The sequence below is a fragment of the Salmo salar genome, chromosome 03, assembly GCF_965601325.2.
Source record: "Salmo salar chromosome 03, fSalSal1, whole genome shotgun sequence".
NCBI lineage: Eukaryota > Metazoa > Chordata > Actinopteri > Salmoniformes > Salmonidae > Salmo > Salmo salar.
This window is the reverse complement of record NC_138293.1, coordinates 10,873,805-10,945,893: the sequence shown is the minus strand read 5'-3', so window position 1 is coordinate 10,945,893 and position 72,089 is coordinate 10,873,805. Positions and strand designations below refer to the sequence as shown.

At 44.6% G+C, this 72,089-nt stretch overlaps 3 protein-coding genes and 1 long non-coding RNA gene across 8 annotated transcripts; all 4 read left to right on the top strand.

Moving 5' to 3' along the window:
- The first annotated feature begins 18,098 nt into the window (after positions 1-18,098).
- LOC106598202 (mitochondrial fission factor homolog A) lies at positions 18,099-33,943 on the top strand. Of its 3 annotated transcripts, XM_014189263.3 has the most exons (8): positions 18,099-18,506; positions 19,784-19,865; positions 21,841-22,050; positions 29,009-29,187; positions 29,905-29,990; positions 30,892-31,065; positions 32,172-32,250; positions 32,756-33,943. In XM_014189263.3, exons 3-8 carry the CDS (start codon positions 21,846-21,848, stop codon positions 32,885-32,887), a joined length of 855 nt encoding a protein of 284 aa, XP_014044738.1. In that variant the 5' UTR covers positions 18,099-18,506; positions 19,784-19,865; positions 21,841-21,845; the 3' UTR covers positions 32,888-33,943. The 3 variants fall into 3 exon arrangements, with proteins under 3 accessions (XP_014044738.1, XP_082829381.1, XP_082829382.1); XM_082973255.1 differs by lacking the exon at positions 19,784-19,865 and having other exon boundaries at positions 18,100-18,506; XM_082973256.1 differs by lacking the exons at positions 19,784-19,865; positions 32,756-33,943 and adding an exon at positions 32,450-32,713 and having other exon boundaries at positions 18,101-18,506.
- A 588-nt stretch (positions 33,944-34,531) lies between these two features.
- LOC145877542 (uncharacterized) lies at positions 34,532-44,639 on the top strand. Its single transcript, XR_014391836.1, has 8 exons — positions 34,532-34,636; positions 35,175-35,229; positions 41,266-41,318; positions 41,796-41,854; positions 42,620-42,721; positions 43,010-43,126; positions 43,395-43,521; positions 44,285-44,639. It is a non-coding gene; the product is annotated as an uncharacterized LOC145877542 (long non-coding RNA).
- Positions 44,640-45,626: 987 nt separating this feature from the next.
- On the top strand, positions 45,627-53,524 carry LOC106598183 (arf-GAP domain and FG repeat-containing protein 1). 3 transcript variants are annotated; one of them, XM_014189249.3, is made up of 11 exons: positions 45,627-45,948; positions 46,706-46,799; positions 47,136-47,251; positions 47,502-47,643; positions 48,776-48,932; positions 50,367-50,511; positions 50,643-50,731; positions 50,820-50,906; positions 51,103-51,264; positions 51,488-51,599; positions 51,864-53,524. In XM_014189249.3, the coding sequence occupies exons 1-10, from the start codon at positions 45,782-45,784 to the stop codon at positions 51,595-51,597; spliced, it is 1,269 nt and encodes a 422-aa protein (XP_014044724.1). In that variant the 5' UTR covers positions 45,627-45,781; the 3' UTR covers positions 51,598-51,599; positions 51,864-53,524. The 3 variants fall into 3 exon arrangements, with proteins under 3 accessions (XP_014044724.1, XP_014044721.1, XP_082829380.1); XM_014189246.3 differs by having other exon boundaries at positions 51,488-51,603; XM_082973254.1 differs by having other exon boundaries at positions 51,488-53,524.
- Positions 53,525-54,806: 1,282 nt separating this feature from the next.
- LOC106598179 (F-box only protein 36) lies at positions 54,807-59,221 on the top strand. The gene is made up of 4 exons (XM_014189241.3): positions 54,807-54,948; positions 55,329-55,437; positions 56,732-56,904; positions 58,430-59,221. Exons 1-4 carry the CDS (start codon positions 54,853-54,855, stop codon positions 58,814-58,816), a joined length of 765 nt encoding a protein of 254 aa, XP_014044716.1. The 5' UTR covers positions 54,807-54,852; the 3' UTR covers positions 58,817-59,221.
- Positions 59,222-72,089: the final 12,868 nt, after the last annotated feature.

The window sequence follows — 72,089 nt, the reverse complement described above, 5'->3', positions numbered from 1 at the left end:
GAAACATGGCTTAAGCCTGATGAATTTACTGTGTTAAATGAGGCCTCACCCCCAGGTTACATTAGTGACCATACCCCCCGTGCATCCGGCAAAGGCGGAGGTGTTGCTAACATTTACGATAGCAAATTTCAATTTACAAAAAAAAAAACAACAATGACGTTTTCGTCTTTTGAGCTTCTAGTCATGAAATCTATGCAGCCTACTCACTCACTTTTTATAGCTACTGTTTATAGGCCTCCTGGGCCATATGCAGTGTTCCTCACTGAGTTCCCTGAATTCCTATCGGATCTTGTAGTCATAGCAGATAATATTCTAATTTTTGGTGACTTTAACATTCACATGGAAAAGTCCACAGACCCACTCCAAAAGGCTTTCGGAGCCATCATCGACTCAGTGGGTTTTGTCCAACATGTCTCTGGACCTACTCACTGCCACAGTCATACTCTGGACCTAGTTTTGTCCCATGGAATAAATGTTGTGGATCTAAATGTTTTTCCTCATAATCCTGGACTATCGGACCACCATTTTATTACGTTTGCAATTGCAACAAATAATCTGCTCAGACCCCAACCAAGGAGCATTAAAAGTCGTGCTATAAATTCTCAGACAACCCAAAGATTCCTTGATGCCCTTCCAGACTGCCTCTGCCTACCCAAGGACGTCAGAGGACAAAAATCAGTTAACCACCTAACCGAGGAACTCAATTTAACCTTGCGCAATACCCTAGATGCAGTTGCACCCCTAAAAACTAAAAACATCTGTCATAAGAAACTAGCTCCCTGGTATACAGAAAATACACGAGCTCTGAAGCAAGCTTCCAGAAAATTGGAACGGAAATGGCGCCACACCAAACTGGAAGTCTTCCGACTAGCTTGGAAAGACAGTACCGTGCAGTATCGAAGAGCCCTTACTGCTGCTCGATCATCCTATTTTTCCAACTTAATTGAGGAAAATAAGAACAATCCGAAATTTCTTTTTGATACTGTCGCAAAGCTAACTAAAAAGCAGCCTTCGCAAATGGAGGATGGCTTTCACTTCAGCAGTAATAAATTTATGAACTTCTTTGAGGAAAAGATCATGATCATTAGAAAGCAAATTACAGACTCCTCTTTAAATCTGGGTATTCCTCCAAAGCTCCATTGTCCTGAGTCTGCACAACTCTGCCAGGACCTAGGATCAAGGGAGACACTAAAGTGTTTTAGTACTATATCTCTTGACGCAATGATGAAAATAATCATGGCCTCCAAACCCTCAAGCTGCATACTGGACCCTATTCCAACTAAACTACTGAAAGAGCTGCTTCCTGTGCTTGGCCCTCCTATGTTGAACATAATAAACGGCTCTCTATCCACCGGATGTGTACCAAGCTCACTAAAAGTGGCAGTAATAAAGCCTCTCTTGAAAAAGCCGAATCTTGATCCAGAAATTATAAAAAACTATCGGCCTATATCGAATCTTCCATTCCTCTCCAAAATTTTAGAAAAAGCTGTTGCACAGCAACTGACTGCCTTCCTGAAGACAAACAATGTATACGAAACGCTTCAGTCTGGTTTTAGACCCCATCATAGCACTGAGACTGCACTTGTGAAGGTGGTAAATGACCTTTTAATGACGTCAGACCGAGGCTCTGCATCTGTCCTCGTGCTCCTAGATCTTAGTGCCGCTTTTGATACCATCGATCACCACATTCTTTTGGAGAGATTGGAAACCCAAATTGGTCTACATGGACAAGTTCTGGCCTGGTTTAGATCTTATCTGTCGGAAAGATATCAGTTTGTCTCTGTGAATGGTTTGTCCTCTGACAAATCAATTGTAAATTTCGGTGTTCCTCAAGGTTCCGTTTTAGGACCACTATTGTTTTCACTATATATTTTACCTCTTGGGGATGTCATTCGAAAACATAAGGTTAAATTTCACTGCTATGCAGACGACACACAGCTGTACATTTCAATGAAACATGGTGAAGCCCCAAAATTGCCCTCGCTAGAAGCCTGTGTTTCAGACATAAAGAAGTGGATGGCTGCAAACTTTCTACTTTTAAACTCGGACAAAACAGAGATGCTTGTTCTAGGTCCCAAGAAACAAAGAGATCTTCTGTTGAATCTGACAATTAATCTGGATGGTTGTACAGTCGTCTCAAATAAAACTGTGAAGGACCTCGGCGTTACTCTGGACCCTGATCTCTCTTTTGAAGAACATATCAAGACTGTTTCAAGGACAGCTTTTTTCCATCTACGTAACATTGCAAAAATCAGAAATTTTCTGTCCAAAAATGACGCAGAAAAATTAATCCATGCTTTTGTTACTTCTAGGCTGGACTACTGCAATGCTCTACTTTCCGGCTACCCGGATAAAGCACTAAATAAACTTCAGTTAGTGCTAAATACGGCTGCTAGAATCCTGACTAGAACCAAAAAATTTGATCATATTACTCCAGTGTTAGCCTCCCTACACTGGCTTCCTGTTAAGGCAAGGGCTGATTTCAAGGTTTTACTGCTAACCTACAAAGCATTACATGGGCTTGCTCCTACCTATCTTTCCGATTTGGTCCTGCCGTACATACCTACACGTACGCTACGGTCACAAGACGCAGGCCTCCTAATTGTCCCTAGAATTTCTAAGCAAACGGCTGGAGGTAGGGCTTTCTCCTATAGAGCTCCATTTTTATGGAATGGTCTGCCTACCAATGTGAGAGACGCAGACTCAGTCTCAACCTTTAAGTCTTTACTGAAGACTTATCTCTTCAGTAGGTCCTATGATTAAGTATAGTCTGGCCCAGGAGTGTGAAGGTGAACGGAAAGGCTGGAGCAACGAACCGCCCTTGCTGTCTCTGCCTTGCCGGTTCCCCTCTTTCCACTGGGATTCTCTGCCTCTAACCCTTTTACAGAGGCTGAGTCACTGGCCTACTGGTGTTCTTCCATGCCGTCCATGGGAGGGGTGCGTCACTTGAGTGGGTTGAGTCACTGACGTGGTCTTCCTGTCTGGGTTGGCGCCCCCCCCCCCCTTGGGTTGTGCCATGGCGGAGATCGTTGTGGGCTATACTCGGCCTTGTCTTAGGACGGTAAGTTGGTGGTTGGAGACATCCCTCTAGTGGTGTGGGGGCTGTGCTTTGACAAAGTGGGTGGGGTTATATCCTGCCTGTTTGGCCCTGTCCGGGGGTATCATCGGATGGGGCCACAGTGTCTTCTGATCCCTCCTGTCTCAGCCTCCAGTATTTATGCTGCAGTAGTTTATGTGTCGGGGGGCTAGGGTCAGTCTGTTACATCTGGAGTATTTCTCTTGTCTTATCCGGTGACCTGTGTGTATTTAAATATGCTCTCTCTAATTCTCTCTTTCTCTCTTTCTGTCTTTCTCTCGGAGGACCTGAGCCCTAGGACCATGCCTCAGGACTACCTGGTATGATGACTCCTTGCTGTCCCCAGTCCACCTGGCCGTGCTGCTGCTCCAGTTTCAACTGTTCTGCCTGCGGCTATGGAACCCTGACCTGTTCACCGGACGTGCTTGTTGCACCCTCGACAACTACTATGATTATTATTATTTGACCATGCTGGTCATTTATGAACATTTTAACATTTTAACATTTTGACCATGTTCTGTTATAATATCCACCCTGCACAGCCAGAAGAGGACTGGCCACCCCTCATAGCCTGGTTCCTCTCTAGGTTTCTTCCTAGGTTTTTGGCCTTTCTAGGGAGTTTTTCCTAGGGAGTTTTTCCTAGCCACCGTGCTTCTTTCACATGCTTTGCTTGCTGTTTGGGGTTTTAGGCTGGGTTTCTGTACAGCACTTTGAGAATATCAGCTGATGTACGAAGGGCTATATAAAAATAAATTTGATTTGATTTGATTTGAATTGACCAACACTACACAACAACCATAAGACAATAAAAAACTAAAGAATAACAAAAACTGAAAGACTAAAAAGCACCCTAAGGAAAAGCAAAGCTAAAGAGGTGTGTTTTAAGATCTCTTTTAAATATGTCCACAGTTTCAGCCCCCCTCAGGTTCCCTGGCAGGCTATTCCAGAGGCTGGGGGCATAGTAACTAAATGCTGCCTCTCCATGCCTCTTGGTCCGAGGCTTTGGGATAGTTAAAAGGCCAGGGACAGAGGACCTGAGGGACCTACTGGCTACAGAACTTAAAAGCACGTCTGACATGTATTGGGGTGCACAATCGCGGACTGATTTAAAAACCAATAGAATAATCTTAAAATGTATTCTAAAACTCACAGGCAGTCAGCGCAGAGACCTTAAACCCGGTGTAATGTGTGCTCTCCGTCTGGTCTTGGTCAGTACCCGTGCTGCAGCATTCTGTATGTTTGTTTTGAGGCTGACCAATAGCTTTCTTGGGTAGACCAGACAAGAGAGCATTACAGTAGTCAAGCCTGCTTGTAATAAAAGCATGGATGAGTCTCTCTGTATCAGCCTGAGAGAGAAACGGACACACCTTGGCAATGTTCCTCAGGTGGTAAAAAGCTATTTTAGTCACATTCCTAATGTGTGATTTGAAATTGAATTCAGAATCAAAAATGACACGTAGGTTTTTTTACCTGGTGTTTTATCTTTATTGCCCTTGAATTAAAATGTTCAGCCAGATTCTCTCTCTGTGCTTTGGCTACAACAATAAGTATCTCGGTCTTGTCTTGATTTAGCTGGATGAAGTAGTGAGTCATCCAAGAATTTAAATCCTCTGGTGACACAGAAATGTAAAGTCGTGTATTGTCTACGTAGCAGTGAAAATCAATGCTGTGCTTTCTGATAACGCTGCCAAGGAGTAACATAATTACACTGAACAGTATCGGACCCAAAATAGAACCTTGTGGAACGCCACGTGATATGTATTTTCTCTAAGTTATGTTCACCAAAGGTGACAAAAAACTTTTGACCAGTTAAATAGGTCCTAAACCAATTTAGAACTGGACCAGAGAGGCCAACCTACCTCTCCAGTCTGTCCAGAAGGACATCATGGTCAACAGTGTCGAATGCAGCACTTAAATCCAAGAGTACAAGGACAGAAAGCTGTTTGGCGTCTGTGTTGGCTCTAAGATAATTTATCACTTTAACCAAGTCTACTGTGGTGGACACGTAAACCAGATTGGAATTTTTCTAAATACAGTTGGTACTTAAAAATCATTTAGGTGTTTGTTAACCAATTTCTCCAGAACAAAGGAGTGGCTCAAGAAGAAGCACATTAAGGTCCTGGAGTGGCCTAGCCAGTCTCCAGACCTTAATCCCATAGAAAATCTGTGGAGGGAGCTGAAGGTTCGAGTTGCCAAACATCAGCCTCGAAACCTTAATGACTTGGAGAAGCTCTGCAAAGAGGAGTGGGACAAAAACCCTCCTGAGATGTATGCAAACCTGGTGGCCAACTACAAGAAACGTCTGACCTCTGTGATTGCCAACAAGGGTTTTGCCACCAAGTACTTAGTCATGTTTTGCAGAGGGGTCAAATACTTATTTCCCTCATTAAAATGCAAATCAATTCATAACATTTTTGACATGCGTTTTTCTGGATTTTTTTGTTGTTATTCTGTCTCTCACTGTTCAAATAAACCTACCATTAAAATTATAGACTGATCACTTTTTTGTCAGTGGGCAAACTTACAAAATCAGCAGGGGATCAAATACTTTTTTCCCTCACTGTATATACATATATATATATATATATATATATATATATATATATATATATATATATATATATATATATATATATATATATATATCTTTCTATATTATACTGTTACCATCACTAAATTACAATGAATTTACCACATGCCAAATCTCACGACTAAATAGTCAGTCACTACCAGCTTGTTTTACTTTTTTTTATTTTTTATTTTTTACTGTAAAGGAAATATCAACCATGTTAATAGCTGACTGGACAGACACAAAGCCAGCCGCTTCATCCAGAATCAGCCTGACCTTTTTCCCCCCAGCCTCAGTGTATAGCGTCTCAAAAGGGACCGTTTACTGACTGACAGAGGGTTAGGGTCGAAGGTCAATGCACGCAGCCTAAAGAGTGTGTAATTCTATTAGTGCAACTCAACTGATTCTGGGGGGTGAGGGGTCAAAAGACAACTACTTCCAAATGACAGTGTTGCAGCACACAGCAGTTCACAGAGGATTTTATGATGCTACTGTGTTTTGAGAATGTGAAAACGTGAATAGCGTAGTCCTGGTTTAAAGGAGCACTCCTCAACCTATGTTTCTGCCTACACTGAACCCCTAACAATGAACTGTTTGTACTGTAAACTGAGGTCAGGGTTTTGGTCAATGTAACTACCACTGAGGTAGGCTATCTGAATTCTGTAGTCACCACCGCCCTACCAAAACCGAGGAATAGAGATTGAGGAGTGCTCCTTTAAAGATGTTCATGTACTTACAGAAGTGTAGATTTAAGTTATAGGAGGTAAGCATTGCACATTGTTGATTTTGGTCATTGATTTACAGTAGACCTCATTAGGACAACTAACCAGGGGTTTCCCAATATTGAATTTACAGTACTCTAGTGTTTTTACAGTTCAGCCAAGCATGTCATGATTTAAACTAACATTGATCTGCTAATTCGCAAATTATGTGGCTATAGGACAATTAGTCAGTCAATAACAAAAAAACGAATGAAACAAAATCATTTGGAACAGTCATCACACGTCAACATCAACTTCCATGTACATTTAAGGTACTGTACACAAGACCATTAAAGTGTAGTGGAAACCTATTGACGTGTCAGGCTGTTGATTCTTCACAATGAAGCTTCATAACTAGTGTCAGTAGCTGGTTTGTGTGTAGGAGAACACAGAACGTCAGTCTGGTAGGAAAGGCTGCTTTTCTCTCCACATATAGACAGTGTTCAGGAGAGGATGAGGAGGGCAGTGGTCAGCTAGTGAGACGGTCATGTTGAAGATGTCAGATTCTCATTAAAGTTTCAGCGCAGCTTACTTCCACCCCCTGTACTCCCTTCTTCCTAAGCGAAGCAGAAAGCTTCTCACTCTGGACACCTGACATACCGGAACACACACACACACACACACACACACACCCCTGAAGTGGAGCGGAAGCACCTGACATATGCAGTGGTGTAAAGTACTTAAGTAAAAATACTTTAAAGTACTACTTAAGTCGTTTTTTTTTTGGTATCTGTACTTTACTATTTATATTTTGGGCAACTTTTGCTTTTACTTCACTACAATCCTAAAGAAAATAACATACTTTTTACTCCCTACATTTTTTCCTGACACCCAAAAGTACTCGTTACATTTTGAATGCTTAGCAGGACAGGAACATGGTCCAATTCATTCACTTATCAAGAGAACATCCCCGGTCATCTCTATTGCCTCTGATCTGGAGGACTCACTAAACACAAATGTATATTTTCTAAATTATGTCTGAGTGTTGGAGTGTGCCCCTGGCTATCTGTAAATTATGTCTGAGTGTTGGAGTGTGCCCCTGGCAATCTGTAAATTATGTCTGAGTGTTGGAGTGTGCCCCTGGCAATCTATAAATTATGTCTGAGTGTTGGAGTGTGCCCCTGGCAATCTGTAAATTATGTCTGAGTGTTGGAGTGTGCCCCTGGCTATCTATAAATTATGTCTGATTGTTGGAGTGTGCCCCTGGCTATCTATAAATTATGTCTGAGTGTTGGAGTGTGCCCCTGGCTATCTATAAATTATGTCTGAGTGTTGGAGTGTGCCCCTGGCTATCTGTAAATTATGTCTGAGTGTTGGAGTGTGCCCCTGGCAATCTGTAAATTATGTCTGAGTGTTGGAGTGTGCCCCTGGCTATCTATAAATTATGTCTGAGTGTTGGAGTGTGCCCCTGGCTATCTATAAATTATGTCTGAGTGTTGGAGTGTGCCCCTGGCTATCTATAAATTATGTCTGAGTGTTGGAGTGTGCCCCTGGCTATCTATAAATTATGTCTGAGTCTTGGAGTGTGCCCCTGGCAATCTGTAAATTATGTCTGAGTGTTGGAGTGTGCCCCTGGCTATCTATAAATTATGTCTGAGTGTTGGAGTGTGCCCCTGGCTATCTATAAATTATGTCTGAGTGTTGGAGTGTGCCCCTGGCTATCTATAAATTATGTCTGAGTGTTGGAGTGTGCCCCTGGCTATCTATAAATTATGTCTGAGTGTTGGAGTGTGCCCCTGGCTATCTATAAATTATGTCTGAGTGTTGGAGTGTGCCCCTGGCTATCTATAAATTATGTCTGAGTCTTGGAGTGTGCCCCTGGCTATCCATAAATATTAAAAACAAGGAAATGGAGCCATCTGCTTTGCTTAATATAAGGAATTTGAAATGCTTTATACTTTTACTTTTTAGAACCACATACTTTTAGACTTTTACTCATGTAGTATTTTACTGGGTGACTTCAACTTTTGAGTAACGTTCTATTAAGGTATCTATACTTTTACTCAAGTATGACAGTTGGGTACTTTTTCCACCACTGGACAAATGACACCTGACACACCGGAACACACATACACACACATACCTGAACACATGCACGCACACAGGCACTCACAAAAAATACTCCCACACATGCATGCGCACACACACTTCTCGCTCTCTCACACACACACACACACACACACACACACACACACACACACACATGCTGTGCATACACACACACCCATAGATCCAAGACATTACCATACTGCTAACATAGGCAGTTCCTAGAAACCATTAGAGACCTTTGTAGGCAAAGCAGTCCATTCTGTAGTCAATATATCATCCATATGTGTGTTAATACTGTATGTATGCCTAGGTTTTATCTTTGATGTCTGTTCTTTACTGCTGCATCAGACCCACCTCAAAATGACATGGTGCATTCCAGGGGCTCTCATCTGTCACAACAACAACACTCTAAAGACCCTCAGCATTCGTCTTCACATTGTAATACAGTATGTTCCATATGTTCCACTACACCCCCCTAACAACCAGCCCACTCATTTATCAACCCCTCCTCTCCCCTTAACAACCAGCCCACTCATTTATCAACCCCTCCTCTCCCCCTAACAACCAGCCCACTCATTTATCAACCCCTCCTCTCCCCCTAACAACCAGCCCACTCATTTATCAACCCCTCCTCTCCCCCTAACAACCAGCCCACTCATTTATCAACCCCTCCTCTCCCCCTAACAACCAGCCCACTCATTTATCAACCCCTCCTCTCCCCCTAACAACCAGCCCACTCATTTATCAACCCCTCCTCTCCCCCTAACAACCAGCCCACTCATTTATCAACCCCTCCTCTCCCCCTAACAACCAGCCCACTCATTTATCAACCCCTCCTCTCCCCCTAACAACCAGCCCACTCATTTATCAACCCCTCCTCTCCCCCTAACAACCAGCCCACTCATTTATCAACCCCTTCTCTCCCCCTAACAACCAGCCCACTCATTTATCAACCCCTCCCCTCCTCTCCCCCCTCCAACAACTAACAACCAGCCCACTCATTTATCAACCCCTCCCCTCCTCTCCCCCCTCCAACAACTAACAACCAGCCCACTCATTTATCAACCCCTCCTCTCCCCTTAACAACCAGCCCACTCATTTATCAACCCCTCCTCTCCCCTTAACAACCAGCCCACTCATTTATCAACCCCTCCCCTCCCCTCCTCTCCCCCCTCCAACAACTAACAACCAGCCCACTCATTTATCAACCTCTCCTCTCCCCCTACTCCCCCAGTCTCCCCCTCCAACAACTAACAACCAGCCCACTCATTTATCAACCTCTCCTCTCCCCCTACTCCCCCAGTCTCCCCCTCCAACAACTAACAACCAGCCCACTCATTTATCAACCTCTCCTCTCCCCCTACTCCCCCAGTCTCCCCCTCCATCAACTAACAACCAGCCCACTCATTTATTGACCTCTCCTCTCCCCCTCTCCCCCCCTCCTCCCCTTCCAACAACTAACAACTAGCTTAATCATTTAGCGACCTCTCCCCCTCCCCCCCATGGATGTCAAGTAGAGACACAACCAGAAAGACGACCCCCACTTCTCGTTAGTCAAGATGGAGAGGTGAAATCCCTTAATCAGGCGGCTGGGGGCTTGAATCCGGGGATTTAACCCCCCATAAGCCCCTAAATCCCCAGTTCAGAGGGCCACAACTGATGGGCTAAAGCACCATACATGGCTGCAGACGGGCTGGACCCAGACAGAAGACCCTCCTCATCCCACAGTGGTCAACGGATGAACATGTCGGAGGGGAACTATGGTTACCGTGTTGACCAGGAAATGCACAGTGGTTACGGAGATGACCAGGAGATGCACAGTGGTTATGGAGTTGACCAGGAGATGCACAGTGGTTACGGAGATGACCAGGAGATGCACAGTGGTTACCGTGTTGACCAGGAGATGCACAGTGGTTACCGTGTTGACCAGGAGATGCACAGTGGTTACCGTGTTGACCAGGAGATGCACAGTGGTTACCGTGTTGACCAGGAGATGCACAGTGGTTACCGTGTTGACCAGGAGATGCACAGTGGTTATGGAGTTGACCAGGAGATGCACAGTGGTTACGGAGATGACCAAGAGATGCACAGTGGTTACCGTGTTGACCAGGAGATGCACAGTGGTTACCGTGTTGACCAGGAGATGCACAGTGGTTATGGAGTTGATCAGGAGATGCACAGTGGTTACCGTGTTGACCAGGAGATGCACAGTGGTTATGGAGTTGACCAGGAGATGCACAGTGGTTACCGTGTTGACCAGGAGATGCACAGTGGTTACCGTGTTGATCAGGAGATGCACAGTGGTTACCGTGTTGACCAGGAGATGCACAGTGGTTACCGGGTTGACCAGGAGATGCACAGTGGTTACCGTGTTGACCAGGAGATGCACAGTGGTTACCGTGTTGACCAGGAGATGCACAGTGGTTACCGTGTTGACCAGGAGATGCACAGTGGTTACGGAGATGACCAGGAGATGCACAGTGGTTACCGTGTTGACCAGGAGATGCACAGTGGTTACCGTGTTGATCAGGAGATGCACAGTGGTTACCGTGTTGACCAGGAGATGCACAGTGGTTACCGTGTTGATCAGGAGATGCACAGTGGTTACCGTGTTGACCAGGAGATGCACAGTGGTTACCGTGTTGACCAGGAGATGCACAGTGGTTACCGTGTTGACCAGGAGATGCACAGTGGTTATGGAGTTGATCAGGAGATGCACAGTGGTTACCGTGTTGACCAGGAGATGCACAGTGGTTACCGTGTTGACCAGGAGATGCACAGTGGTTATGGAGTTGATCAGGAGATGCACAGTGGTTACCATGTTGACCAGGAGATGCACAGTGGTTACCGTGTTGACCAGGAGATGCACAGTGGTTACCGGGTTGATCAGGAGATGCACAGTGGTTACCGTGTTGACCAGGAGATGCACAGTGGTTACCGTGTTGACCAGGAGATGCACAGTGGTTACCGTGTTGACCAGGAGATGCACAGTGGTTATGGAGTTGACCAGGAGATGCACAGTGGTTACGGAGATGACCAGGAGATGCACAGTGGTTACCGTGTTGACCAGGAGATGCACAGTGGTGACCGGGTTGATCAGGAGATGCACAGTGGTTACCGTGTTGACCAGGAGATGCACAGTGGTACCGTGTTGACCAGGAGATGCACAGTGGTTACCGTGTTGACCAGGAGATGCACAGTGGTTATGGAGTTGACCAGGAGATGCACAGTGGTTACGGAGATGACCAGGAGATGCACAGTGGTTACCGTGTTGACCAGGAGATGCACAGTGGTTACCGTGTTGACCAGGAGATGCACAGTGGTTATGGAGTTGATCAGGAGATGCACAGTGGTTACCGTGTTGACCAGGAGATGCACAGTGGTTATGGAGTTGACCAGGAGATGCACAGTGGTTACCGGGTTGACCAGGAGATGCACAGTGGTTACCGTGTTGATCAGGAGATGCACAGTGGTTATGGAGTTGATCAGGAGATGCACAGTGGTTACCGTGTTGACCAGGAGATGCACAGTGGTTACCGGGTTGACCAGGAGATGCACAGTGGTTACCGTGTTGACCAGGAGATGCACAGTGGTTACCGTGTTGACCAGGAGATGCACAGTGGTTACCGTGTTGACCAGGAGATGCACAGTGGTTACGGAGATGACCAGGAGATGCACAGTGGTTACCGTGTTGACCAGGAGATGCACAGTGGTTACCGTGTTGACCAGGAGATGCACAGTGGTTACGGAGATGACCAGGAGATGCACAGTGGTTACCGTGTTGACCAGGAGATGCACAGTGGTTACCGTGTTGACCAGGAGATGCACAGTGGTTACCGTGTTGACCAGGAGATGCACAGTGGTTACGGAGATGACCAGGAGATGCACAGTGGTTACCGTGTTGACCAGGAGATGCACAGTGGTTACCGTGTTGATCAGGAGATGCACAGTGGTTACCGGGTTGACCAGGAGATGCACAGTGGTTACCGGGTTGACCAGGAGATGCACAGTGGTTACCGGGTTGACCAGGAGATACACAGTGGTTACGGAGATGACCAGGAGATGCACAGTGGTTACGGAGATGACCAGGAGATGCACAGTGGTTACCGTGTTGACCAGGAGATGCACAGTGGTTACGGAGATGACCAGGAGATGCACAGTGGTTACGGAGATGACCAGGAGATGCACAGTGGTTACCGTGTTGACCAGGAGATGCACAGTGGTTACCGTGTTGACCAGGAGATGCACAGTGGTTACCGTGTTGATCAGGAGATGCACAGTGGTTACCGGGTTGACCAGGAGATGCACAGTGGTTACGGAGATGACCAGGAGATGCACAGTGGTTACCGTGTTGATCAGGAGATGCACAGTGGTTACCGTGTTGACCAGGAGATGCACAGTGGTTACCGTGTTGACCAGGAGATGCACAGTGGTTACCGTGTTGACCAGGAGATGCACAGTGGTTACGGAGATGACCAGGAGATGCACAGTGGTTACCGTGTTGACCAGGAGATGCACAGTGGTTACCGTGTTGACCAGGAGATGCACAGTGGTTACCGTGTTGACCAGGAGATGCACAGTGGTTACCGTGTTGACCAGGAGATGCACAGTGGTTACCGTGTTGACCAGGAGATGCACAGTGGTTACCGTGTTGACCAGGAGATGCCATTTCTGTTTTGATTATTTAACCTTTTTTAACTAGGCAAGTCAGTTAAGAACAAATTCTTATTTTACAATGATGGCCTACCCCCGGCCAAACCCTAACCCGGACGACGCTGGGCCAATTGTGCGCCGCCCTATGGGACTCCCAATCACGGCCGGTTGTGATACAGCCTGGAATGGAACCAGGGTCTGGCGTCACTCCTCTAGCACTGAGATGCAGTATCTTAGACCGCTGTGATACAGCCAGGGAATCAAACCAGGGTCTGTAGTGAGATGCAGTATCTTAGACCGCTGTGATACAGTCTGGAATGGAACCAGGGTCTGTAGTGAGATGCAGTATCTTAGACTGCTGTGATACAGCCGGGGAATCGAACCAGGGTCTGTAGTGAGATGCAGTATCTTAGACCGCTGTGTTACAGTCCGGAATGGAACCAGGGTATGTAGTGAGATGCAGTATCTTAGACCGCTGTGATACAGCCGGGGAATCAAACCAGGGTCTGTAGTGAGATGCAGTATCTTAAACCGCTGCGCCGCTCAGGGAACTTACTGCATGAGCCCCAGATGGTTGGTGAATAGGAGCTCAGCGCTTTCTTGTCATAGCTTACACACATTACGATTCATCAGCTTTAAACAGATAACCCTCCTTCCATACACTGCATTAATGATATCGATAGTTATGGCCACCTACGTAGTTTCATACTCAAAACAAGCTAAATTGAAAGCGCAGATATCAAGCGCCATCTGTTGGCCTAAACCAGCAAACACAGACTCCAAACTGAACTGCAACATACAAATGACACCTATCTTAATTCTGAGGAGAATTCTCATGAGGAGATATTTTTCAGCAAAATGCAATTCAACAATTCAGTGTTGCAAAGTTATATGGTGAGTTTGTATGTGAAAAAAAAGCGCAATAATTATTTGCACCTACTGTAGTAAGATTTTTGTCTAACTGTGTTGTCACAGTTACAGGCGTAACAGGCATGACATCACAAAGGGGTTGGCAAGGAGAGAGAGCTTTGGGGACAGACAGCCAGATCACAAGTGCAGTTTGACTGACATATGAGACTTTGTCGGTAAGCTCGCAATCTTAATTTTAGTGGACGTAGGGTCACGATTGTTTAGCGTTTTTCTGACAGAGTAAACACTTAAATTACTGAGACAAATATGTATGATAAGTACAAGGTTACAATCAGTGAATGGCTGGTTTACATTAATTCTAGGGTGGTTGTGAGAGAGTGATATTTTATGTTCCTAGGGCCAATTAAGGGTAGATATCAAACCAAAACAGAACACAAAGCTTCATTAATATAGACTGGTCTGTTTCCAGCTCTACGTGGCAGATGGTGCTAAAACCTGCCTCTTTGCAAGTTATCTTGAGTTGAAAACTGTAGACTTTGACCTTTTGACTAATGGTAGCTTCTGTCTGAACTATCTGTAGTTGCTGAAGTATATCTATGAATTATTTTTTTTACTTTTAAGTAATGATATACAGTATAGCCATGGATTATAGATTAATTTAATCAGCTTACTTCAGGTGTCTTCCCATCAGAACCCAAAATATAAGATTGTTTACAATCACTGCAGTAAAACAATGTCATTATAAACGAATAGTGCATAGCCTCAAAACATGATTAAAACTCATAACTTTCATATCAGGGATGGTCATGAATGGACATTTTCCAGCCCCCATCCCTCAGCTCATTACCAAAGCGAGGTGACCGCTTTATTGTTTGAACTGCAGAATAAAAAAAACAATGCATGAGACTGATATAATACAGTATGTTCATGTTTTAATTCATTTGAAATGGATTTGACATCCTGCTTATTACCAGCGTATCCAGTTTTTCCTTAGGGGAAGTCACATGGTTGAAGAAACCCCTAGGTTACAACTTGCCTCAGCCTGTGATATAGCCAGGTAATCAGGTCTGACATCATAAAGTGGTTTCCATAGTGACTGAATTGATATAATTAAAGAAATTGACGTCACGGTTACAAATTGTGACGTTTGATGACGTAACACCGATGCTTGACATAAAAAAAAAAGACTTCACAGAGAATGTAACCAACAGGACCATGGATAGAACGCAATCAGTAGTTGTACCAAGTTACTGAAAGCTTTGAGTAGGTCTTTACATTTCAATACTTTGTTTCTAGTTTTGGTTGAACAATGAAGCAGCCTTACCCTCCCACATTCAGAACACTTTAATATTTAAAAGAATCGTCTGTTTCTCCACTCGGTCTGCTTGTGGTGAGTGTATGTAATATCTGGCTATAAAATCAATACAACAACAAAAATTGGGATATTTTTTGAATGCCGCGCAGTGATTCATGTTGAAATTAGGTCATGGTAATAACAGGTGATCAGGTGAAGCAACAGAGGGGTTGGAAGACGGAGGAGAGGGGAGAAGCAGTGGTATGTTGGGAATGTTGAGGAGTATGACTGTCTGCTCCACAAGCACATAGGTTGGAGGTGGTGGTGGGAAGAGAAAGGGACACAGGTTGGAGGTGGTGGTGGGAAGGGAAGGGACACATAGAAAGAATGAAAGATCAAATGAGATCGAGCAGGATGGTGGAGGAAAAGCCAACTATCCAGAAGGCTATGGAGAGAGATCGATAGATTCCCCAACGTGATACAAAAGAGAAAGGGAGGAGGATGGAAAGAACAACAGAGGAACAAGTAACTGAGGATGAGAGCGTGGGAACAACAGAATTTTTTTTAATGGAATTTGAGTCCACAATGGAGGGAGTTGGAGATCGACAGAAGAGCAGCACAGAATAATGGAGAGGAATGTGAGAAACAGTGGTTGAAATCAGGCTGTAACACCACACAGAGAGCACTACAGAGCACTAGAGAGCATTACAGAGCACTACAGAGCACTAGAGGGCGCTAGAGACTAAGTAAGGTAGACTTTTCTGTTGTGTTGTTGTTTTTGTTGATATTCTAAGTAATTGTAAACATTTACAAACAGAATTCGAATTTCAGCTCGAGGGTGATTGGTTATTGGACAACAACATGATAGAAATGTAAAAAGAAGAGGAAGGTGAGGGGGAAATGGAGAGACAAAGAAATATGTTAAGTCAAACTAGATTGTTGATTAATTTATTTCTGCCAGATTGGCTTTTATTACATTTTGAGCTGAAGACCATTGCCTAATAAAAAGTTAAAAAACTACAAAGCTACATCCTGTAAAATAACGTGTCACTTTCATAGTGTATTGTGTCAATACTATTTAGAATATTTTGGAGGGGGTGACTACAAGGTATTATGTTCAAATGTCCACACTGTAGTTCCATACGCATTCTTCAGATTTGTTACCTCCTGTCATTAAAAGTATTTTTCTTTTGAAATGCTGAGAAAGAAGAAAAGCTGGAAGAGAGACAGAGATCATATTGAGGAATTCTATTTAACTAGGCAAGTCAGTTAAGAACAAATTCATATTTTACAATGACGGCCTACCCCAGCCAAACCTTCCCCTAACCTGGACAACTTGTGCGCCGCCCTACGGGACTCACGATCACAGCTGGTTGTGATACAGACCAGGATCGAACCTGGGTCCGTAGTGATGCCTCTAGCACTCAGATGCAGTGCCTTAGACCATTGCGCCACTCGGGAGCTCCTGAATGGAGATGATCAAAAGAGAGGGAAACAGATGGAGGATAAGAGTGAGGGAACGCTACTCCAGAAGTTTATAACACAGCTGTGGAAGGTTCTGCTGGACGAAATAGAGAACATCTGGAAAGAGAAAGCAAGAGATGGAGAGAAAGGAAGATGAAATTAGACAGCACAAAACACACCAAGGCGGTGACACCAAGAGAGTTTGTGAGAATTCAGCTGATGCAAAGAGAGATTAAAAGAGAATTAGGAATCAGAATACTATAATAGTAATTGAATAGTATATCTATGGATTGAAAGGTATGAGGAGGATGAAACAGGAGGGAAAAGAGAGCTTGATGAGCATGTGGAGCCCATATGAGGTTCTGGCACTGTATGGGGTATAAAAAAAACTGACAGACACTGGATAATAGAGACACTCTCTATAATAGAAAGACAGGATTCTCAGGAAATGGTTGGGGAATAGCTCTGATCTGGGGGAAAACTTGATCAATTATGAAGGGACCAACAATCAATGGAAGTGGCTAGGATGTCCCATATAATCATTTTAGTTTTACATTGAAAGTGTTCCGCAGGGATGCTGGCCCATGTTGACTCTAATGTATATTTTTATTTAACTAGGCAAGTCAGTTAAGAACAAATTCTTATTTACAATGACGGCCTAGGTGGGTTAATGACGGCTTAGTGGGTTAACTGCCTTGTTCAGGGGCAGAACAACAGATTTTTACCTTGTCAGCTCAGGGATTTGATCTAGCAACCTTTCGGTTACTGGCCCAACGGTCTAACCACTAAGCTACCTGCCGCCCCAATGCTTCCCACAGTTATGCCACGTTGGCTGGGTGTCCTTTGGGTTCTTGATACACACAGGAAACTGTTGACCATGAAAAACCCAGCAGTTTTGCAGTTCTTCACAGCCAGATGTGATACAGCCTGGGACTGTAGTGATGCAGTGCCTTAGACCGCTGTGCCACTTGGGAGCCCAGGCACATGCATACACACACATACCTATAGATTTTGTATTGTAGGATGCGGTAGCAGTGAAGTAGGGTTCTGAGGGCACACAATGTGTTGTGAAATCTGTGAATGTATCGTAATGTTTTAAAAATTGTAAAACTGACTTAATTTTGCAGGATCCCAGGAAGAACACCCGTTCAAAAACGGACGGATAAATAGTCTTTCCCATTCATCCACTGAATAGCACACATACACAATCCATGTCTCAATTGTCTCAAGGCTTAAAAATAATTATTTAAACTGTATCCTCCACTTCATCTACACTGACTGACGTGGATTTAGCAAGTGACATCAATAATGGATCATAGCTTTCACTTGGATTCACCTGGCCAGTCTGTCATGGAAAGAGCAGGTGTCCTTAATGTTTTGTCCGCTCAGTGTATATGTGATTTTGTCCTCGAGTTGAAAGATGTGTTATGTTAGTAACTAGGCTACTAAGTTAACTAATGCTAACTAACACTAGTTAGTGAAACATGTCAAGTAATGTGTTAGTTCGAAATGCCATTTTGAAGATAGCGTTGAGACAATGATTGGTTTGCCATTACTACTACAATGAATGAATGAATGAATGAATGAATGACGCTCCAGCTATGTGCTAACATTTCGTAGCTAGCTGGTACTCCCCTACCCGGTCTTGTCGACTACTACAGCTTCATGCGGTTGGTTGATGATGAGCAGCACACGGAGAACATAAAACACACTAATTAAATGTCACCATTTAGCTTATGAAATCTGCACTTCGACGAAGCAATACAACAGGTAAGTGTCTGAATATTTAGCCTTCACCGTCGTGAGAAAATGTATGTAGCTAACTTCAAGCCAGTTACTAACGTTAGCTAGCTATAGTTACTTACAACAATTATTTTGCATGCACGCCTTTGTTAGCGTTTACCGTTAACAACATTTCGTCTGACTTGTCTTACTACAATTCTACAATCAATCTACATTCTCCAGTCAGCCGACGACTGAAATTTCCTGTTGGCTTTCTGTTGCAAAGCGTCGAAACAATATAGCTAACGTTACCTGGTTAGACTTTCAAATAGCTAGCTAGCCTGATGGGCGAAACACTGAACATGTTAACTAGTTAGTATTTGTAATATCATCACACTAGTTGTCATTGTTTGATACGAGTGTGAAATATCACATCCACACGGTGCTTTCCAGCGTTATTGTTTACTGCCTGTAATGGTCAAGTAATCCACTGTGTGACCCACGCAGTTCAGCCAATGCCTTTGCTACTCGGGATCCCTGGGACGTCCATGTCCTAAACCCTAACATTAACCCTTACCTAACCATAACCACCACTAACCATAACCATTTAATATCAACTTCGTTTGGGAGACACGTCTCAAGGATTCTGGATAGCACGTTAAGACAATTCGTTTGAGCTAATTTCAGTCCATGTTTTGTTTGGGTTGTTTAGGATTAAGCATGAGGTATTTGGCTATTATTAACCATAAGTAGGAAAACAAACAACAGTTAGCCCGAGTGGCGCAGTGTTCTAAGGCACTGCAGACACTGGTTCGATCCCGGGCTGTATCACAACCAGCCGTGATCAGGAGTCCTATAGGGCTGCGCACAATTGGCCCAGCATCGTCCGGGTTAGGGAAAGGCCGGGGCAGTCCGTTATTATAAATACCAATTTGTTCTTAACTGAATTGCCTAGTTAAAAAAGGTTAAAAAATAAAAATAAAAAAAACATAATTAAAATGGTAGCCTACGTGTTCATTTTGCATGAAGTCATTATGACATGATTAGGAGTTGGTAACAAGAATGTCTAATTTATAGAATGCAATAAAACCTGTAGTGAGTGAGAAATGGCATCTGGCATGTGTGCATATCTTTGTTTTGGTCGCACTGTGTGATGGCTGTCATCTACTTCTACATGTGGCCGCGGGGGCGTCACAGAAGCAACTAGTTCCTGCAAAGATGCTGGGGATGCTAGATGTGTAGGCAGCTAAAATAACAAGGAACCCCGTCATGCGGTACAAAACATGGATTTAAAATCTTTCTGAATTTTCTGTTTTTTTTTGTAGAACCACTTGCAACTGGACAAGGATATTTATGAGATACACTTTCCTTCTAAATCGAGAACAAGGAAAATATCGCTAAGACCAGGTTAGTTAAAAAATGTGGCTGCGAATTCCATTAACTAAGCCTTAACACCAGATATGGAGCCATCACATATTGCTTTACAATTCCGTAGCTACACTAAACAAAAATATGAACGCAACATCCAACAATTTCAACGATTTATCTGAGTTACAGTTCATATAAGTCAATGGAAATAAATACATTAGGCCCTGGATTTCACATGACTGGGAATACAGATATGCATCTGTTGGTCACAGACACCTTTAAAAAAAAAAAAAAGTTGGGGCGTGGATCAGAAAACCAGTCAGTATCTGGTGTGACCATCTGCCTCATGCAACGTGACACATCTCCTTCGCATAGAGTTGATCAGGCTGTTGATTGTGGAATGTTGTCCCACTCCTCTTCAATAGCTGTGTGAAGTTGTTGGATATTGGCGGGAACTGGAACACTGTGTCATACACATCGATCCAGAGCATCCCAAACATGATCAATGGGTGACATGTCTGGTGAGTATGCAGGCCATGGAAGAACTGGGACATTTTCAGCTTCCATAAATTGTGTACAGATCCTTGCGACATGGTACCGTGCATTATCATGCTGAAACATGGTGATGGCGGCAGATAAATGGCATGACAACGGGCCTCAGGATTTCGTCACGTTATGTCTGTGCATTCAAATTTCCATAGATAAAATGCAATTGTTCTCGTTGTCCGTAGCTTATGCCTGCCCATACCATAACCCCACCACCACCATCAGGCTCTCTGTTCACAACGTTGACGTCAGTAAACCGCTCACCCACACGACACCATACACGCTGTCTGCCAGCTGCCTGGTACAGTTGAAAATGGGATTAATCCGTGAAGAGCAGACTTTGCCAGTGTGCTAGTGGCCATCGAAGGTGAGCATTTGCCCACTGAAGTCGGTTATGACGCCGAACTGCAGTCAGGTCAAAACCCTGCTGAGGATAACGAGCACACAGATAAATAAAGGTTAAATAAAATAAAACATTTATTAAAAATATGAGCTTCCCTGAGGCAGTTTGTGTAGAAATTATTCAGACAGTTTAATCAGCTGTCGGGGTGGCTGGTCTCAGACGATCCCGCAGGTGAAGAAACCAGATGTGGAGATCCTGGGCTGGCGTGGTTACACGCGGTTCTGAAGCCGGTGGATGTACTGCCAAATTCTCTAAAACAACATTGGAGGCGGCTTATGGTAGAGAAATTAACAATAAATTCTCTTGCAGCAGCTCTGGTGGACATTCCTGCAGTCAGCATGCCAATTGTCAGCTCACTAAAAAAAACAGACATCTGTGGAATTGTGTTGTGTGACAAAACTGCACATTTTAGAGTGGCCTTTTATAGTCCCCAGCACAAGTTGTACCTGTGTAATGATCATGCTGTTTAACCATCTTCTTGATATGCCACACCTGTCAGGTGGATGGATTATCTTGGCAAAGGAGAAATGTTCACTAACAGGGATGTAAACACGTGTGCACAAAATCAGAGATAAATAAGTATTTTGTGCATATGGAAAAATGTCTGTGATTTTTGTTTTTGTTTTAGCTCATGAAACATGGGACCAACCCTTTACATTTATATTTTTGTTCAGTATAAATAAAACCATGATCAGCTTGTTTTGGATTAAGCAGAGGTATCAGGCTATTAATAACCAGAAGTACATAAAACATCACTGTGTTAGTTAGCCCACATAAATGGTAGCCTACATGATCATTAAACTTAGAAATGCAGTCATCATTATTTGATTATGAGTTGGTATTAAACATATCAGGAATGCATAAGAATGTCAATAATGTGTAGAATGCAATAAAACCATGAAATCATTATGCTATATGAAATGCCCTGTTATCAACACAGTTGGTTAAATGGCAAATTGCATTCCTTTTTTAGGGCAAGCCCTTAAAATCCATTGACCTAAATGTTAACATATGAGTGATTTTTAAATGTTTGATTATTTAAGCTTTTGTTGTTGTTATTACAAGGCTGGATGAGTGGGGCAACCTTCCCCTCTTCCTCTTCGGAAGAGGCAGAGATGAATCGGATCCACTATGAGCTGGAGTACACCGAGGGTATCAGCCAGCGCATGCGCATCCCCGACACACTCAAAGTGGCCCCCGAAAACCAACATGGGCTGCTGTCTCAGCCCCTGGCCCCCCACATGATGCATGTACCAGAGAGGATTGTGATAGCAGGTGAGCAGTGTGTGGTCTACATCAGACGTTCCCAAATTGTGTGGAGGAATGCATTTCAATTAACAGGTGTGCCTTCTTGAAAGTTAATTTATGGAATTTCTTTCCTTCTTAATGCGTTTGAGTCAATCAGTTGTGTTATGACAAGGTGGGGGGGTGGTATACAGAAGATAGCCCTATTTGGTAAAAGACCAAGTCCATATTATGGTGAGAACAGCTCAAATAAGCAAAGAGAAACGACAGTCCATCATTACTTTAAGACATGAAGTGCAGTCGCAAAAACCATCAAGCGCTATGATGTATGTTGGCAGCAGCCACTCAATGTTAGTGATGGCTGTTTAACAGTCTGATGGCCTTGAAATAGAAGCTGTTTTTCATTCTCTCGGTCCCAGCTTTGATGCACCTGTACTGACCTTGCCTTCTGGATGGTAGCGGGGTGAACTGGCTGTGGCTCGGGTGGTTGTTGTCCTTGATGATCTTTTTGGCCTTCCTGTGACATCGGGTGTTGTAGGTGTCCTGGAGGGCAGGTAGTTTTCCCCTGGTGATGCGTTGTGCAGACCGCACTACCCTCTGGAGAGCCTTATGGTTGTGGGGGGAGCAGTTGCCGTACCAGGCGGTGATACAACTCGACAGGATGCTCTCGTTTGTGCATCTGTAAAAGTTTGTGAGTGTTTTTGGTGACAAGCCAAATTTCGGTTGAAGAGGCGCTGTTGTGCCTTCTTCACCACGCTGTCTGTGTGGGTGGACCATTTCAGTTTCTCCGTGATGTGTACGCCGAGGAACTTTCCACCTTCTCCACTGCTGTCCCGTCGATGTGGATAAGGGGGTGCTCCCTTTGCTGTTTCCTGAAGTCCACGATCATCTCTTTTGTTTTGTTGACTTTGAGTGAGAGGTTATTTTCCTGACACCACACTCTGAGGGCTTTCACCTCCTCCCTGTAGGCCGTCTCGTCGTTGTTGGTAATCAAGCCTACCACTGTAGTGTCGTCTGCAAACTTGATGATTGAGTTTGAGGCGTGCATGGCCACGCAGTCATGGGTGAACAGGGAGTACAGGAGAGGGCTGAGAACGCACCCTTGTGGGGCCCCAGTGTTGAGGATCAGCGGGGTGGAGATGTATTAAATTGGCTAGAGATGTTGTTGGCAGCAGCCACTCAAGTAGGAAACAACATCTCTAGCCAATTTAATAATTAAAAATTGGATGTAATAACTGTATCACTTGTCACTTTAAACAATGCCACTTTATATAATGTTTACATACCCTACATTACTCATCTCATATGGATATACTGTTCTCTATACCATCTACTGCATCTTGCCTATGCCGCAAGGCCATCGCTCATCCATATATTTATAGGTACATATTCTTATTCATTCCTTTACACTTGTGTGCAAAAGGTAGTTGTTGTGAAATTGTTAGTTTACTTGTTGGATATTACTGCATGGTCGGAACTAGAAGCACAAGCATTTCGCTACACTTGCATTAACATCAGCTAACCATGTGTATGTGACCAATAAAATTTGATTTGATTTAAAACTGTCTCTCATGAGGACCGCCACAGTTACCTCTGCTGCAGAGGATAAGTTCCTTAGTTACCAGCCTCAGAAATTGCAGCCCAAATAAATGCTTCAGAGTAGAAGTAACAGACATCTCAACATCTACTGTTCAGAGGAGACTGTGTGAATCAGGCCTCCATGATGGAATTGCTGCAAAGAAACCACTACTAAAGGACACCAATAAGAAGAAGAGACTTGCTTGGGCCAAGAAACACGAGCAATGGATATTAGACCGGTGGAAATTTGTCCTTTAGTCTGGAGTCCAAATAGGAGATTTTAGGTTCCAGACGCTGTGTCTTTGTGAGACGATCTCCGCATGTGTGTTTCCCACTGTGAAGCATGGGGGAGGTGTGATGGTGTGGGGCTGCTTTGCTGGTGACACCGTCTGTGATTTATTTAGAATTCAAGGCACACTTATCCAGCATGGCTACCACAGCATTCTGCAGCGATACGCCATCCCATCTGGTTTGCGCTTAGTGGGACTATCATTTGTTTTTCAACAGGACAATGACCAAACACACCTCCAGGCTGTGTAAGGGCTATTTGACCAAGAAGGAGAGTTATGAAGTGCTGCATCAGATGACCTGGCCTCCGCAATCACCCGACCTCAACCCAGTTGTGATGGTTGGGAATCAAATCAAAGTTTATTTGTCACGTGCGCCAAATGTTATTATTTTTTACCTTTATTATCTACAGTTGGCAAGTCAGTTAAGACTTGCCTACAAATTCTTATTTTCAATGATGGCCTAGGAACAGTGGGTTTAACTGCCTTGTTCAGGGGCATGACGACAGATTTTTACCTTGTCAGCTCAGGGATTCGAACTTGCAACCTTCAGGCTACTAGTCAAATGCTCTAACCACTAGGCTACCTGCTGCCCCACTGAATACAACAGCTGTAGACTTTACAGTGAAATGCTTACTTACAGGCCCTAACCAACAGTGCGATTTAAAAAAAAAAAAAAATACAAAAATAGTAAAATAAAAAAATAATAAAAAAAATAATAATAATTGGGTATTATGTGAAAAGTAAAGGAATAAAAACAACAGTAAAAAGACAGTGAAAAATAACAGTTGTGAGGCTATATGGTTAAATAAAGGTGAAATAAAATATACAGTATTGAGGCTAAAAACAGACACCGGTTAGTAGGGCTAATTGATGTAGTATGTACATGTAGGTATGGTTAAAGTGACTATGCATATATGATAAACAGAGAGTAGCAGCAGCGTAAAAGAGGGGTTGGGGGGGGCAATGCAAATAGTCCGGATAGCCATTTGATTACTTGTTCAGGAGTCTTATGGCTTGGGGGTAAAAACTGTTGAGAAGCCTTTTGGTCCTAGACTTGGCGCTCTGGTACCATGCCTTTAGGGCCTTTCTCTGACACCGCCTGGTGTAGAGGTCCTGGATGGCTGGCAGCTTAGCCCCAGTGGTGTACTGGGCCATACGCACTACCCGTTGATGAGAATGGGGGCGTGCTCGGTCCTCTTTTTCCTGTAGTCCACAATCATCTCCTTTGTCTTGATCACGTTGAGGGAGAGATTGTTGTCCTTGCACCACACGGCCAGGCCTCTGACCTCCTCCCTATATGCTGTCTCGTCGTTGTTGGTGATCAGGCCTACCACTGTTGTGTCATTGGCAAACTTAATGATGGTGTTGGAGTCGTGCCTGGCCGTGCAGTCATGAGTGAACAGGGATTACAGGAGGGGACTGAGCACAACCCCTGAGGCCCGTCAGGAAGTCCAGGATCCAGTTGCAGAGGGAGGTGTTTAGTCCCAGGATCCTTAGCTTAGTGATGAGCTTTGAGGGTACTACAGCTGATGCTCTCAGGCATGCCTCATTGTTGCTTGCCTCGAAGCGAGCATAGAAGTGATTTAGCTCATCTGGTAGGCTCGTGTCACTGGGCAGCTCGCCGCTGTGCTTCCCTTTGTAGTCTGTAATAGTTTGCAAGCCCTGCCACATAAGATGAGCGTCGGAGCCGGTGTAGTACGAGTCAATCTTAGCCCTGTATCAGCGCCGTGCCTGTTTGATGGTTTGTCGGAGGGCATAGCAGGATTTCTTATAAGCTTCCAGGTTAGAGTCTCGTACCTTGAAAGCGGCAGCTCTACCCTTTAGCTCAGTGTGAATGTTGCCTGTAATCCATGGCTTCTGGTTGTACGTACAGTCACTGTGGGGACGACGTCTTCGATGCACTTATTGATAAAGCCAGTGACTGATGTGGTGTACTCCTCAATGGCATCAGAAGAATCCGGGAACATATTCCAGTCTGTGCTAGCAAAACAGTCCTGTAGTTTAGCATCTGCTTCATCTGACCACTTTTTTCTAGACCGAGTCACTGGTGCTTCCTGCTTTAATTTTTGCTTGTAAGCAGGAATTGTGGTCAGATTCACCAAATGGAGGGCGAGGGAGAGCATTGTATGCGTCTCTGTGTGTGGAGTACAGGTGATCCAGATTTTGTTTCCCTCTGGTTGCTCATTTAACATGCTGATTTGAAATGAAGTAAAACTGATTTAAGTTTCCCTGCATTAAAATCCACTAGGAGCGCTGCCTCTGGGTGAGCGGTTTCCTGTTTGCTTATTTCCTTATACAGCTGACTGAGTGCAGTCTTAGTGCCAGCATCTGTCTGTGGTGGTAAATAAACAGCCACAAAAAGTATGGATGAACACTATTTGCCAAGAGTTTGGTCTACATTTTATTATAAGATACTCTACTTCAGGTGAGCAAAATCTAGAGACTTCCTAAGATTTTGTGCACCAGTTGTTGTTTACAGATATGCACAGACCGCCTCCTCTCATCTAACCGGAGTGTGCTGTTATATCTTGCCGGTGCAGCGTATATCCCACTAGCAGAATATCCATGTCGTCATTCAGCCACGATTCCGTGAAACATAAGATGTTACAGTTTCTGATGTCCCGTTGGTGGGATATTCGTGATCGTACCTTGTCTAATTTATTGTCCAATGATTGCACGTTGGCAAGTAATATTGACGGTAATGGCAGCTTTCCCGGTCGCCGTCTGAGGCACCCCACTCTGTGTCCTCTGTACCTGTGTCTCTTTTTTGCCGTAAGATACGGTGGCAGAAACATTATGTACAAAATAAGTTACAAATAACGCAAAAAAAACCCACATAGCACAATTGATTAGGCGCCCGTAAAAAAAGGAACTCTGTCCCGCTTTCAACCTACTCTTGAAAGTTGTAATAGTAGAATGCACCAGGTGCATTTTCTAAATTGGGTAGTGCATCATCAGTTCCTCTTGTCATGCCAGTCATTACATACCTTAGAGAGCTATTTATAACTTGTCAGAAAAGTCCAGATCAACTTGCTCATGTCAGCTAATGTTTTCTTTCCTAGTTATTTTATCCCATAGATTTTGTTGTCATGTTTGAGTCACTCCTATCACATGAATGCACATTAGACATGGAAAAATGTATAGAATTGCAAGTAAATTAGGTTTAAAATGTTCACATTTTCTCTGCACCCATGTGTAGAATTGCAGGAAATAAGCTTTAAATCTGTCTAATTCTTTACGCCAATGAGTGGTGTGAGCAGTTTGTGTCATGAACAATGCTTGTGCGTATGGGAATAGACGTGACGCGGGATGTTCCCCAATGCTGGAAGTGGGGCCGGAGGGAAAAAGTTTTGGAGCCCCTGGTCTACATGATACATGTACCAGAGAGGATTGTGATAGCAGGTGAGCGGTGTCTGCTCTCTGGACAGAGCCATCTGGTTGTCAGGGTGGTTTTGTGGGGAAACCTGGAGAGAGCCATCTGGTTGTCTGGGTAAACCTGGAGAGAGCCATCTGGTTGTCTGTGGGTAAACCTGGAGAGAGCCATCTGGTTGTCTGTGGGTAAACCTGGAGAGAGCCATCTGGTTGTCTGGGGAAACCTGGAGAGAGCCATCTGGTTGTCTGTGGGGAACCCTGGAGAGAGCCATCTGGTTGTCTGTGGGGGAACCTGGAGAGAGCCATCTGGTTGTCTGTGGGGGAACCTGGAGAGAGCCATCTGGTTGTCTGTGGGGAACCCTGGAGAGAGCCATCTGGTTGTCTGTGGGGGAACCTGGAGAGAGCCATCTGGTTGTCTGTGGGGAAACCTGGACAGAGCCATCTGGTTGTCTGTGGGGAAACCTGGACAGAGCCATCTGGTTGTCTGTGGAAACCTGGACAGAGCCATCTGGTTGTCTGTGGAAACCTGGACAGAGCCATCTGGTTGTCTGTGGGGGAACCTGGAGAGAGCCATCTGGTTGTCTGTGGGGGAACCTGGAGAGAGCCATCTGGTTGTCTGGGGAAACCCGGAGAGAGCCATCTGGTTGTCTGTGGGGAAACCCGGAGAGAGCCATCTGGTTGTCTGTGGGGGAACCTGGAGAGAGCCATCTGGTTGTCTGTGGGGAAACCTGGACAGAGCCATCTGGTTGTCTGTGGGGAAACCTGGACAGAGCCATCTGGTTGTCTGTGGGGAAACCTGGACAGAGCCATCTGGTTGTCTGTGGGGAAACCTGGACAGAGCCATCTGGTTGTCTGTGGGGAAACCCGGAGAGGGCCATCTGGTTGTCTGTGGGGGAACCTGGACAGAGGCATCTGGTTGTCTGTGGAAACCTGGACAGAGCCATCTGGTTGTCTGTGGGGAAACCCGGACAGAGCCATCTGGTTGTCTGGGGAAACCTGGAGAGAGCCATCTGGTTGTCTGTGGGGGAACCTGGAGAGAGCCATCTGGTTGTCTGTGGGGGAACCTGGACAGAGCCATCTGGTTGTCTGGGGAAACCTGGAGAGAGCCATCTGGTTGTCTGTGGGGAAACCTGGAGAGAGCCATCTGGTTGTCTGTGGGGAAACCTGGACAGAGCCATCTGGTTGTCTGGGGAAACCTGGAGAGAGCCATCTGGTTGTCTGGGGAAACCTGGAGAGAGCCATCTGGTTGTCTGTGGGGAAACCCGGAGAGAGCCATCTGGTTGTCTGTGGGGAAACCTGGACAGAGCCATCTGGTTGTCTGTGGGGAAACCTGGACAGAGCCATCTGGTTGTCTGTGGGGAAACCTGGACAGAGCCATCTGGTTGTCTGTGGGGAAACCCGGAGAGGGCCATCTGGTTGTCTGGGGAAACCTGGAGAGAGCCATCTGGTTGTCTGGGGAAACCTGGAGAGAGCCATCTGGTTGTCTGTGGGGAAACCTGGACAGAGCCATCTGGTTGTCTGTGGGGAAACCTGGACAGAGCCATCTGGTTGTCTGTGGGGAAACCCGGAGAGGGCCATCTGGTTGTCTGGGGAAACCTGGAGAGGGCCATCTGGTTGTCAGTAGGTCAGTCCAAATGCCTGTTGAGTCATTGTGCTGACAAGTCCAGCTAGTCCTCCCCTGTTTCAGTCCGTTTTCTCCCGTTTGTTGACTAATGAACATGACACTGTCCTCCTTCCTCCATCTCCAGGGGACGATGGGGACTCCCGTTACTCCCGGCCCAGAGACCTAGACCTGATCCAGTCCACTCCTCCTGTGGATTTACTGGACATGAAGGCGCCACCACGAGTCCTCACCCTCAATGAACATTCCCTGGACTCCCTGGAGACGGACCAGGCTCCCACACCACAGGCCCACGCCAACCAGGGGGTGAGTTTGTGTCAACGGTGTGACGTCATTAGAACTACACAGAGCCATAAATGGTTCTCAGAAATTAGAAATGTTCTACAACCCAGGCCTCCCGAGTGGCGCAGTGGTCTAAGGCACTGCATCTCAGTGCTAGCTGTGCCACTAGAGATTCTGAGTTCGAGTCCAGGTTCTGTTGCAGCTGGCCGCGACCCGGAAGACCCATGGGGCGGCGCACAATTGGCCCAGCGTCGTGAGGGTTTGGCCAGCAAGGATGTCCTTGTCCCATCGCGCACTAGCGACTCTTGTGGCAGGCCGGGCGCAGTGCACACTGACACAGTTGCCAGGTGTACGGTGTTTCCTCTGACACATTGGTGCGGCTGGCTTCCGAGTTAAGTGGGCATTGTGTCAAGAAGCAGTGCGGCTTGGTTGGGTTGTGTTTCAGAGGACGCATGGTTCTCGACCTTCGCCTCTCCCGAGTCTGTACAGGAGTTGCAGCGATGGGACAAGACTGTAACTACCAACTGGACCAAAGTGGACCAAAGTGGAAAAAATGGTAATAAAAAGTAGACCAACCCATACTGTATGTTTGGTATCTTACTCTAAGGATCGCCAGTTACTTCCTAGTTATCCGTTACTACATTTCTAATTAGGCAGAAATAGTCCTATCACTTTCAAATCTAAGGCTAAAATGAAAATATAGCGATCCCATCATACATCCCTGATGTGCCCCACACACAGGTCCACTCTCGGTCGCTGAGGGAGCGCACTGTGAGCGATACCACCAGCATCCGCCAGAGCGGCCCGGCCAACAGAACCCACGTAAGGTAAGCACCAGCCCAGGTGTGAGGGAAGCATTGGAAGAGTCATCGCTTTCTTTCTCGTAGTTATGAAATGCCTCATTTCAACACCCAGAACCAGATATTGCGTGTGCACTGGCCAGCTACTTGATTTGGTTCTTGGGGCAAAAAAGACCCTTCCTAGCCCCATCCTTTCTGGAAAGTCCCCCTATTTTTACAATATTTTTATATACTGAATGCTAATAACATGGCAATGTTTTCAGTGCGACTATTTTGCAGATAACCAGTGTTTATTAGAGAATTGTCTGGTTGGAATCCCTGTTCCCACTTCTAGCACCACTTCGGCGAGATCACGATTCGTAAAAATAACCGCTGGAAAGGATCGCTGGTTCGAATCCCCTCGTCGACTAAGTGAAAAATCTGCTGATGTGCCCTTGAGCAAAGCAAGTAACCCTAATTGCTCTTGTTAGTCGCTCTGGATAAGAGTGTCTGCTAAATGACTAAAATGTAAATAAAAATGGTGTCCATGAGTTCATCTGGGTCTTTATCGCCAAAAGTATCCCCTTTAACATTTAAATGTAATCTGTCACAGGAAGAATCTCATGAGGACGAAACATTCAAATGTTGCGTCTTTCCTCGGAGACTGGGATTTGATGGATAATTCTTCCATTGCGCTGGTTTTGGACTAATCCTAATTTTGCGGGGATGCCCCCCCCCCCAGAACCAAATCAAGCAGTTGGCCGGAGCCTAGATTTGCCGTGATTAGTCACGAGAGACTATGAAATGCCTTTCTCTCTTCATCTCTCTCAATTCCTTGACATGTCTTTGCCTCTCTTCCTCTGTTTGTCCATCTCTCTACCTTCTTTCAATTTTCCATCCCTCCCTTCTCTCCATCTCACTCTTACTTTTTTTCCCCCTTCTCTCTCAGTGTAACCCTGTCCCCCGTCGCCCCCCCTCTCCGTGCCTGTCCTCCACTGTGTACCCCTGAGGACGTGGTGAACCTACAGTACAGTGCTGGAGGGTTGTTGTCCTATATCCAATGCACCACGCGCCGGGCCTACCAGCAGGTCCTGGAGGTCCTGGAGGTCGACATCCACCGCAGGTGACCCCCTTGATCTCAGCCACACACACGTTGCGTTCTGAGAAGAATAAATAAAATCACCCTTTTTCCTACGTGTGTGCACTTGCACGCTCCCGGTCATGGATTTAAAAGCATAAGACTGGTGTAAACATCGACTGGAAGGAGTTTCCACCCTTGTTAATAACGTCCATGTGAGAAAGTATGCTAGTGCATACTTCAGGAGTAGTCAGTGTGTGCCTCATGCTTTCTCTAAGCTAGGATAAGATAAAGATCTATTATGTCTAAGTAAGCTGTAGTGCGTAGCTACTGTCAACAGATTTCCTTGGGTCTATTTTATCTTGTGACATTAGTCATTCTCTAGGAGAACATCAGACAGTCAGTCTGTTTTTACAATAGCCCCTTTTTTTATATTTGCTCATGATGACTTTGTCCTTTTTCCCGCTGAATCAAGGTGACTCTTGACGTGTGTGTGTGTGTGTGTGTGTGTGTGTGTGTGTGTGTGTGTGTGTGTGTGTGTGGTGTGTGTGTGTGAATGGAATAGCATTAGACTGCATAGAGTTGGCTCATGATCGCCTCTGTTAGCTCAAATACTGCTGTATTGGCACAAAGCCTGTACTTACCCTCACAATAATGAAGCTGAGCTCGGAGTGGTGATGGCGTGTTTAGTGCCACTAAAACGGTGTTTTTCAAAGTTGAAAGACCATTCAAATGCTCTGAGTCAAGTATTTACAATGTTACTAACCAAGCCGAAAGGAAAATGTTACTAACCAAGCCAAAAGGAAAATGCTACTAACCAAGCCGAAAGGAAAATGTTACTAACCAAGCCGAAAGGAAAATGCTACTAACCAAGCCGAAAGGAAAATGCTACTAACCAAGCCGAAAGGAAAATGTTACTAACCAAGCCGAAAGGAAAATGCTACTAACCAAGCCGAAAGGAAAATGCTACTAACCAAGCCGAAAGGAAAATGCAGTCCATCAGTTGGGGAAACGCATTTTACTTTGTTATATAGATGTTTGCTTTTGCAGTGTTGCAGCCAGTAACTATTCAAATGTAACTTTTTCATATATGGTAAATCCATTTATGTTCTGTCGTATTATAAATATGTTCTGCTTTTTGTTTCCTGTAGGGCTGGTCACTTGACCCTCGACATGGACATGACCCCTGACGATTCAGGCTTAGTGGACGCCTCGTCATTACGGCGACAGGTAGTCAAAGCATTGTACCCTGTGTTGCCCTCCTATCCAATTATATTTATTAAATGATTGATTACCTTCCAATTTATATATTGATCAAATGAATGACTGTAGCTAACACATAATGGGTATCAGAGGAGGCTGGTGAGGGGAGGATGGCTCATAATAGTGAATGGAAAGGTATCAAACACATCCATTAATTTCATTCCAGAAATTTTTATGAGCCCGTCATCCCCTTTTAAAGTGCCACCAGCCACCACTGATAGGTATGTAATGTATAAATTCATAAATTGTCAGACTCACAGAAATTGAGTCAATTCAATTTCAGTTCAGGAAATGACATTTTGGGGATGTCCTGAATTGATGTGGAATTGACACTCTCCCAATGAAGAAAGAATAAAATGGTCTCTATAAGGAGTTTTCAATCCACCAAACTGAATTTCATTTAATTCACTGAATCAACTGTTCTGATGAATCATCCTTTTAACAAACTGATTCAAACTGATTCACAATTCAGATTGTGAAGCTGAACCGACGTCTCCAGCTACTGGAGGAGGAGAACAAGGAGCGCTCCAAGCGAGAGGTGATTCTCTACTCCGCCACCGTGGCGTTCTGGCTCATCAATACCTGGATCTGGTTCCGACGTTAGAACCGCACGGAACCCAATGACCAGGTCCTACACTGTCATTTAAGCAGAAATATCTCAATTCTATCTACAGATTTTAACACCAGATAATGTGATGTAATCAAAACAATGTTTTTATCTAATATACTGGGAGTTACCGGTTAGGGACTGTTTGGTGTAGCACAGAATATTTCAGACCAACCTTAGTTTGGCGATACTGCCCTCGCCCTCTATTTGTAGAAACAGGAGTCTCATAAAATGTCCTTGTCCAGGGTGCAAGGGGGTCCATTACATTTTTTTTTTTAAATGCTCTGTTATTAAAATAAATACTTTTTTTGATCCGTGAAGTAATCCAACAATGTGTACACTGCCATCTTGTATATTTCAAGTCTTCTCACATAGATCGAGACAGGTGTCTGTCCTCACTTTGGGGTGGACCCACCTGTCTGGAGCAAAACTAAATTGGAGGGGTGTAAATTGGGGGGTTGTGTATCTAAGACAACTCCGACTGCCTAATCTGTTGGTTAAAAATATGCCTTGGATGTCCCCATCAATCCAGATTGCTTGAACCAGTGAAGCTGAGGAAATGACAAGGATACAGGCAAAGGAAATCAGTGTTGAGATTTCCCCAAATGGAAGCATTTAGTTGCACGTCCTGTGTGAAGGGATTCATACCATTACTCCATTTTATGGTGTGGATTGACTATTTATTTCTCTCCTACCTCAATGTTAGCAAGAAGTGGAGCATAAGTTTAAATGTCTATTCATTATCATCCAATGAAGTCTTTAGCACTGTATGACATAATTGTGGAAAAAATTGTTTGAACTCATATTTTTCAAGAATAAATATGTATGTATCTTGTGGAATATATGAGCTAAGAAACATTGCTACAAATGTGATTCTGTTCTGTATTTATCAGGCGCTGTTTTTGCTGCACGAAACTGGCATCTTTAGTTGAAAAACAGTTTTTATTTTCTTTAGTTGAACATGTATTTGTGGATTTATTTATCTATTTTCTTGTAATATCAATGGATTGTTTGTAAATATTTGACTGTAATAAATGATGTGTGGTTTGAAAAGGATGATCTGTTGTTCTCTACCCTCTGCCCCCTATTGGTAGATTAGTGTAAAAACAAACAAACAAACAAACAAAAAAGGTTTCAGACACAACTGTGTATCAAGTTGTTGGCATTATAACTAAGAGTCAGACGAGCACAATGGTATTACAAAACTGACTGATTTGTTGCGCAGCAACGCACCTGGTGCCATTTCGTACACAGAGATCTGTGATTACACGGGTAAGTGTGCATGTTTTATAACGTTTAGCTGTGGGTTAGCCGAGAGTTTAGCTAACTAGCATGCAGTTCGCTACTACTAGAATTTTCCCCTTCCATCTATACTACTAGTATCAACTTTGACCTCCTCCATATGTGATTCATCTCATCCTAACATGCGTAATGTTATGGAGCATCCTTGCGCCCCGTCCAAGAGTTGACTAGTCTTCTCACCAACATTGAAGCTACCAGACAAGGCATTATTCAAAAGTAGCAAACTAGTTTGCTGGCCAAGTGTTAGCCAATAGATGTCCCATATCTATTGGCATGGGGCACACATAGGCCTAGTTGGATGTATGATCTGCAGATTTGCTGCTCATTGAGTTGACAGATTTGACTAATACAGTAATTTGTTTCAATTTTCGGAAAGGTAATTTGCGTTGGACACCTGAACCAGTTCCTCACTGCAGTACCCAATCTTCATCTTCAGTACCCTAGGTGAGCTGTAATTTCTTACTTCTTGAGCAGCTTACCGAACCATTGGCATAGATGATAACATTAAAACACTGTGGCTTCCTCTTCTCTCCTCTGCACTGATCCGAGATCACAGGATTTGTGAAAGGCAGCTGTCTACCAGCTATTTACTTTCACCTGTCCAGTTAATTCATGTGAGTGCAGAGGAAGACCGTAGCCCAGATGAAGAGGGAGTCACTTTAGACTATTGGGATGTGTTTCTATTCTGTGACAACTAACTCTGAATTAGGGGCCCTGTTTCCAACCCATGTTCCCATCCTCTCGCCCTAGTCACGTGACAGGCATGTCCTTTCGCACGCTAACCTTCTTGGAACATGACATCAAGCCAGAGTGTTCGATGGGAAGCCTCCAGGGGAGAAAAGAGCTGTGTTGAGTGGCGCTCTTAGAATTACAGCCAAAACCATAGCTACCTACCTCACAAAATGGCACCCTCACGAGTAGTGCAATACAGTATTTATGGTATAATTTCGACACATCCCGTAAAATCCCTGTTTTGTTCCAGCTGGAGAAGAGCACACAGGCTGCAGGCTAGAGCTCTCCCAGTCGTTCAGGAACAGGTAAGAGAAAATGTGGAATTCAATCACTGCGCATATCAGGGGTCTATTCACTAAGAACCAAACTGAAGCCAACAGAAAGGTCAAGCCCCATTCCAATAGAAACTCGTTTTCATTACAAAATGTTTTTCGTTTAGAGTGAACGGTTGCAGTTGAAAGTTTTTTTTTTTTTCGTGAACAATTGTTTTTATTGGATCACATCAAGGCAATACAATCGCTAAATAACAACCCCTCCCATCCCCATCCCTAACATACCCCTGGTGGCCCCACCCAATCCCCAACCTCACACAACACGTAATATACATCCCCATCCCTAACATACCCCTGGTGGCCCCACCCAATCCCCAACCTCACACAACACGTAATATACATCCCCATCCCTAACATACCCCTGGTGGCCCCACCCAATCCCCAACCTCACACAACACGTAATCTACATCCCCATCCCTAACATACCCCTGGTGGCCCCACCCAATCCCCAACCTCACACAACACGTAATATACATCCCCATCCCTAACATACCCCTGGTGGCCCCACCCAATCCCCAACCTCACACAACACGTAATGTACATCCCCATCCCTAACATTCCCCAACCTCACACAACACGTAATATACATCCCCATCCCTAACATACCCCTGGTGGCCCCACCCAATCCCCAACCTCACACAACACGTAATATACATCCCCATCCCTAACATACCCCTGGTGGCCCCACCCAATCCCCAACCTCACACAACACGTAATATACATCCCCATCCCTAACATACCCCTGGTGGCCCCACCCAATCCCCAACCTCACACAACACGTAATATACATCCCCATCCCTAACATACCCCTGGTGGCCCCACCCAATCCCCAACCTCACACAACACGTAATATACATCCCCATCCCTAACATACCCCTGGTGGCCCCACCCAATCCCCAACCTCACACAACACGTAATATACATCCCCATCCCTAACATACCCCTGGTGGCCCCACCCAATCCCCAACCTCACACAACACGTAATATACATCCCCATCCCTAACATACCCCTGGTGGCCCCACCCAATCCCCAACCTCACACAACACGTAATATACATCCCCATCCCTAACATACCCCAACCTCACACAACACATAATATACATCCCCAACATACCCCTGGTGGCCCCACCCAATCCCCAACCTCACACAACACGTAATATACATCCCCATCCCTAACATACCCCAACCTCACACAACACATAATATACATCCCCAACATACCCCTGGTGGCCCCACCCAATCCCCAACCTCACACAACACGTAATATACATCCCCATCCCTAACATACCCCAACCTCACACAACACATAATATACATCCCCAACATACCCCTGGTGGCCCCACCCAATCCCCAACCTCACACAACACGTAATATACATCCCCATCCCTAACATACCCCAACCTCACACAACACATAATATACATCCCCAACATACCCCTGGTGGCCCCACCCAATCCCCAACCTCACACAACACGTAATATACATCCCCATCCCTAACATACCCCAACCTCACACAACACATAATATACATCCCCAACATACCCCTGGTGGCCCCACCCAATCCCCAACCTCACACAACACGTAATATACATCCCCATCCCTAACATACCCCAACCTCACACAACACATAATATACATCCCCAACATACCCCTGGTGGCCCCACCCAATCCCCAACCTCACACAACACGTAATATACATCCCCATCCCTAACATACCCCAACCTCACACAACACATAATATACATCCCCAACATACCCCTGGTGGCCCCACCCAATCCCCAACCTCACACAACACGTAATATACATCCCCATCCCTAACATACCCCAACCTCACACAACACATAATATACATCCCCAACATACCCCTGGTGGCCCCACCCAATCCCCAACCTCACACAACACGTAATATACATCCCCATCCCTAACATACCCCAACCTCACACAACACATAATATACATCCCCAACATACCCCTGGTGGCCCCACCCAATCCCCAACCTCACACAACACGTAATATACATCCCCATCCCTAACATACCCCAACCTCACACAACACATAATATACATCCCCAACATACCCCTGGTGGCCCCACCCAAACTCCAACCTCACACAACACGTAATATACATCCCCATCCCTAACATACCCCTGGTGGCCCCACCCAATCCCCAACCTCACACAACACGTAATATACATCCCCATCCCTAACATACCCCTGGTGGCCCCACCCAATCCCCAACCTCACACAACACGTAATATACATCCCCATCCCTAACATACCCCAACCTCACACAACACGTAATATACATCCCCATCCCTAACATACCCCTGGTGGCCCCACCCAATCCCCAACCTCACACAACACGTAATATACATCCCCATCCCCAACATACCCCTGGTGGCCCCACCCAATCCCCAACCTCACACAACACGTAATATACATCCCCATCCCTAACATACCCCAACCTCACACAACACGTAATATACATCCCCATCCCTAACATACCCCTGGTGACCCCAACCTCACACAACACGTAATATACATCCCCATCCCTAACATACCCCTGGCGGCCCCACCCAATCCCCAACCTCACACAACACGTAATATACATCCCCATCCCTAACATACCCCTGGCGGCCCCACCCAATCCCCAACCTCACACAACACGTAATATACATCCCCATCCCTAACATACCCCTGGCGGCCCCACCCAATCCCCAACCTCACACAACACGTAATATACATCCCCATCCCTAACATACCCCTGGTGGCCCCACCCAATCCCCAACCTCACACAACACGTAATATACATCCCCATCCCTAACATAACCCTGGTGGCCCCACCCAATCCCCAACCTCACACAACACGTAATATACATCCCCATCCCTAACATACCCCTGGTGGCCCCACCCAATCCCCAACCTCACACAACACGTAATATACATCCCCATCCCTAACATACCCCTGGTGGCCCCACCCAATCCCCAACCTCACACAACACGTAATATACATCCCCATCCCTAACATACCCCTGGTGGCCCCACCCAATCCCCAACCTCACACAACACGTAATATACATCCCCATCCCTAACATTCCCCAACCTCACACAACACGTAATATACATCCCCATCCCTAACATACCCCTGGTGGCCCCACCCAATCCCCAACCTCACACAACACGTAATATACATCCCCATCCCTAACATACCCCTGGTGGCCCCACCCAATCCCCAACCTCACACAACACGTAATATACATCCCCATCCCTAACATACCCCTGGTGGCCCCCCCCAATCCCCAACCTCACACAACACGTAATATACATCCCCATCCCTAACATACCCCAACCTCACACAACACATAATATACATCCCCAACATACCCCTGGTGGCCCCACCCAATCCCCAACCTCACACAACACGTAATATACATCCCCATCCCTAACATACCCCTGGTGGCCCCACCCAATCCCCAACCTCACACAACACGTAATATACATCCCCATCCCTAACATACCCCTGGTGGCCCCACCCAATCCCCAACCTCACACAACACGTAATATACATCCCCATCCCTAACATACCCCAACCTCACACAACACGTAATATACATCCCCATCCCTAACATGCCCCTGGTGGCCCCACCCAATCCCCAACCTCACACAACACGTAATATACATCCCCAACCCTAACATACCCCAACCTCACACAACACGTAATATACATCCCCATCCCTAACATACCCCTGGTGGCCCCACCCAATCCCCAACCTCACACAACACGTAATATACATCCCCATCCCTAACATACCCCTGGTGGCCCCACCCAATCCCCAACCTCACACAACACGTAATCTACATCCCCATCCCTAACATACCCCTGGTGGCCCCACCCAATCCCCAACCTCACACAACACGTAATATACATCCCCATCCCTAACATACCCCTGGTGGCCCCACCCAATCCCCAACCTCACACAACACGTAATATACATCCCCATCTCTAACATACCCCTGGTGGCCCCACCCAATCCCCAACCTCACACAACACGTAATATACATCCCCATCCCTAACATACCCCTGGTGGCCCCACCCAATCCCCAACCTCACACAACACGTAATCTACATCCCCATCCCTAACATACCCCTGGTGGCCCCACCCAATCCCCAACCTCAAACAACACGTAATATACATCCCCATCCCTAACATACCCCAACCTCACACAACACGTAATATACATCCCCATCCCTAACATACCCCTGGTGGCCCCACCCAATCCCCAACCTCACACAACACGTAATATACATCCCCATCCCTAACATACCCCTGGTGGCCCCACCCAATCCCCAACCTCACACAACACGTAATATACATCCCCATCCCTAACATACCCCTGGTGGCCCCACCCAATCCCCAACCTCACACAACACGTAATATACATCCCCATCCCTAACATACCCCTGGTGGCCCCACCCAATCCCCAACCTCACACAACACGTAATATACATCCCCATCCCTAACATACCCCAACCTCACACAACACATAATATACATCCCCAACATACCCCTGGTGGCCCCACCCAATCCCCAACCTCACACAACACGTAATATACATCCCCATCCCTAACATACCCCTGGTGGCCCCACCCAATCCCCAACCTCACACAACACGTAATATACATCCCCATCCCTAACATACCCCAACCTCACACAACACGTAATATACATCCCCATCCCTAACATACCCCTGGTGGCCCCACCCAATCCCCAACCTCACACAACACGTAATATACATCCCCATCCCTAACATACCCCTGGCGGCCCCACCCAATCCCCAACCTCACACAACACGTAATATACATCCCCATCCCTAACATACCCCTGGTGGCCCCACCCAATCCCCAACCTCACACAACACGTAATATACATCCCCATCCCTAACATACCCCTGGTGGCCCCACCCAATCCCCAACCTCACACAACACGTAATATACATCCCCATCCCTAACATACCCCTGGTGGCCCCACCCAATCCCCAACCTCACACAACACGTAATATACATACCCATCCCTAACATACCCCTGGTGGCCCCACCCAATCCCCAACCTCACACAACACGTAATATACATACCCATCCCTAACATACCCCTGGTGGCCCCACCCAATCCCCAACCTCACACAACACGTAATATACATCCCCATCCCTAACATACCCCAACCTCACACAACACGTAATATACATCCCCATCCCTAACATACCCCTGGTGGCCCCACCCAATCCCCAACCTCACACAACACGTAATATACATCCCCATCCCTAACATACCCCTGGTGGCCCCACCCAATCCCCAACCTCACACAACACGTAATATACATCCCCATCCCTAACATACCCCTGGTGGCCCCACCCAATCCCCAACCTCACACAACACGTAATATACATCCCCATCCCTAACATGCCCCTGGTGGCCCCACCCAATCCCCAACCTCACACAACACGTAATATACATCCCCATCCCTAACATACCCCTGGTGGCCCCACCCAATCCCCAACCTCACACAACACGTAATATACATCCCCATCCCTAACATGCCCCTGGCGGCCCCACCCAATCCCCAACCTCACACAACACGTAATATACATCCCCATCCCTAACATACCCCTGGTGGCCCCACCCAATCCCCAACCTCACACAACACGTAATATACATCCCCATCCCTAACATACCCCTGGTGGCCCCACCCAATCCCCAACCTCACACAACACGTAATATACATCCCCATCCCTAACATACCCCTGGTGGCCCCACCCAATCCCCAACCTCGCACAACACGTAATATACATCCCCATCGCTAACATACAGATAACAATAAAATATATATCACAGCCAAGAATGTTTTGCAACTGTTTGCAACTATGTGCTTCATTCTTGGTTTAAATGAATACACCCAAGTTTTCCGTCTTCCTGTATTGGACTTTTGACCCGTCTCTCTGTGCCTCTGTAGTGTGTCCTCAGACATGTGAGCTCCTGAAGCTTATGGGTGTGTCCATCATCCAGGTAAGTGTGCCAATCCTCTATGTAGCATGCTAACGCTGAACACACCCAGTTGACTTGAACACACACTAACCACCACACAATGACATGCCACTCACTCACTCACTCACTCACTCACTCACTCACTCACTCACTCACTCACTCACTCACTCACTCACTCAAGGCTCTTGGGGATGGCGAGGAGTTATGCGCCCACCTGGTGAAACGGGGCACAGTAGACGTGGTGGCATCAGAAGACATGGACACTGCCCTTTGGTGGCAACGTCCTGATCCGCCAGCTCATCCTTTGAGTCAATAACCATGTCTATACTGCTGTGGGCTTCTCCAATAGAAAAAACTTTAAGCCCGAGTGGCTTTCCAAGCACTTTGTGGCAAAGTATTTGTAAAATGAAGGCTATACAAATTACATTTAATTGATTTATTGGTTGAGTTATTGAAATGACTGATGGCCACTTTTCTCTGTCGAATTCTTCCTCACAGTGAAGTAATTGAATACTCTCCACCCAAGCTGTTAGACAATCTGAAGATTACACATGGAGGTAAGACCACCCAAAGCTTTTGTAATGAATGAGTCATAGGCCTTCATTACATGGTCCTAGACCTTCATTACATGGTCCTAGGCCTTCATTACATGGTCATAGGCCTTCATTACATGGTCATAGGCCTTCATTACATGGTCCTAGACCTTCATTACATGGTCCTAGACCTTCATTACATGGTCATAGACCTTCATTACATGGTCCTAGACCTTCATTACATGGTCCTAGACCTTCATTACATGGTCCTAGACCATCATTACATGGTCCTAGACCTTCATTACATGGTCCTAGGCCTTCATTACATGGTCCTAGACCATCATCACATGGTCCTAGACCTTCATTACATGGTCATAGGCCTTCATTACATGGTCATAGGCCTTCATTACATGGTCATAGACCTTCATTACATGGTCCTAGACCATCATCACATGGTCATAGACCTTCATTACATGGTCCTAGACCTTCATTACATGGTCCTAGACCATCATCACATGGTCATAGACCTTCATTACATGGTCCTAGACCTTCATTACATGGTCCTAGACCTTCATTACATGGTCCTAGACCATCATCACATGGTCAGTGGCCTTCATGTGTATATATAAGCACACTATGTCCTTGAATTGTAAGACATACAACATCATTATGTACTTGTCTCTCAAGTATGAGAGACAACTATTGTACTCTGAAAATACTCCCATACTCATTAACACCCCTTCTCTTTATCCTCCTAATGTCAGTTTGTGGACTTGTGTGTCTTGTTAGGCTGTGACTACTGCGATAAGATTGCAGGCCTTGGCCCCAAGAGAGCGCTGACTCTGATCCAGCAGCACCGGACTATAGAGAACGTAGTACATCAACAGAAAGGTACGTTTTCTCCCTGACCACTGCTCATATTACTACAATACAATTGACTTGGAGATTTTGGTGCCAATGCGTTTGCAGAAGTCTTTTTTTATAAATCTGGATTAAACAATCTATTAAACCTCTATTAAACCAAGGAAATAATCAATGTAATTTGTTCCCACTTCACATATGATGAACATATATTAACTAATAGTTATAAAAATGTTCACCTCAGACCTCAACTCCTATGCTATGTTCCTGTCCATGGACTGTACCTAGAATAACACTCTCCAACCCTTCCTCCTCCAGAACCACCCTGTCCCACTGTTCTGGCAGTACCAGGACGCCACCCTGACCGAGCCCCCTGACCTGGACTGAGCCGGATGAGGCCCTGGTCCGGTTTCTGTACCATCATAAACACATCAAGTACTGTTCTGGTCCTGTATGACACCCTTTGGAATTAGACCAGGGGTCATAATGTATCAAGCGTCTCAGAGTACGAGTGCTGATCTAGGATCAGGTCCTCCCTGTCCATGTAATCTTCTTCATTGTGTTCTAAAAGCTAAAACTGAGATGTTTGTTACATGCGACCTCTTGGTGCGCACAACTCTAATCATGTGGATCTTGCAGTGCATGTTTTATTTCCATGGTAGTAATCTAAAACGGTATTATTCCATATGTATGTGATATGTAGAGAGTACAGGGGACGCGGTCGAATGGCAAAATTCCGTGAGTGGAGAGGGAGGGCGACAAGGCAGCAGGATGGAGCTGATAAAACTCGCATGGAAGAATTCTTCCTCGTTACGCGGAAAAGCCAGCAGGTGATATAACACCACTATTTTAATGACACCTCACCTTTTTACGGTGGGAGTACCTGCTGAACTCTATATCTCATCATAAGGCCCAGAGCCCTGTATAAAGATGGCTATATATAGAACTTTTATTAAGCATTTAATCGATGCCAAATGCTTCATATACTTATGGCTTTGGAGATCCCCAGACTGTATCAACCCTTTACATTTGTCCGTTATATCCAGTACAGCTAATGTGAACAGTATGAATTGTACAGCGATTTTCACAGTTTATAAACTCATCAGTGTAGATATGCCTTTTTATTGATTGATCACCTTTCATGTATTTGGTTATATTGACTGTCTCTCTTCTTGATACAGTTAAAAAGTGTTGAAAACCACGTTTTCTTCTGGGTCGTGTTCAGTAGGCTCGAAACAGGAGAAAACGCTTTGAAATAGAGTGAAGGTACTACCTGAACTTGTCCAGTAAGAGCACAGGTTTTACTTCTCTGTTGCATGCATAATGATTCACTACCGTGTGCCCTACTGAACACGACCCTGTACTGCTGAACTGGGGGTAGCCTGGTTGCCTAACTCTTCCTGCATTCAACAACGTCACATTGCTTTGTTTGGCAAGATAATATTCCAAGATAACCGGGTCGGCTAAAGCAGAAACACACTGGATTCCAGGCTAAACTGAAAGTGATGTGCCACCTAAATCGGCCAGTGTATTTTTAGTATGTATTTAGTCGTTGTGTTGTCTGAAATACCAGTCTTATCTCTCCCCTTGTAGCCGGCTGAATCTATCTTCCATCGCAGCCAAAGGAAACAGAGTGAGTCCAAGTGACACTGTCCTCAGACGGTGCCTGGCGGTACTGCAAATGCATCCTGACTAACCAGGGGCTTGTTCGCCGATTCTGTTACAAAACATTTCATAAACAAAAGCAAACGGAATTAAATGGGGAAGGACATAACTTAATTTGTCCAATAGAAATGATCGTTTTGCAACTGTTTGGATTAATGATTCCACCCCAGCTGTCTGACAGTGAAGAGGATGCCCTAGACTGTTACCATGGTTACTCCAGTCATAAAAAAAAGACGCATAGTCTACAAGGAAGAATGTTGAATAAAATGATATTTACACTTTACCGGTTGTACATGCTGTCGGTCATTTTGACAGTAGGAGGGGGAGATAAATCCACAGGAAACTGTTCTTTACCTGACTTTTTTTTTTGTATTTTCAACGTGATGCAAAATACGTAAACGGTAAATGAGTGTAGTCGACCGAATAACGTTTCCTCGCAATCAGCTGGAAGTGTTTGCCATTCGGTTAGCCTCGGCCATATTGTGTAAGTATTTTGTCACATGCGAATTGCATCAGTATTGAAAATGCAAACGATATGTTACAGACCAGCATACTGAAGGTCGGGTTGATAACACTGCACTGAATATTTTGTCTCACATTCCTACCTGAAAAAGGACCATGAAGGTCTACCTGAACATGGAGCTGTGCAGATCAACTGATCTATACACTTATTTAACTTCCGAACAATTGAGCATAAACCGATTCGGGACAGCGACTACCTCAGGGTCATGTTCATTAGGCACCAAGCGGAAGAAAATGCACTGAAACGGGGACAGACTAACTGGGCATGTCCAATAGGTCATTCTCATATTTGTTTTCCGCTTTAAAACCTTGTGTGCCCTAATGAACACGGCCCTGGCCAACTCCCAGTGAGTGAGTAAACAGGATGAGCAGAGGCGGGGACTCATTGGCGAGAACAGTACAACCACTGTCTGTGGGGCCTTGCTTGTTCCTTCAGCCAAAACAGGAGACTATTGATTTATATTGAGGGAAGGCAAATGGGTGGACACCTGCTACCCTCAACAGTGCCACATTCTAGGCAAATGACTTTCTTATCGTGATAAACTGACAGGATCATGTCAAAGTTGAGACCAAAACTCCATATGATGCCTTTTGGAAGAGGAGATTATCTTAAGTCGTTGTTTTTACAAAACATAATCAGTATGATGGTAAACATTGTATTTACTATTAAACTGTTATTCATCAATGTAATGTTGTCGAATGGTCACTGCTGTCCACCAGTAGGTGTCAGTCACGCTCCAGTTAGCAGTCTAGTACACCTGTAAACCAACGAAGAAGAAATGTCCCAATAGACCTCTCTGCAAGGTGTCTGAACCACCGCTGTCGAGGCAAGACATCCCCTTGTTTCTCCTGCCTAGCCCCTGGATAAACTTCTCCCACCTTTAGCAGCCCCTTTTCTCAACCATGGCGACGAGTGCGAAGCGAAAACAAGAGGAGACGCATCTTAAGATGCTTCGGGAAATGACTAGCCAGCCCCCGAATAGGAAGTGCTTTGATTGCGACCAGCGCGGCCCGACTTATGCCAACATGACAGTGGGTTCCTTCGTCTGTACCACCTGTTCTGGCATCCTGTAAGTACTGTGTTGACCATTGTTATGCTTTTATGTGAGGTTGATTTTAAAGCAAGCTAAAGTCGTTCTTTATGGTGTATTTTAGTGGTTTAGCTAATATTACTTATCATGCTCCCCAACACCGCATGTAATGCTATCCAACGTTAGCTAAATACTATAATTGGTTCGGCAGGGTCGCAAAGCCCGTACTTTGATGTAAGGAGAGGTTTCAATTCCCAATCTTTAAAAGGTCAACTAAAGTATTGTTTGTACCGAAAATAGTTGTCTCAAGGTTAGTGTGTGTGATGCTTGTTGATAAAAGGCGTATTTGCCCAGTGTGTCAAAACAGCACGTCACTGTACCACCGGCGAAACTCTTGCCCAACCTCGGCTCTTTACCAATCCAAGTTTATCTATACCATAAGCGTAGTTTGGGACATCTGTTGCTCACTCCTATAGGTCTATATAGTATTGAACTAGGCAGAAATGGTTACATTTGTTGCTTGCCAAACACTTATAGAATACCTGAAGTGGGTCAAGTAATTCAAATGAATATGGTTTAGAGACAACAATAGGAAGGGACTAGTGACAAAAGCACAACTGATGCTAAAACGGATCATCTCACTCCATATGTGAAGGCTAAGCACATTAAAACATTTTAGCTGTGAGTGTATAGTCATGTTGGGCCTAGTCATTTGTAAAATTATTGACACAGAATGCATACTCACCAATTGTCCCCCTCTGCTATCGTTACCCCCCCCTCCCCACACACACGCTAGAAGAGGCCTGAATCCCCCCCACAGAGTGAAGTCCATCTCTATGACCACCTTCACACTACAGGAAATTGAATTCTTACAGAAACACACCAACGAGGTACTGACATGAATTCATGTAATGTATTATGAAATGTGTTCTTCAATCCTAGTCCTGGGGATCCGAGGGGAATGCAGGCTTTTATTCCGGCCTAGCACTAACACATCGGATTCATTCAAAGGCATTGATGATTAGCTTAGTCAGATGTGTTAGTATTGAGAATAAAGTCTTGCTGACCCTGTAGGTCCCCAGGACCAGTATTGAAGAACAATGGATTATTGTCTTTGTGCATGTCTGCCTCCTCATGTCTGCCGTCTTGAGTTTTTCTGTCTCAAGGGAGTTTATTGGTATCTCTTTTTCCTTTCTCTCCCTCTTCCCCACACACTTTCTATCTAGGTTTGTAAATACATCTGGTTGGGTCTGTACGATGACAAGACATTGGTTGTTCCAGACTTCCGCCAACCACAGAAAGTAAAAGAATTCCTCCAGGAAAAATATGAGAAGAAAAGATGGTGAGGAGCTTCACTCTTTTGCTTTCTATCGAGTTAACGGAATATCTGAAAAGGTAGAGATCCTCCAGTTTCTATTGTGATATATTCAGGGGTGAAATGGGAGGAAAAACCACTTTAGGGAACTGCCAATGTAAAATCCTATGAATTCATGAACAACAACCCAGTTTTACATGTAACATTTTTTACACCTTTGGAACACCGTTCCAGCAATTGCCTGGATGTATTTTTCTTTATGCTTGTGTGCACACAGGTACGTCCCTCCAGACCAGGCGAGGACGGTAGCCATGGCCCAGGCCTCCAAGTCGGGCTCCTCAGCCAGCAGCACAGCCAGCACCCCGGAGGTCCAGCCCCTGAAAACCCTGCAGCTCAACAAGACCCCCCCAACACGTCAAGTATTGCTTCTACCTGCTTCCTTAACATATGGCATAATACATTTCAGGCTGATGTGCTTTTGAGTCATTTCCAAACAAATGATGAAATACATTTTAGACTGATGCCCTTTTAGCCATTTTCATAACTTGGTCTAGTCATATAAGTCAATGGGTGCAACCCAAAATGTCCCCAGTTATTTTAATTTGAAACATGTCATCATTGAGTAGACATTTGCCATGGCGCCCTAGCAACAGCCTAAGCAGAGAGCTCCTGTACATTTTGTAAATATTTTTGTAATTTGTATGGTATTTTTACCTACAATCTTTTTGTTTTAAGAATGAACAATTAATATAATCAGAATCCACCACAACATTAAGACTGAAGCTGTTTGAATACCTAGCTAACGTTAGCTGGCTAGCAGTTTTGATTCGAATGCCAGCTAGTGTCTGGAGGGTGAAGATGGAGAGAAGCCGAAAGCAAGACTGCAGAGGTGTGCAGTGATGAGGCTCGTAGGGAGGACGAAGTTACAAGGCTGCTATTTAATTATTATTGAAATGTGGTGTGCTTTCTGGTGCCACGTGACTGCCATAGCATCATCTAAGTGGGTGCTTTCTGGTGCCACGTGACTGCCATAGCATCATCTAAGTGGGTGCTTTCTGGTGCCACGTGACTGCCATAGCATCATCTAAGTGGGTGCTTTCTGGTGCCACGTGACTGCCATAGCATCATCTAAGTGGGTGCTTTCTGGTGCCACGTCACTGCCATAGCATCATCTAAGTGGGTGCTTAATTTTGGTAGCTAGCTACCTACCTTCTACGGAGTCCATGGACTACAGTGGCTTAGCTCAGACTTCATCTGACTGAGTTCTACTACGGAAAAGCCAGAGACAGTGTGACACCTTGAAGACATCACACTTCCTGCCTGCCTCTGGACTGTCTCTCCCTGCTTGACCACCTCCCTCAGATGACCACTCAAGCCATGAACTTTATAATGACTGTCCATCTCATAACGTTGTGATGTTGTTTTTCTAAATTACCTATCTCTTTTTGTGCTTTGAAGTGCAGGCACTTTAAGATTCTTTGAAAAGCGCTATATACGTTGATAAATTTGTTCTTAATCATTCCTCATGTTCTCTCTCTCTCCCTACGCCAGTCCCCGATGGTGGTTCGCTCCCTGGCCCATCCCATAGTTCAGGAGAAGAAGTTTGACCTCCTTACGGACCTGGGTGGAGACATCTTTGCCGCTCTGCCCTCTCAGGCTGCCAGCAACGCCAATTTTGCCAACTTTGCGAATTTCCCCAGTCAATCAGGTAATGAGCCAATCAGGTTTCCCTAGCCAACCAGGTTCCCAAGACAATCTAGTAGTGAGTGAGAGTGGCCTTCACTCAAACTCCCAGGGGAAAATCCTAACTTCCATTTAGGTTGAATTTTCACTTAGTCATGCGTGGATGTTAATGGGAGACTAAGTGAACATTTTATTTAAAGCAGCAATCAGCAGTGGAAACAATAACAGACTATTGGTTTGCTATAAAGCTGATGGATGGGGCTGGAGAAATGTAACCACTCTCAAATTCATAGACCACTATGGATGCAAGGACTGACCATCCATGATATCAAAAATGTAGTTTTAACCATGTTTTTAGAGGCTTTTTAGTGTTTGTTTACATTTACTTTGTTTACAAACATTGGAGTAAAACAAGCTTATATTTTGGGTTCTGACGAGGTACAACTGTTGAACTAAGCTCACGAGGCATTTAAGTTATATTGTTCAAGAATCAATGGGTACATTTTAATAAATTCATTAGTCCAAAAATGTATGTAGCAACTGCAGATTGACCCTTTTTAAGTTGGATTTAGACGTCGTCCAATATTGAGTAGATTTGAGTGATTTGTCTTCAAGGGGTCAAAATGAAATAAATCTCGAGTTCATGCAAATGAGGAGTAAAGAAGAGTAATGTAGTAAAACTGAATGTCCCTAAGCAGGTACACAAGTCATTATAATGTTATTTGTATGTTAAATCATTGTCATTTGCTGCTCTTCCCATTCCTCCCATTGTCAGGGCTTTACCGTCACGCCATTCCTCCCATTGTCAGGGCTTTACCGTCACGCCATTCCTCATTCCTCCCATTGTCAGGGCTTTACCGTCAAGCCATTCCTCATTCCTCCCATTGTCAGGGCTTTACCGTCAAGCCATTCCTCATTCCTCCCATTGTCAGGGCTTTACCGTCACGTCATTCCTCATTCCTCCCATTGTCAGGGCTTTACCGTCACGTCATTCCTCATTCCTCCCATTGTCAGGGTTTTGTGTTTCCTCTGTGGTTTGCAGTGACTAAGGTTAACTCAAAAGCTGACTTTGCCAACTTTGAGGCGTATGGCAACTCTGGAGTACCTCCGCATTTCAGGACTTCACCCCCCTCTGTTGTTTGCGTCAGGTACCGCCGGGTCCCATTCTCATACACACCCTCTCATTTACATTATTTAATTGCTACAGTAAATTATTGTGATGTTTGTTTGTCAGTTAATCCCATAAGGGATGGGTTGCCTATTGGCGGTTTGACACGAAAATGAAATGTCATTTAATTCATTATCTCTGTTCCAAGCCCAACAGGGGAACAGGTTAGCTTGTTTTTATCATACCATGTGTGCCTCTTTCTTTAATGTGTGTGTTTGTGTCCATGTCCTTCCTCCTGTGTCTGAATGTGTGTATATTGACCCCTGTGTATGTCTCTCTCGCTCTCTGTAGGGCGAGGTGTCCCAGTGCCGTCAGTGGCTGGTGCTGTACCGGCCCAGTCCCAGCTGGGCACCTCGGCAGAGGACCGCTACGCTGCTCTGGCTGAGCTGGACAACGAGCTGAGCTCCTCTGCCCCTACAGGGAGTAGTGTCCAGGGGTGAGAGACAGACGCCACTCCAAAACTTGGCACTAAAAACACATTTTTAGCCTTTGCTTTTAGATCTCCTTAAAAATATATTTTTTTGTGGTTCAATGAGCTAAGAAATGTATTCATGTTCTGTATTTAAGTGAATCTAGGAATATGTTTGGAGCTGTGTTGGGAACCTCGCCTGCCCAGACAGTCTTACCCAACATGCATGTGCAGCAAGGCTTTGGAGGTGAGTGGATTGTTATACCTACAGTATTTTCTGAAATGGTTGACTCTCAAACATAATGAAAGCATAATGTAATTTCCTGTTGTTTCAGCCGTCTCGTCCAATAACCCATTTGTTGCTGCTGCTCCGGATATGGCCACCAACCCCTTCCAGACCAATGGTATAGCGCCGGCCGCAGGTGTGTTTGTGTGAGCACATGAAAGTGCATACATGCATATCAAGTGTGTGTGTTTGGGACTCAGCCAGTTGTCTCTCTTTGTCTGAAATAGCATTGTTTGATATCAGTAGATCCTGTACATTGAAAGGTTAGTTTGTGTTTGCCACTGTGTTCATGTTATTCACTCCGCCCCCTCCCATCTCTCTGTGTATCCTAGCCTCATTTGGCACAGGCTCTATGAGTATGCCTGCTGGCTTTGGGAATGCCTCCTCTTACTGCCTCCCGACCAGTTTTAGTGGGACCTTCCAGCAGCCCTTCCCTGGCCAGGCCCCCTGCCCTTACCCCCAGCCGGGGGCCTACCAACCCCAACAACCCAATGGTAAGTAGTGTAGTTTCAATCACAATATAGTTTGGCCATAACATTAAAGCTGTGATTTCCAAAACAATTTTAGTGCTTTTCTTGTGACCCTACACTATAAACAAATATCATGTTTCTGGCTAGTATCCACTCTGTAACTAAATAGCCATCATTCTACTATTTGGGAACCTAATTGGCAGAGAGACCATTAAGCCTTAATCTGTTTTTTTCTCTGCATTGACAGGCCCTGGTGGATATACAGTCTATGGACAGACCAAGTCCTCCATGACCCCCTTTGGGCAGCCCATGGCTGGTCCTGGGATGACCAAAAACCCATTTATGGGGAGTATTTAATAGTGTGTATGTTTCCAGATCATGTCGAATAATGTTTTGTGGTCTTTGATTGTAATACTTGTAATACAAGTGTGAAACACTGACCAACAAAATGCAAATCCGAACACGTCCAATATACTTATACACATTCGGCTTCTGCATGGGTCCAATGTAAAAACGCATATGTGCATCCTCTCTCTCTCTGCTAACTTCATGGATGAATGTTTGGAAGTCATGCTGATGGTCATGTATTTTACAATATTGATTAATCCTTTGTCTCCAACCAGGCGGGAGCCCCGGCTGGATCCTACCCCTCTGGAAGCTCCAACACCAACCCCTTCCTGTAGCGCGCCTCCCTCCCCGTAGTCACCACCAGAGGGCAGCATGCAGCACCTATTCAATGTACCGGCTCAGTCACACCTTGTGATGTGACAGTACATTTCTGAAACTCTGAATTCAAGATTTTCTTAACTATGTTTACGACACTATGAAGGACTATGGGATCGTGGACTGCCCTGGAACGATGCCCTGGGACTTATACGTTCTCTATACATATATTTTGTAGTTTATTATGTTTGACAGTATTATTGTGCATGTCGGCATTTGTAATCACGTTTAAAATACATGTTATGTATAATTGGGACTTGACGTGGGCGGGGCGACATTGTGCAGGCGCCACTACAATGTTTCTACCAGTGGGTTTATATGATAACTAACATGGTTGTATCCAACAACTTTAGAAGGGAACTGAGGTGACAAAGATTTTCTCATCGGGAACGATGACGATTAGATGTTGGTGAAGAATCAGGCTGGTGAACGAGGTGGCACCGATGGTCATATTCACTATCATTTAATGAATTCTGTGTTAAAGAAACAATGTATTGTGTAGTGGTTTCAATGGGCCTCTGCTTGCATCTGTTTGCAGTTATGGTGTCCGGGAAAGGGACTTTTATTTGGTGCATGCTTAATACCACTGTTACTCGGGGTGCAACCTGGGGTGTGTTCAGCAGGATACAAGATTGTGTAGCAGGACCCCCCCCCCCCCCCCCCGAAAAAACCCCCTAGATTTTACCCCATCAAAGAAATTAAGAAAATTTAAGCTCATTTACTGCATTTATACAATTTATAAACTCTAAAATGCTATTTGAAGAACAGCGAAAACAAGCTTAAATGACCCCAGCCATTATCACATTAGATGCTGTAGCTTCATTCATCTCAGTCGACCTACAAACATATACGATCAGCCGCTACACATTAACTCAGCACTGGGATAAGACTAGAATTAATACGTACAGAGGGATCTGGTAACAGAAAAACTGTTAGTAACCAAAGGTAAACCACTACATTTGCTTTATATACATTTTCTTCTTGTTGTTGCAGTTTTAAAGCTAATTTCCTGCAATTCTACATATTTTGTAATGACTTATGCCATGTTAATAGGACACGTGCCCGGTTGGTAATTCAACCATGATTACTACAAGTTTAGATAGCTGGCTAGACTAACGAGACCCATTTACCAATCCCCCCCCCCCCCCCCCAAAATGGAGTGATTGTCAGTGTGTGACATGTAACAAGAGGAAAACTGCTGATGCACAACCAAGTTTTTAAATTGCACCTTGTGTATTTTACTATTCTAACTCTCAACAGGAAGTGGAGACCCCGCCTCGGTTCGTACATTTTTTTTAAATAAATGTTTTATTTTTCTAATTGTAAAAAATGACCGAGGTCCGGACCATTATACCTCAGTGTCCGGACCTCGGTGTCTTCATATGTAGCTACGGCCCTGCGCAGGTGTGTAAAAACACATGACAAGTTTGTATTTATTTGGAGAGATGGTTAACTTGTGCCCCCCAATCACTTTTAATTAATGCAATTGTGTTACTCGCCATTACAGTAATACGTAAGTCAATGTGTACATATATAAATATATTAAAGATTTTTAACTGCAGTTTGCACTTGATTCTCATTTTTTCATTTAGAATGAGGTTAAAATCTACAGTGAACAACATGTAAATTGTTGGTCCCATGTTTCATGAGATAAAATAAAAGATCCCAGTATGCACAAAAAGCTTATTTCTCTAAAATGTTGTACACATTGGTTCACATCCTTGTTAGTGGGCATTTCTCCTTTGCCAAGATAATCCATCCACCTGACAAGTGTGGCATATCAAGAAGCTGATTAAACAGCAGGATCATTACACAAGTGCACCTTGTGCTGGGGTCAAAAGGCCACTAAAATATGTTTTGTCACACAACACAATGCCCCAGATATCTCAAGTTTTAAGGGAGTGCAATTGGCATGTGGACTGCAGCAATGTCCACCAGAGCTGATGCCAGAGAATTGAATGTTCCTTTCTTTACCATAAGTTGCCTCAAATGTCATTTTAGAGAATTGGCAGTATGTAGAACCGGCCTCATAACCACAGACCACGTGTATAGTGTCGTGTGGGTGAGCGGTTTGCTGTGAACAGAGTGCCCCATGGTGGGGTTGTGTGGTATGGGCAGGCATAAACTATGGACAACGAACACAATTGCATTTTATCTATGGCAATTTAAATGCACAGGGATACCATGATGAGATCCTGAGGCCCATTGTCGTGCCTTTCATCCGCCGCCATCACCTCATGTTTCAGCATGATAATGCATGGCCCCATGACGCAAGGATCTGTACACAATTCCTGGAAGCTGAAAATGTCCCTGTTCTTCCATGGCCTGCATACTCACCAGACATGTCACCCATTGAGCATGTTTGGGATGCTTTGGAGTGTGTTCATGTTCCTGCCAATATTCAACAACTTTGCACAGCCATTGAGGAGTGGGACAACATTACACAGGCCACAATCAACAGCCTGATCAACTCTACGGTGGTCACACCAGATACTGACTGGTTTTCTGATCCACGCCCCTCGCTTTTTTTCTCTGTATTTCCAGTCATATGAAATCCAAAGATTGGGGCCTAATGAATTTATTTCAATTGACTGATTTCCTTATATGATCTGTAACTCAGTAAAATGTTGTTCACTAAAGCTCTTTATGAGGAAATGTTTTCATTGACTCAAGTACCAGGAAAACTTAGCTTTTCATTTATACACAGCTGCAAAAGTGACTTCAAACCCAAGACAAGAGGAGGTTGCAATTTTGCATTTGTTACATTGCTGCATGTTGCGGCAGGAAGGAATGTTGCAGCAGGACGGGTTTTGTTACATTCTAGCACTCTGGAAAAAAAACCTTAACGAACCCTTTCGTTGCCATGGCAACCCAAACCAAGCGTCCAAAATGTCGAGTTTGTTGGGGAAAAGTTTATTTGAAGTCAGTGGTCAAGGTCCTCCACCCAATAAAGACTTCTTCCAATTTTCTGTTACCAAGACAGAGGTAAATCTTTTCGTGTTATGTCCTCTCTAAAATGTAAAGTATTTAGTCAATTTTTCTTAGACATTTCTAAGCTAACGTTAGCCATTTACTGCCTTGCCCTTTCATTCTCTAACGCTACAGTAATCTTTCAATCTTAGTTTAGCCAACGCGTTAGCTAGCAATAATAACGTACATGTCAGTAACGTTAACGTTAGACACATAACAATATAATCTAGTAGTAGCTTGCTCGGCTAACTAACAAATAAGGCTTTGCCAGAAAGCTGGCAACAAATAGTTAAAGTAAATAGCACTTGTAACAAATAGACCTAGCTAAATTGCTTTGCTAAGTAAATACTGTAATGCCGCTTGCTCTGCAATACTCATAGGCCTATATTTTTCAGGTTATTTGGAGATGGTGGAAGATTTCTTTGAGAAGTGATGGTAGGAACACTAAGCCAGGAGAACTGAGGGAGTCTCACAATGACTACTTGGATGACAGCCGGATTCAGAGTAAGGTGCCCAGTGTAGCCTAGCCCTCAGCCCACCTGCTCAACTTACAGCCCACCTGCTCACTAATAGCAAGATAGATAATAGCGTAAATGCCCCAAATAACCCTATGCCCTCGAGTAAAGGGAATTACCATGCTAAAAATGACTGCTTTGATTGTAACCCAATCAACCCCTAATTAAATGATACTATTGGCTAAGTCGGCAGTTCCCACATGATTTAGGTTCACAGGTGTGTCAGAAGGGTTGTTTCCAGGAGGGCAGAGGTCGTTGAGGCAATGGCCTAGACCAGGGCTCTCCAACTCTGTTCCTGGAGAGTTACCCTCCTGTAGGTTTTAACTCCAACCCTGTTCCTGGAGAGCTACCCTCCTGTAGGTTTTAACTCCAACCCTGTTCCTGTAGAGATACCCTCCTGTAGGTTTTAACTCCAACCCTGTTCCTGTAGAGATACCCTCCTGTAGGTTTTAACTCCAACCCTGTTCCTGTAGAGCCACCCTCCTGTAGGTTTTAACTCCAACCCTGTTCCTGGAGAGCTACCGTCCTGTAGATTTTAACTCCAACCCTGTTCCTGGAGAGCTACTGTCCTGTAGTTTTTAACTCCAACCCTGTTCCTGGAGAGCTACTGTCCTGTAGGTTTACACTCCTACCCTAATCTAGCACACCTGAGTCTAATAATTATCTGGTTGGTAAACTGAACCAGGTTAGATACAACTAGGGTTGGAGCAAAAATCTACAGGAGGGTAGCTCTCCAGGAACAGGATTGTAGACCCTTGGTGTAGAGATTGTATCCATTCACGGGTGTTGCGGTTTTTTTAAGCATCTTTTACTAGAAAGACTTTTGAATCACCTAGTTGCTAGGTCAGAGAGATGGGGAGAATCTCAAAACCCATTGGAGATGGTCAGAGGGGAGGGACCTGTGACTTTCTCATCCAATGGGGTTTGAGAAGGAGAGGGGATGCGAGGAGTCAAGGAAATGCAAATTGAGATTCTCCCATGGTCTAATGTCCTTGTAACAGACTTTGGCTAGGTTGGGCACAGCACAAAAAAGAGTTAAGCAACGTCCCCATTGGTGGGCATGAGGCTAAGGGACTCTGTTGACAGGTGCTGTCTGTGTGATCAAGTAGAGGCTGCTGAGGGGAGGACGGCTCATAATAATGGCTGGAATGGAGTCAGTGGAATGATAAACACATCAACGACATGGTTTCCATGTGTTTGATACCATTCAATTGACTCCATTCCAGCCATCATTATGAGCCATCCTCCCCTCAGCAGCCTCCACTGGTGTGATGGTTTCCTAGGTCAGGTGAGTGTGGTGTTTGGCCCACGGATCCTTCAGTACAGCCAGGCACTATGTCAGGGCCACTATGACTACCTGGAGCGTCTGCCCGACCCCCTGCTTCTCCACATCCTGACTCATCTGGAACTGGAGGACGTGGCACGGCTTGGACACACCTCACACAGGTTCAGGAAGGTGAATGGACCCACTCTATCTGTGTGAGACTCGGTGCATGCATGTAGACAGTATTACTGCCTATTTTTTTTATTTTTTTTAACCTTTATTTATCTAGGCAAGTCAGTTAAGAACAAATTCTTATTTACAATGATGTCCTACCCTGGGAAAACTCTCCCCTAATCTTGACGACTCTGAGCCAATTGTGCGCCCCCCTATGCGACCCCCGATCACGGTCGGTTATGATACAACCTGGGATCAAACCCTATGATGTAGACTGTATACAGCCTATGATGTAGACTGTATACAGCCTATGATGTAGACTGTATACTGCCTATGATGTAGACTGTATACTGCCTATGATGTAGACTGTATACAGCCTATGATGTAGACTGTATACTGCCTATGATGTAGACTGTATACTGCCTATGATGTAGACTGTATACTGCCTAGGATGTAGACTGTATACTGCCTAGGATGTAGACTGTATACTGCCTATGATGTAGACTGTATACTGCCTATGATGTAGACTGTATACTGCCTATGATGTAGACTGTATACTGCCTGTGATGTAGACTGTATACTGCCTATGATGTAGACTGTATACTGCCTGTGATGTAGACTGTATACTGCCTGTGATGTAGACTGTATACTGCCTGTGATGTAGACTGTATACTGCCTGTGATGTAGACTGTATACTGCCTATGATGTAGACTGTATACTGCCTATGATGTAGACTGTATACTGCCTATGATGTAGACTGTATACTGCCTGTGATGTAGACTGTATACTGCCTGTGATGTAGACTGTATACTGCCTGTGATGTAGACTGTATACTGCCTATGATGTAGACTGTATACTGCCTGTGATGTAGACTGTATACTGCCTATGATGTAGACTGTATACTGCCTATGATGTAGACTGTATACTACCTATGATGTAGACTGTATACTGCCTATGATGTAGACTGTATACTGCCTATGATGTAGACTGTATACTGCCTGTGATGTAGACTGTATACTGCCTATGATGTAGACTGTATACTGCCTGTGATGTAGACTGTATACTGCCTGTGATGTAGACTGTATACTGCCTGTGATGTAGACTGTATACTGCCTGTGATGTAGACTGTATACTGCCTATGATGTAGACTGTATACTGCCTATGATGTAGACTGTATACTACCTATGATGTAGACTGTATACTGCCTATGATGTAGACTGTATACTACCTATGATGTAGACTGTATACTGCCTGTGATGTAGACTGTATACTGCCTGTGATGTAGACTGTATACTACCTATGATGTAGACTGTATACTACCTATGATGTATACTGTATGTGAATCCTTTTGTAACTACATTGGTATATCTGACTGTAATTACGTGTTTTCCATATTCATATTTCCATATTCTGTTGGTTTATTTTCTGTAGTGAATCTGTTGTTTTTGTTTGTGGTTTAAACCCCTGGTGAGTTAACTGATGGAAGGATTGACCGCAAACTATGGTCTAGGTCCCTAACCACTGTTCCCTGTGTGTCTGTCAGCTGTGTCGTTCGGAGGAGTTCTGGGAGCAAGCGGTGCGCGGCCACTGCGGCTCCGTGTCTGCTGAGGTGGAGGCCCTGGCCCTGGAGTTGGGCTGGAAGAGCGTCTTCTTCACCAGCAAGCTGCAGCTGCAGAAACAGATCAGCCGCAGGAGGAAGAGGAGCCAGAAGCTACTCTGTACAGACCTGGAGCGCTATGATGTAGACACAATGGTGGAGCGCAGTGAGGACCCAGAGAGCCACGCTGCAGATATAGAGCCAGGTTCTGAGTCGGACCCTGGGCCGGAGCAGCTCTGTACAGACATGCAGCGCTGTGGGATGATTGCGGGCCAGGGTCGTGGTGTGGCACAGGGGGACTGCAGCGCTGATTCAGGGAGCTCACTGAAATGACTAGTGTTTTATCTTTACACTCTAAATAGGATCTGAGGTTTCAATGCAGAGGAATAGAGGACGGCTTGATCTCGGGTGGAGACAGTACAAGTCGTTTTTGATACAAATATGATGACTGTTGAATGTTTGATGAATTCATGTTAGTTATGCTTCTTGTCTTTCAATCAATACAATGGCTGTGTTGTGTTGGAAGACAGTTTGTCTCATAGACAGTTGCCTGGCAGCAAAGGATGTTGTGGCAATGGCTGGAGATGTTAATATGCATTTTTACCTGCTGTTGCTTTGTGTTGTACATGTGCCATAATCTTTTTCCTTATACATTTTAGCACGAGCAGGACAATACCATTCAGTGGAATGATTCAGGGAGGGCACGTTTGGTAAAAATAAAAGGATAAAAACCTGCCAGCTGTGTCTCATAACAATTTTCTTCCTATTTGATATTGTTTTATAAATATATATTATGTATTTTTACAATGTTTAAAATATAACAATATTTTAAACATGCTCATGACTTAAACCTACAGTATATTCTAGATTAAATCCTTATCTCGGCTAAATAACTTGAGGACCAAGGGTCCAATCATTTTAACATCCTTCTAGTTAATAATAGGGAAAGTGTTCAGTCTGATCTCCACTCATGGACCTTCACATTCACTAGCGACAAAACCTCCTGGTGCAGGTCAGATGTCCATACACACACACACTCAGCACAGCACACACACCTAGGAGCACAATAAATTGCTCCACCTACTGTTAAATATAGAATTTTGCTATGCTGAGAGGCAGGTGTTGACTCTCAGAACAGTCTATTCCACTAAACCCACGGATTACGAGGCAGTCGATAAAGAATCTGTAACTAAATGCATGGCGGTGGTGACACGTGACAGAAAATACAAGGCAAAGATATAGAAGGTAACAGTTACCTGAAGCAAAGGGCTAGCAGCCACAGTAGAGACACCCATACTGTAGATGTTGGCACCATTAACTTGGTTTTGCGTATTCTTGGTTTGGCAAATTCAACATTTAGTTTTCACCCCTGTGACCGGCCAGAATCAGCAGAAGCGATGTCCAATGACTCCAACTATGATTTGGCAGTGGAACAGAATACAGGTAAGACATGGCCATTTTTTTCAGTTGTTTTTCCTCCCTGTAATGTTTCTTTCGTCTCAACCTATGAGTTTGCTCTATCTTGGGTTTACATTCATTGTATTGTCATTGACATCAAATGTGGTTTATCAAAGTATCAAAATAATCTCACTCATGCATTTGTGGTTTAACTTCACATGTTATTTCTCAGGGTTTTTGTGTCTTTCATCTACTCGGGCCTTTTAAATGCTACAATATCTGGGGATGACATAGGGCTGCTGGGGATGACATAGGGCTGCTGGGGATGACATAGGGCTGCTCGGGATGCATAGGGCTGTGTGTCCGCGGGGGCATCTTCCTGACCACCTTCTTCTTGACCTACCTAATCGTGACAGTGTTCCACACAGCCGAGCTGCGCCGCAACGTCCGCGTCGTTCTGCTGTGCCAGCACTGTGCCTGTGTGACCAGCTTCAACGCCTTGGGCACTGTCCTGCACGGCCTCCGCACCCTCCGCGTGCCCATCAACCGCCTGACCTGCTGGGTCCTTTTTGACTTCCAGGTGGCTCTAGGCCGTGGCATGGGCATCACCCTCACCCTCACGGCCCTCAACACCTGTCTGTCCATCCTGCGGCCGCTCCACTACCCAACGCTGGTGCGTCGCATTCGGTCTTCTGTCATGGCGCTGGCTTGGTTCGTGGCCCTGCTCAACCCGGTTCTGTTCACTGTCCTGGCCTGCGCCCAGTCCTCTTGGGCCTATGTGGTGGATCTGGACCCCGTATGCTCCACCACGCTGGAGAGTCCCGCGTCTCGGTTCAGCAGCCTGGCGCTGGTGGTGTTCTTGGTACTGCTCATCATGACCAGCTACGTGCTCATCTACATGGAGGGCTACCGGGCGGGGCATTTCTCACACGCCAACAGCAGCGGGCGCCACACCACCCTGATCCACATGCTACAGATGATCCTGTACCTGCTCCCTCTGGTGCCCATCATCACCAGGTGGAAGCACAATATGGCCGCCACAGTGACCAACTTCGTGGTGTTCCTAGTGGGGCAGGCACTCAGCCCCGTGGTGTACGGCCTGCGTTGCCGGGAACTCCGGGAGCAGCTTCCCCGCTTCCTCCCCCGCTGGACACGTTTTCCAGACCTACAGCAGCACCACAGACTGCTCTAGTACAGAGACCCCCACTCAGCACTGGAACTGCAATGATCTCCAGAACCGCGGCTAGTACAGGGACTGTAACCAGCGCAAAGACCACACTCGGCATTGGAACCTGTGCTACAATAGAGACTAAAGCCAGTATGGAGTCTGCATCATGTGAAGGACCTGGAATAAACCTAGAGAGCCCAGCAAATACAGAAAACCACAGTGTGCACATGGACCAATATAGAGAATGAAGCCAGTAACATAACTGAAACCAGTGGACTGACTGAAAATAGTATAGAAGCCAGTGACGTAACTGAAACTGACTGAAACTAGTATAGAGACTGAAGCCAGTGGACTGACAAACTAGTATAGAGACAAGTGAAGTGCAATCGTATGAGGACATTGTATGATGATTACTGAACCTGCTGTAGACAATGGTGGCGATTGAACATGTGGAATCGTCGGGAAAAGAACAGATAAAATGTAAAACACTTGGTTATTGTTTGGTTTTCACATTGTATTGGTATTGCGTGTTGTCTGATTAGACCCGGGTTCAACTATATCCGTATTCAAATATTTCTTATTTAAATACTCGTTTCTGACCACTTTCCAATATTCCACTTCTCTTTGTCAAAAGATCCGGTGGAAATGGATAGTAGCGTTAAATGTAGAATATGTAACAATACTGAGCCCTTTAAGATTTTAATTGATGATATTTCATAATATTTCACCACTTCTTTCCCTTAGTCAGACCTCTCCAAAACAATCCTCACTAAAAACTAATGATATAAAAATGTCTCACTAATCCCACCCCGGAATTGTACCAATTACAAAAAGTATGAGAACAGATTTATCTACTTCGGATATCACAAAAGATTTATACTAGAAAATTCCAAGAATCTTCAAACAATATTAAAGTCAACTTGGAAAATCATCAATCAACTGGTGAACAGGAAAAAGGCTTCTATGGCTCTCACATCTCAATTTAATGTTGGAAGACCTATAGTGATCCTATATATTTTTTTATTTAACCTTTATTTAACTTAGCAAGTCAGTTAAGAACAAATTCTTATTTACAATGACGGCCTAGGAAAAGTAGGTTAACTGCCTTGTTCAGGGGCAGAATGACAGATTTGATCTAGCAACCGTTTTGGTTACTGGCCCAATGCTCTAACCACCAGGCTACCTGCCACCCCTATAATCCTATAGTGACCCTACAGTGATCCTATAATCCTATAGTGATCCTATAATCCTATAGTGATCCTACAGTGATCCTATAGTGATCCTACAGTGATCCTACAGTGATCCTATAATGATCCTCATGCTATTTGAGTTGTATTTAATACTTTTATTTGTGATTGTGTGTTACTCGCTGTTAAAGGGATACTTCAGAATTTTAGCAATGAAGCCCTTTATCTACTTCCCCTGAGTCAGATGAACCCGTGGATCAGTGGAGGCTGCTGAGGGGAGGACGGTTCATAATAATGACTGGAACGGAGCCAATGGAATGGCATCAAACCATGTGTTTGATGTATTGGATACCATTCCACTAATTCTGCTCCAGCCATTACCACAAGCCCGTCCTCCCCAATTAAAGTGCCACCAACCTCCTGTGCAGTGAATACCATTTTTTATGTCTCTGCATGCAGTTTGAAGGAAGTTGCTAACTAGCGTTAGCGCAATTGCTGACTTGCGTTAGCACAATGACTGGAAGTCTATGGTAACTGCTATCATGCTAGTAGATACCGTAGACTTCCAGTCATTCCGCTAACGCTAGTTAGTTTATTTTGCGAGCCAATGCTAACTTATTTGATACTGGATGCAGAGACATAAAAACGGTATCCATGATTTAAAGACAAAAAGACCAGGGTCCGGCAAAAACTGACAGAAATCCTTTGGATTACATTAAGGGACATTTCCCTTCTCTGCATCAGTTTGATCCTCCTGATGTAATGGAGGTGATGGAGGTAATTGGTAACTTAAAGATATCAGCAACAGGTCATGATGAGATTGGTGCCTCTTTGGAGAAATCATTGTCTTCCTCAATTATATACCCTCTAAGGTAAATATTCACCAAATCTATACCAACTGGTATTGTTCCTAAAGATTTTAAAGTTTTCCCCCTCTTTAAACCTGGGGATCCAAGATCCTTAACTGATTTATTATACTTTTTTTTATTTAACTAGGCAAGTCAGTTAAGAACAAATTCTTATTTACAATGATGGCCTACCCCGGCGACACTGGGCCAATTGTGCGCCGCTCTATGGGACTCATAATCACGGCTGGATGTGATACAGCCTGGATTCAAACCAGGGACTGTAGTGACGCCTCTTGCACAAAGATGCAGTGCCTTAGACCGCTGCACCACTCGGGCTATATCTATAATACCATGTTTTTCATAAATCCCAGAGAAACTGGTGTAAAAAAAGAATGTTGAAACATTTAAACCAACACTGTATTTTATATGATAATCACCAACATGGTTTTTGTAAAAACTACTCCACAGATATGGCTCTTTTACAACCTGAGGATAAAATCTTTACAGCCCTCTACAACAATGCTCTTGGCAATTTTCTAGATTTATCCAAAGTGTTTGACAAGGTTGATCATGAAATATTACTTGCTGAATTACATTATTACTGTTTTCATGAATGTACATATAAATGCCGATATAATTATGTACAGAAAGTATTCCTACCCCTCGACTTAGTCCACATTTTGTTGCGTTACAGCCTGAATTCAAAACATGTTATTTAGAATGATAGCAAATTTATTGAAAATTAAATACACACACATATCTAATTTACATAAGTATTCACACCAATGAGTCAATACTTTGTAGAAGCACTTTTTGCAGTGATTTAAAGGTCCAGTAGAACCATCTTGAGCTTCATATTAAATCATTTCTAGGGTAACAATAAAGTTACTAACTATAATAGTTTTAATTTAAAATGGTAAAAAAATATATAAAAACAGTTGTTTTTTTGTCTGGGAGTGGTCTGAGTGGAGCGGAGAGGGGACCACAGTTAGGATTAAGGGAGGGGTGGGTGTAATCGTTAGGATTTCAGTTAGGATTATGGATGGGTTGGGGGGTGGTGTAATGGGTGGGATTAGGCAACTGAAAGGTTATCGGAGGTTTTAAAATCTGTTTAGGCTAGATTCAATCCGGACTGCGGAAGATCCGCATTATAGCGCGTTTGAAATGTAAAAGTAATTTCCGAATGAGACAGAATACTGTGTGCAGCGTTTAGCGTGAATGTAGTCTCCGCAAACGTGAGAACATTGCCTGTAAATTTCAATCACGCAGATATTACGCAGTCTACGATGAATCTAGGCTTCTGGTATTGGTCTATAAATTATTCCCTCATGTAATATCATGTGTGAAGCAAAAACAACACCCATGCAAAAAAAATATATATATATTTTTTAAAGTCCTGTATTGATTGTATTTTCAACCAGCAACTATCGTGAAATAGTGCTGACACAACATCATTCATCATGAGTTGAGTCAACAACACGACAGATTGGAACTAGAAGGTTCTATCTGCAAAACAAGGATTCCGAGATAATTGGCTTTAAAGTTCAGAACCCTTATTGGTTTGAAAGGTGACAGAAAGGTTTCTATTGTATTTTTTTTAATTTAACAACATGAATTGGGGTATTTAGAGTACTATATAGATAGAGAATATTTAACAGAACAAAGCTATGTCAATAACTACATTTTAACTTTATAGTCCCAAACTCTCGACAGCTGCAGATAACACTCGATATGCTTGACTTTCGATTGAACAGCCTATCTAACCATAAATCTCAAGCCTTGAGTTTAAAATATTACTCAATATTAACTTTTTGAGGTTTGTAAATATGCCAAAAGCTCTGGATCCAGTTTCAATTTACTGAACTAGCTTGTCCCAGATTCTTGGGCCTGAGTTTCCAAAGCAACTGTTATCCTTATTCACTCTAGTAACCCTCTCCTCCCTGGACATCTATGTGTGTGGCCAGGTGTCCTGGCTGGACTGACCAGGTGGCTCACTCTTCCAATCTCCATAAGGGAGTAACAAAATATTTGATGTATAAATAGAAACTGTTACATCTCATACACAGTATCTAAGAAAGGTTGTGAGTGGGTGTGTCACATATTCATTTAAAATCAACGTTCCCACAACTTTGGAGGATCTCATTAGGTCATTACCAAACGTTTTCATAGGAATGTTCCTGTGATGTGCAAGGACTGTTTCCAAAAAGACCATTCCCTTCATCTCAAAACAGAACTTACCCTGCACATGGTTACTGTCATGTGTGCTCCTCTCCGGCGCTCTAGGTCACCAGGCTGCTCGTTATAGCGCACACCTGTCACCATCGTTACGCGCACCTGCGCGTCATCAGACTCACCTGAACTCCATCACCTCCCTGATTACCTTCCCTATGTATGTCACTCCCTTTGTTTTTCTTCCCCCCCTCAGTCGTCAATGTTTCTGTTCGATTCATGTCTGTGTGCTGTTAGTGTTTCTTGTTTTGGATTATGTTTTTTTTTTTTTTTTAAACACTCACTCCCCGACTCTCAGCGCATATTGTTACTGTTACCATGGTTTCAGAATATTTAATATTAATCTTCTAGTCACTTTTCCTTGGAACATAGCAAGAATATTCCTGTGTCCAGTTTTCGGAGGTTTAGGAAAATATTCCATCAACTTCACACCAAACATACACAGAACATGGTTACCATGTTCTCCGAATAAGATATAAATCTTCTAGACACGTTTCACGAGAATGTCGCAAGAACATTCATGTGTCCAGTTCTCAGGGTAAGTAGAAAATTCCATTAACGTCACACCAAACATATACAGAACATTTTATTTCATCTTTATTTAACCAGATAGGCTAATTGAGAACAAGTTCTCATTTACAACTGCGACCTGGCCAGGAATAAAGCAAAGCAGTTCGACAGATACAACACAGAGTTACACATGGAATAAACAAACATACAGTCAATAATACAGTACAAAAGAAATCTATATACAGTGTGTGCAAATGAGGTAAGATAAGGGAGGTAAAGCAATACATGGTTGCCATGTTCTCTAAATATTAGATATGAATCTTGTAGACACATTCCATGGGATTGTTGCAAGAAAAGTATTGAGTCCAATGACGTTTAAAACATAGGACGTTCTGTCATGGTCCCCTGGAGGTTTTTGTTTAGTTCCCAGCTTGACATTTTTAGGACGTCGCATGAGGGTTCCAAAGAAACGTTCTCCAAGGCCCTGATTGGTGAACTACTGATCCACTCAAAGCTCTTTGTCTGTTGGTAAATTCAGGAACACCCAGACAAACAGTGCATTTTAACTTGCAATGTTTTCAATGTAAATATTTGACTCTTTGATATACATGATTCAGGTTCCTTTATACAGGAATTATTATTGAGCATGTCCTCACCTAGGATTTGAACTCACAACCTCTTAGTTCATGGCATTCTGATCGTCCTGCTATGCCACCATGTCTGTGTCAGTAATCTCACTATCGTCTCATCGTTTATTTGATTGACTTATTTCAGTAATTTGATGGTTTTCTGTAGAGTTGTCTAACGTTGGTGGGGTATATTACTCTGTTGTAATGTTACTCCTTAATCACTATAGCTGGGTTTCCATCCAAATGGTGACAGATTTGAATGTCAATTTTCAAACATTTGCATAAAAACAATATGCGCATTTTCCCAACTGAGATATATTTCCATCAAATTGACTTGTTGCGGATAAATGGCTGAATAAAAAATACATGTTAAATGACTGTTTATCGTATTTTCAACTCTACTGATGGGTTTCCCACAACAAATGTTTGTGTTATAGTGAGTGTGTCCGCTCTGGTATTGGTATGTGTGCTATAGCCAACAGCTTGAAGGTACGGTGTGGGTATAGCCTTCATGATGAGACGATTCTGGAAAAAAGAGCAAGATTATTTTTATTTGTCAATACAGACAAGCATCGATGATCATGATTCATGTCAACAGAATAAGACCCTTGATATTTATTGGAAAGGAGCATCAAGCTCATCATCGTGCACATTCAACACAATGTGAAGTTTTTCATAACACGTTTCATATGTAGCCGAATTAACTGCATGCTTTCCCATCGAGTCGTAGAGGGAGGACGACACAACATGTCATCGCGTGACTCCAAGTTTACTTCGATTTGATGGTTATTATATCAATATTTGCGCATAAAAGCTTTCACTGCCATTTATCGCATAATACATTTTACAGACACAAAAATATCACACCTCATCTAGCGTATTTTGTTTTGTGGACATTTGGAAAGTTTACTGACACATTTTCTGTTTTCATGAGGCCTGTCATTACATGTTTTATCTGACATGTACTTTACTTGCAGAGAAAGGTTCGATGGAAACCTGGTTTATGATAAATAAAATTGTTTTTCTTGAGTGTACTTTTAACAGAGCTGGGATTTACTTCGAAGTGCAAAGTGTAGCAATACAGAGTTAAATCACTAATACAGGTGAGTTCAATCACTGATACAGGTGTGTTCAATCACTGATACAGGTGTGTTCAATCACTGATACAGGTGTGTTCAATCACTGATACAGGTGAGTTCAATCACTGATACAGACATGGTGGCGTTTGAAAAAGATCAGAATGCCATGAACCAAGAGGTTGTGAAGTCAAATCCCAGGTGAAGACATGTTGAATAAACATATGCAATAAAATCATGTATGTCAAATATGGAAGTTGAAAGCACTGTGTGGGTGTCCCTAACCTTACCATTAGACAAAGTGTGTTGAATGGATTAGTAGTTCACCAACCATGTTCTGTTTAGTGTGACGTTGATGGAATATTCTCCTAACCTTCGGAAAAACCAGACACATGAATCTTCTTGCAACGTCCCATGAAATGTGTCTGGGTAAGTTCTGTTTGACGTTAAGGGACTGTTCTCCTAACTAACACCAAAATATGCTAAATACTGTAGGTCCTCAGAAGGTTTTTGCTAACATATATAGAATGTCCCCCTAACTAACAGAAAACGGAACACTCAAACGTCAGGGGAACATTACAGGTAACATAACAAAAACGTTCTGTCTCCCTAGAAGTGTTAGCTGGGACGTTACATTTCAACTTGGGAAAGTGTAAAGGTGCGGAGACAGCCAGAGACTATTAGCGTCTATAGGATCCATAGCCGTGGTGTTTGTGCAACAGTCAGAATGTATTAGAGCCACGAATAGGAGGCACAATACATTATACTGTAGTAACCGGCTCAGACAGGCAATGTCGTACAGCAGTCGGATTAGTTGTTAGAGCATTATGAGAGCTGTGTGATGTCACCGCGCACATATCAGATAAAGTAGCGTTGTGATGATGAGGTGCCATTCATGGCTTATAAAGTGACTGTGCAGGTGTGTGTGTGTGTGTGTGTGTGTGTGTGTTTCAAATCAAATAAAAAAATCGAATCAAACTGTTTTTGTCACATACAACAAGGGTAGACTTTACCGTGAAATGCTTACTTACAAGCCCTTAACCAACAATGCAGTTCAAGAAGAGTTAAGAAAATATTTAACAAATAAACTAAAGTAAAAAAATAATAGAAAGTAACACAATAAAATAACAATAATGAGGCTATATACAGGGGGTACCGGTACTGAGTCAGTGTGCGGGGGTACAGGTTAGAGGTCATTTGTACATGTAGATGGGGGTGAAGTGACTATGCATAGATAATAAACAGTGAGTAGCAGCAGTGTAAAAACAAATGGAGGTGGGGGGGGGGGGGTCAATGTAATAGACCGGTGGCCATTTTATCAATTGTTCAGCAGTCTTATGGCTTGGTGGTAGAAGCTGTTAAGGAGCCTTTTGGTCCTAGACTTGGCGCTCGGGTACCGATTGCCGTGCGCTAGCAGAGAAAACAGTCTATGACTTGGGTGACTGGAGTCTCTGACAATTTTATGGGCTTTCCTCTGACACCGCCTATTATATAGGTCCTGGATTGCAGGAAGCTTGGCCCCAGTGATGTACTGGGCCGTACGCACTACCCTCTGTAGCGCCTTACGGTCAGATGCCGAGCAGTTGCCATACCAGGCGGTGATGCAACCGGTCAGGATTCTCTCGATGGTGCAGCTGTAGAACTTTTTGAGGATCTGGGGACCCATGCCAAATCTTTTCAGTCTCCTGAGGGGGAAAAGGTTTTGTCGTGCCCTCTTCATGACTGTCTTGGTGCGTTTGAACCATGATAGATCGTGGGTGATGTGGACACCAAGGGACTTGAAGCTCTCGACCGGCTCCACTACAGCCCCGTTGATGTTAATAGGGAGGTCTGTTCCCGTGATGTGTGCAGAGTGAAAGAGAAAAAACAGTGGTGTGCTTCTTCAAAACTATACGGTTGGGAGGAGTTGCTGGAGGCCACTCCAGGCCATGAAGCAGATGGGGGATTGGTGGTCTGATTCTTAACCCCCCCAAACTAATCCTGCCCCAATCAGCAAGTAAGGTTATGGCAGGTCAGCTAAGGTGACAGCTCAGCACTAAGAAGAGTGTGAGAGACAACAACCTAAGCATTTACCTGAGCATGATCCTCACAATGTGTTAGTGGTTGGTATGCGGGAGATCTGAAATATGTGCTGTTTATAGTTTATTTGTCATGGTGGATTTAAATTATATTTACATTGTTATCTATTAAGTATATATATTACTTATTTATTATACAGTATTTAAAAAGTCTCCATGCACTTCACAAATGTATGAAAAGTTATGTGTGTTTGTGTACGTGTGTGTTACTGTGAGTACATTTCACTGTTGTCGAGGAGTCCCTGTACGTGAATTTGTTTGTTGTGTAGGTGTCTGTGGGTATATAATAATATATGCCAATTTAGCTGACGCTTTTATCCTAAAAGGCTTACAATCATACATGCATACATTTATCACACGTGTGGCCCAAATGGGTATCAAACTCACGACCTCGGTGTTGCAAGCACCATGCTCTGCTAAATAAGCCACAGAGGATACAGGTTGATCCAGGTGTCCATGTCAGAGAGTGTAGTGGTACACCACAGGGATCCGACGGGAGTCTAAATGAAATTCTCGTGTGGTGACCTGCTGCAGAGTTTCAGTGGCTGCTTATCTAAACGCCACCTTACCACACCCCTCCCTACAGAGGGCTGACACCCCTCCCTACAGAAGGCTGACACCCCTCCTTACAGAAGGCTGACACCCCTCCCTACAGAAGGCGAACACCCCTCCCTACAGAAGGCTGACACCCCTCCCTACAGAAGGCTGACACCCCTCCCTACAGAAGGCTGACACCCCTCCCTACAGAGGGCTGACACCCCTCCCTACAGAAGGCTGACACCCCTCCCTACAGAAGGCTGACACCCCTCCCTACAGAAGGCTGACACCCCTCCCTACAGAAGGCTGACACCCCTCCCTACAGAAGGCTGACACCCCTCCCTACAGAAGGCTGACACCCCTGCTCTTATGCATTGCTCTGGGAGCCGGGGATTCTTTAGGCTTGGATAAGCTCATATTAACTTAGGTTAATCGGACTGAATTAGCCTATATAGCTTCATAGCTTTAGGTTTCTGCCAACCAACGAGACCAGTAATGACCCGGGATGATGTAATTTGCCCTGTCACCTGCGTCTGGTCACAGGGGTAAGAAAATGATATCCCCCCTGTAGGTGGATAATATGCTGCGACGTCTTAATGACTAATTAACGGATTGAGTTTGAACCAGAGCATTGAATGCAAGCATTGCAACATGGGCCCGTTGTAACTACGAGGCTGCTAAAAGGCTTACAATCATACATGCATACATTTATCACACGTGTGGCCCAAATGGGTATCAAACTCATGACCTCGGTGTTGCAAGCACCATGCTCTGCTAAGTAAGCCACAGAGGACACAGGATGATCCAGGTGTCCATGTCAGGGAGTGTAGTGGTACGCCACAGGGATCCCACGGGAGTCTGAATGAAATTCTCGTGTGGTGACCTGCTGCAGAGTTTCAGTGGCTGCTTATCTAAACGCCACCTTACCACACCCCTCCCTACAGAAGGCTGACACCCCTCCCTATAGAAGGCTGACACCCCTCCCTACAGAAGGCTGACACCCCTCCCTACAGAAGGCTGACACCCCTCCCTACAGAAGGCTGACACCCCTCCCTACAGAAGGCTGACACCCCTCCCTACAGAAGGCTGACACCCCTCCCTACAGAAGGCTGACACCCCTCCCTACAGAGGGCTGACACCCCTCCCTACAGAGGGCTGACACCCCTCCCTACAGAAGGCTGACACCCCTCCCTACAGAAGGCTGACACCCCTCCCTACAGAGGGCTGACACCCCTCCCTACAGAAGGCTGACACCCCTCCCTACAGAAGGCTGACACCCCTCCCTACAGAAGGCTGACACCCCTGCTCTTATGCATTGCTCTGGGAGCCGGGGATTCTTTAGGCTTGGATAAGCTCATATTAACTTAGGTTAATCGGACTGAATTAGCCTATATAGCTTCATAGCTTTAGGTTTCTGCCAACCAACGAGACCAGTAATGACCCGGGATGATGTAATTTGCCCTGTCACTTGCGTCTGGTCACAGGGGTAAGAAAATGATATCCTCCCTGTAGGTGGATAATATGCTGCGACGTCTTAATGACTAATTAACGGATTGAGTTTGAACCAGAGCATTGAATCCAAGCATTGCAACATGGGCCCGTTGTAACTACGAGGCTGCTATGTCAGCTTCAGCGTCGCCACTTACAGATGGAGCTGCACCTGTAAGAATACAGACAGAGTGAGAGAACTGAGATGCTGAGAATGACAAAGAAAGCTAGTGAATTTTCACACAAACACCCACTTCACGGTGGAGAGTTTTGAAGTTTGTTTTCTGCAATTCTACACATTTTGTCATGAATTACTCCCCGTTAATATGATATCTGAGTGAGAATGACTAACATCATCAATGGGAGCCCCCTGGAGGTCAGGGCCCCCTGGAGGTCAGGGCCCCTGGGCACGTGCCCTGCATGCCCGGTCGGTATTCGGCCATGATTAAGTTTAGAGA

Excerpts from the sequence above, each read along its gene's own strand:
- LOC106598202 (XM_082973255.1), top strand. The coding sequence starts at position 18,473 with ATGAAATCTGCACTTCGACGAAGCAATACAACAG. Across the intron at positions 29,991-30,891 it reads GCCAACAGAACCCACGTAAG|TGTAACCCTGTCCCCCGTCG; the intron begins GTAAGCACCAGC and ends CTTCTCTCTCAG. Across the intron at positions 31,066-32,171 it reads GAGGTCGACATCCACCGCAG|GGCTGGTCACTTGACCCTCG; the intron begins GTGACCCCCTTG and ends TGTTTCCTGTAG.
- LOC106598183 (XM_014189249.3), top strand. The coding sequence starts at position 45,782 with ATGGCGACGAGTGCGAAGCGAAAACAAGAGGAGACGCATCTTAAGATG. Across the intron at positions 47,252-47,501 it reads AAATATGAGAAGAAAAGATG|GTACGTCCCTCCAGACCAGG; the intron begins GTGAGGAGCTTC and ends GTGTGCACACAG. Across the intron at positions 48,933-50,366 it reads GAATTTCCCCAGTCAATCAG|GGCGAGGTGTCCCAGTGCCG; the intron begins GTAATGAGCCAA and ends CGCTCTCTGTAG.
- LOC106598179 (XM_014189241.3), top strand. The coding sequence starts at position 54,853 with ATGTCGAGTTTGTTGGGGAAAAGTTTATTTGAAGTCAGTGGTCAAGGT. Across the intron at positions 54,949-55,328 it reads TTTCTGTTACCAAGACAGAG|GTTATTTGGAGATGGTGGAA; the intron begins GTAAATCTTTTC and ends TATATTTTTCAG. Across the intron at positions 55,438-56,731 it reads GGATGACAGCCGGATTCAGA|GTCAGGTGAGTGTGGTGTTT; the intron begins GTAAGGTGCCCA and ends ATGGTTTCCTAG.